Genomic DNA, 72089 nt, shown 5'->3' on the forward strand with positions numbered 1-72089 from the left:
GAGTGAGGTCGCCGGCACTTGGGCTTTCGACTTGTCCGGCGCGTTGGGTCGGGCGGTGGCCGGAGGTGGGTCGCCGGAGTGTGGTGGTTATGGAGGTTTATGGGTTTTTATTTTTGGTATTTTAAAGAGAGAGAGAATGAGAAATATAGATAGAGAGTGAGGGGGACGAGATGCTCTGTATGCATTCAAAATAATTTTTTTTTTTTTTTTTTTTACATACAGATATATATTATTTTATTATTATTTTATATATATATAAACCCATTTGACTCGGTCAAACCGAGTCTTTTCATTGTGGTTACAACTTACAAGAATTCTTGACAAGGTTGTTGAATAGTAAACCAATATAAAACTTGTTTTACTCTGTTGAATAATATGAAAGATAATTCATTTTTTCACCATGTTTAAAAATAAATACAAATTTGATGAGCATATTACTTTTTTTTTTCTTTTTTTAATTGAGAGTCTCATAGTATCAAATCTCGGGTTGTTTTTTTTTTAAATGTGTTGTGATTCTCGAATATTTAGCATCAAATATCAGTTCAAATATTAATGGAATTTGTTTTATTATTATTTTATTATATATAAATAATATTTTATTATTTTATTAAATAAAAATTAAAATTCACCTAAATATCAGTTCAAATATTAATGGGATTTGTTTTATTATTATTTTATTATATATAAATAATATTTTATTATTTTATTAACTAAAAATTAAAAGTCACCCATAAATTTCTCAAAAACCAAGGATTTTAGTTATATAGGCACACTTTATATAGAATAGATATACACATATATAAGTGATTGAGAAACTATACTAGCTATATAAAAAATAAATAAACATGTGAAATTAAGATGGATATACGTTTTTGGTGATTATTATTAATATTAATATTTATATTATTAACTGTGTTTTCCTTTCTCCCTTGTCAAGATTGATCCTCAATTATTCAAGTGAAAAGTTAAAAGGGAAATTTACCAAAAGAAAAAGTGGTGTCAATCATTAGCCATTGGAAAGTCTCAACCCCTTCGGGCTTTAGTCATTAGTACAAATTATTATCATAAAAGTCGGTATCAATAATATGATTAATAATAAAGTTATCTAATATATATAAATAATATATATATATATATATCTTTATATATTAAAAGTGCCTATCTAACGGCAATTCTTGGTTTAACAGAATATTCTTAAAAATAAAAAGAATATTCTGTTAAATTTAACGATTAGGTTTGATCTCCCGTTAAACCCAAAAAATTAAACAATCTTTTAAATATTAATAATCTTTTTTTAAATGAAAAAAATCATTTTACCCACATATCTCTCTAACAAACCTATTTTGGGAGAATATTGATATTTTTTTTTATTTATTTTTTAAAAAAGAAAAATCTTTATATATTAAAGTTAACATTACATTATCTAATATTTTCTCTGGATAAGCATAGGAAGCAGAAATACCACTTCTATCTTTGTGTGATTGCAGATATACCACTTCTGTCATTGACCCACTTTTTAGCTTTATAAATGGAGATGTTCATATAATATTAACACTTTACAGAATATTTATAAATATAAACTTACATTGTTAAAAAAAGAACTAAATAGAATAATCTACTACTCCAATAATAAATTTATTTACAATTTTATAATTACACTAATATTATTTTTAATACATTATTAAATAATATTTAATTTTTTCAAACAAAAAATTTGTAATCTTTAAAAATAAAATACATTCAAAATCTTAAAAATACCAAAATCTTAAATAAAACTAGCAATACGTGGCTCGGCACGTACATTCACCTAGTATATATATATATTTCAACAACACTAACTAATATTGTAGATTATATACGTACGTAAATTGTAAAGAAAACATTACATTCATGTCCCTTTACTTTTTCTAAATATACTAATTCCTTATTATGAGAAACTATATATATATATATGCATAACATATATATGCACCTAAATTAAATATTAACTAATTATTAATAAAAAGGATTAGTTCTGTTATTCAAAAATTAGTTAATGTGGGTCATATTTAGCTATTTATAAAAATTACATGAATTCAATTCAAATGAGTCTTATATACAAAGAAAACTTAAAAATTACATATAACTTTCCTCTTCTTAAAAAACAACATATAATTAGCTTTCCTGCTTTTGACTGGTGGTGCATGTTATAAGCTAGATAAGTATTTAAAATGCATGCATTGCCATTGCATTGTCTTTATGAAGGAAAGATGTACTTTTAACATTATTAAATTTATATATATATATGGAAGAGGTTTCAATGGTTACATTTTTATTGTAACTATCATGGTTACATTTTTTTAAGCCATTGGATTACTATTAAATGGTTGTGATTAATTTGGAAATTAAATAAAAATAAATAATAAATAACTTGTAACCTGAAAGGAACCTAATCATTTATTTCCTTATAAAACTTTAATTAAGATTAATTATATTTTAAAATTAAATTAATTATAATTATTAATTAATTTTTTGTAATTTATTACTATATAAGGATCTTTTAGTAATTTATTTTTTTATACTTAAATTATTTAAAATTTTATAACAAAACTTTTTATAATTTAAAATTATACACATATAATTTCATTGTAATCTTAATTTTAAATTATTACACTTAATAATTTAATTTTTTTATTTAAATATTTAAAAAGTAAAAAATGAAATAAGTTGAAGGATTTTTGAGAAAAAAAGACTGCACTTGTTATCGATTGATTAGCTTGAGGCCTCATACTTAGTTCATATAATTGTAACAAAATAATTAAATATCATTTAAAAATAATTAATTATTTGAAAATTTATTATAAGAAGAGAATTTTAATTTGTGTCAAAAGAAGTTTAATTTTTGTAAAAAAATAAATATTATAATTAAATGGCTTAATTATTAAAATAATTCAAGTAAGGATTTAAATATAAATATTAATTGCTAAAAGAGGTCTTGTTAAATATTTAATTAATTATTTTAAGAAAATAGTTAATTATAATTAAATAATTCTAAAAAAGGAATTTCTACTATTTAATTAATTATTTTAAGAAAATAGTTAATTATAATTAATTAAATTTTAAAAAGGAAAGTTTACCTGTTAGTAACCTGCTATTACAGGTTAAAAAAAAAATGTACCCATATGGTTACAATAAAAATGTAACCATTAAATAGTTACCCATATATATATATATATATGCTCTTGAATCTAATGGCTGGTTAGGTTGGAAAGCGCATGCAACCATAGCTTATGAAATATGTACGTACACAATTTCAATATATAGTTCATATGCTTTCATCATAGTTTTTTCTTTTTCAAAAGTGTTATTTATATTTATAAGACAGCTAGATCGATTTGAGCTCTCCACAAAGTTCTTTAGGTATTGGTGACAAAGTTCTAGTCTTACTTTCGAAAAGCAAGGGATTTTATTTGTGGTGTTTTTTGTGTTATTGCATGACAGTATTATTATTATATACAAAAGCTACTTTCAAAACAGAGCATAAGATTTTGTTGTCTCTCCATGAGATAAAATAGAAAATGGGGTGGGTGTCCTCCAAAGCCAAAAGCTTTCCACTTATAGTACTTTCTTACTCAATGAAGATCAATTTCTCACTACTAATTAATATATATATATAGGGATATGATTTTGTCCCGTGATGTACTTTCACGGAATGTATTCCGTGGTACATTAGATGGGTTTCAGGGTACATTAAATGAGTGTTAGGGTACGTTTCTACTTTTAACCCTAATTACCCCTAGATCAATCTCAGCCGTCAGATCAAATAATTCCCTCATCTGACGGTTGCCGTACATCACGGATTACAATCCGTGAAAGTACAATAACGGGACAAAATCATATCCCTATATATATATACACACACAACCATTATAAGTCTGGTTCTATCCCCCTATAAATTATCAAAATCCAAAACAAACTATATATATTTGTAATTGATAATATCACCAAAAGTGCAAACACAATCCAAACAATTTGGGTTATTATCCAACCACAACTGGAATTAACCTCAAATTAATAAAATTAACTCCAGCAAAAGTTAGTGTCTTCAATAATACCGGATCCTTTTGAAATATATAAATTTGTAGGATTAAATAATGCAAATTAATTTGGGATATGCGTTTCCCTACTTAGTGTTGTTTTGTTGTTTGTACTGTCTTTCAATAAAAAAAAAGACTAATTCAAATTGATTTTTATTATTTATATTAAGTTTTTATTAATAATATTTAGTTTTACAAATTTAAATTTAATGAGAAATTTTCATAAGATAAAAAAATTTACACTTTCTTTTTTATGAATAAAATTAATATATTGCTCAGACAAACAGTTACAACCATCCTTCACAAATCTCTTCAAACTGTAACCCTTCTGATTATCCGCTGTACATCCATATGTAGTTATATATAACCTCAACTACATACTCAAAAGCCACTCTGTTTATCCTCATCTTTACTTACAAGTTGGTAAGACACCTGCTAATCTAATTTACACTTTTAAGATTTTAATATTTTTTTCAGTATTTACAAAAACAATACAAAAATAATAAAAAAACAACAACAAGATAATAAGAATACAATATAAAAATATATCAAAAGTCTATATTTTATGTAAATAAAATTTTAAAAACGGTAAAAATATTCAAAATTCTTGAAATAGGTATTTTTGTAACTTTTTATATTTATTTTTGAAATAATTCCAGAAATTATATATAACTATATGAGAGATAAAAAAAAATGGGCCCAAATGAGGTTGCTTATTAAAAGGAGCCATTTTACATAGTTGTCAAATGTCAGTCACATGATAAACAAGCACAAGCAGATCTTTTTGTCTCCATGGAATTTCCACGAAAATGTTGAAATTTCTTTTATCACTGGAAAAAAAAAGAGAAAAAAAAAAAGAGGGAGAGAGAAATTGAAATTCTTCAAAGTTTTGATGTGATTGACACTGAAGTCTCAAAACATACATTAAAAAAAAAGATCTATTTAATTTCCATCAAATTAATTTGAAATTAAAGTATAGTTTTCTTTTTTTCTTGCATAGATTGTGAGATTGTTCTCTTCTTGTCATATATGTATTTGTTAATCGAAATTTTGGCGTAAAAAGATGGTTTACATTCATTGGCCGGCCACTAAAAGTTTGGGGTATGCTATGTGTCCAAAAGGTGAGACTAACAATTGCTTGACAACCCATGTATACGAAAGATAGCTCATGTTACATGCTTGCAAGTAAAAGAAAACTTAGTAAGTATATATCTATATACATATTAATGTTTTCATAATTAACTTTCCTTTTCTTCCATACACCTGATTTGATATGCCATTATTTTAAATTGATAGTTTCTCTTTTTATTATACTTTAACAAAAGAAAAAAAGAAAGAAGAAAATATTTCAAATTTCTACTTGTTTTTGTTTATAGTTAAGAAGCTAATTTCCCGCTTTTAGATTCCCCTTTTAGCTTTTACTATAACAATTTGAAAAATTAGAAATCTCAACCCAAACTAAACAATTGAAATATATGGTATAAAATGTATGTAGGGTGATAATTAGTATTTATGATTGTGGTGAAATCTCATCCTTATTCGACACTGTTATACAACTCACAGTGACAAAGATTGATCCAAAAACAAAACTAACAATGACAAGAAACTAACAAACCAAAAAAATGGTGTTTAATAAGAACTAGTAAATGAAATAAGTGAACACAAGAAAGAACAAAACTTACAACCCCTTTATTCAATCATGATCATCACTTTTCATGGAGGATAACTTGAATCTAATTTGCACACTTTTCAAGAGAGAAAACAGAGTAAAATATTTACAATTAACTTCACATGAGTCTCCTCAATCAAACACATGAGGGGTGACTGTAACATACCTCCAAACTCTCTCCAATTCTATCTTAATTCTCTACATGTCCATCGTCTAAAATTATGTACTCTAATGAATTTAAAAACTTGTCTCGATCAATGAAGAGGGCTACTCTTTATAGTGGATGTTGAAGCTGTTTTGACTGGTTTTAGCTCCAACTGTTTTAACTAATAGTTTTGCCAACTAGGATTAGTGACCATGCTGATGTGGCAGGGAATTAAGTGAGTCAAATCCACCACAAATCCACCTGATTTGATTCACTTACTCACTGTCTGATTAGTATTGAAAGAGTTGACCATACTCTTGCAATCAAGTATGCTCAAACAATGAATAAATTTGTCTATGGTTATACTTTTTGTGAAAATGTCACCAGAGTTATCATGAGTAAAAAATTTCCTTACCTAAACCTGTTTTGACATTACTACATCTCTGATGAAACGTAGCTTGATGTGAATATGTTTTGACCTCTCATGAAACATTAAATTTTTCATGAGATGCAAAGTACTTTGGTTGTCACAATAGACAGTAATGTCCTTTGAGTTGAATCCCAATTCATTTGTCAATCCCTTTAGCTAGATAGCCTCCTTGATAACCTCAGTTCCAGCCATATGCAACAACTTTCTGCAGGTTAGACTTCTAGCTTACACAACCTCCTAACATAGTGCGCACATAGCCTGTATAGCTCCTTCTAGTGTTTATATTTACAGCAAAGTCTGAGTCAACATAACTAGTAACTTCTTCTTTGTGTTGGTATTCACTATTGAACACAATGCTTGTGTTTAATGTACCTCTTACATACCTCATGATCCATTTTAATGCCTCCCAGTGTTCTGTACCTAGATCTGAGATGTATATGCTAACAACACTCATGGCATGTGCCAGATCAGGTCTGGTGCACACCATAGAGTATATTAGACTCCCAAATAGCTGGCATATGGGATTCTAGTCATCTTGATTCTCACAGTTTCATTGTTTGGAGACTGAGATGTTGATAGTTTGAAATATTGAGCAATAGGAGTAGCAACTGGCTTGCATGTGTCCATACCAAACTTGTCTAGAACCTTTTGTAGGTAGCTGCTTTGTGATTGAGTAATACAAGTCTGAGTAGGTATATGTATGTCTATTCCTAAAATTCCTTTGGCCTTCCGAAGGTCTTTTATTTTAAACTCTTCATTGAGTTTCATCTTGAGATCATTTAATTTTGATCTCTGCTTTCCGATTATTAGGATATCATCAACATATAATAATAAGTAAATGTGATCACTAAAATAGACACAAGGATCATATTTACTTTTGATGAATCTTATCTTGATCACGTAGGAGTAAAATCAAAGATTCCACTACCTTGGAGCTTGCTTGAGCCCATAGAGTGATTTCTTGAGTAAGCAAACTTGGCCTGCATATTCTTTGTCACACTCTTTTGGAATCTCCATGTAGACTTTCTCCTCAAGTTCTCCATGCAAGAAATTAGTTCCAACATCCATTTGGTCAACTTCTAGGCTGAATTTAGCGGCTTTGGCCATCATGGCCCTAATTGAGACTTGTTTGACCACTGGTGAGAATATGTCATTCAAATCTACACCTTCTTTTTGTGTAAAACCCTTTGCAACCAACCTTGCTTTGAATCTAATGGGTTCAATTGCCAAGAATTCCTTCGTTGTGCTTGAAAATCCACTTGCAGCCTATTAATTTTCACCCCTCTGGTTCTTTTGACCATTATCAAGGTCTTGTTCTTCACTAGAGAGACCTTTTCCTCATTTATAGCCTGTAACCAAGTTGTTCCATCTTTCCCATTAACTGCTTCTTGATAGCTGGTTGGTTCAGAGATATCCATTTCCTTTGCTACAGTCAATATATAAGCAATAAAATCAGCATAACTAAGCCTGTTTGGTGGCTAGCTCTCTCTTCTTTCTTTGTCTATTGCTAGTCGGTAGCTGCTTAGATCACCTTGACCACTCTCATTCTCAATTATGTCTTCTAACTGTGAAGAGTTGTCATGTGATTGGTCCACCTCAATCTTCATTCCTTCCTGCAATGTTGTTTGAACAATTTTAGGAAAGACCTTGCAAAGTCTCTTAATTAACAAAAAAACCCTAAATCCTCTTTTCTTCTCAAATAAGCCATTGCTCAGTGAAATTTTTTCAAATAAGAAATAGTCTTATTTAGAATTCTTATTGATTGATTAAAACTAATTAATTGAGACTATAAAACAACATTATCCCAGTTAGTTTGGGGGCCATGACCCTATGTAATCAAGCTTCCAATAAGTAGATCCAACATTTACCAAGTAAATTTCTTAACTTATTAATTCCTCTTGACTCCACTATAGATTTGGAATTGAACTCTTAATTACATAGAACACTCTATTACCAACAATAGATGCAATTTGAATTACCCATTGTTTCAATCCAAATAGTCAAAGATCATCTATAGATGATCTATATCGACTAGGGATAAATTTACCGTTCTACCCTTCAATATATTTTATCCTTAAAACACTTAGCTTATTGTAAACTAATATAATTACTGAAATGAGGTCTCAATCATTTATCATGTTAAGCTAAGCTCAAAAAAAATTATCGTTTTACTTCTAAATTCTAGAGGGGCCCATATCTATGATTAGTTGTACTACCATATTTCCAAGATGTACTACCATATTCCCAAGAAGTAAGCATTGGGCCGATCCAATTGGTCAGCTTTAACAACAAGTCAAAGAACACAAATAATACATTTAAGCCAGAACCTAACCATCTTAGGATTAAGATCTATTGACCTAAGATCAACTAAGTGATACTGACTTAGAAAGACATAATGGTAAGTTTATGATATCTTATCCAATGCCAATATAGGTCCAGTCTGGTGTATACTCCATACATTCGATACTAGCATACTTTGTCGATGTCATGAAAGGACATACCACTTCCAAGATGTAAGTAAACTTAATCGCTGATTATTATGTCAGTGTAAATCTAGTGTACTGACATATCATGGAACTTAAACTTTGAAAAATATAATCATGATTATTTTCCACTGTGTAGACAACACTATAATCATGAATAACTATATGTTTAGGATTTAATAGAATTTATACATTAACCATATAATCATGAAAGCAATCATGTGAACCATGCAACATAAAATGATTTCTGATCGTTTCATAATTAGTAAATCTGATTATATTAAAATGGGTTTTATTTAGGGCATAAAATCCCAACAAACTCCCACTTGCACTAATATAAAATTAAAAGTGCATTTCAATTAATCTCAACATCTTGATGTCCAGATCAAGTGTAATATGTAGTATTATCTTTGTAATAGAATCTGAAGGGTTGTATTCAATTACCAACCTTCTCCACCATTACATCTCCTTAATCACAAAATCCTTGATATTGTGAAATTCTTTTCTATATGTTTCACTCCTCTTAGGGTACTGGATTTTTTAATATTTGGCAACTATATTTGTGTTGTCAAGAAACACTAGTAGTTAATCCATTAATGGAATAACTGTGGGAATATATTTTACTAGGACCTAGATTTACTAATAAGTATGTTTTTAAAATCCTAAATATGAATTTCTAAAATAATAAAATTTAAACACATATAAAGTATGAGAAACCTTACATTGGTTGCAGTAGAATTAAATAACTCCTTCCACTTATCTTTAACCCTTTTCAGTTTATTACAGAGTATAATCAAGATCTGAGCCTGACACTCCTCTAGTTGTTTGGATTCTTCACAGTCCTACACACTATGATTGAGGACTTACTGGCTATGAGTGGTGTTATACCCGAAATTTAGCTACCATCTCAGTGGGGAACACGTGTCAATATAAAAGGAATATGGATCGATGCAATTACTTTTTATGGAACAACTCATTAATTACGTAAGTATCAGAGTATATTTGCAACCTGCTAACTGTAAGGTCTTATGCGAGGAAAAAATATACAAACTATTGCCTAGTATATTAATGAGAAACCATATGTCGTTGAGTTTGAATAGCGAGGCATCAAGTACGTTACACCTAGGAAGACAAAAGCGACACATATCGACTGCGGGAGTACTTAGCGTATAATGTATAAACTAAGTATAACAGTCAGGTTAGCTTGAGACCTAATAAGCGAGGTGCCAATCTCGCTATTGGAAGGCTTCCTGTAACTTCACCCAGTTAACTTCTGATATCTTCTCAGTGAGGCTTCCAATCCTGACAAGTCAGAAGCTAACATTCAAATGAGCCTCGAAGAAATCTTTGTAAATAAGAACCGCGATCTTCACAAAGAAGCAACAAGACGTGCATAGTCGACCTCGGAAGGAAAAATGGCCCCAACTCGCTACTGGAACAAAGCTTCTGTCGAGACATCCCCAAATACAACAATTAAAGACGTATTTGAACACACGATCATTTTAACCCAGTAAAAGTGGAAAAATCACAGATATATAATTTTCAAATAATACCCGCATTTACACTACGTGATATGTAATCAAACCCCATTATTTTAGGGGATGATCGTTATAAAAAGATTACAGTTAACTTTGTAATTAATTGCCCACTATGTGATTATAAATAGTGGCAAGTAAGATCAAAAAAGAGATGAAAAAAAATCATACAAAAGAGGCCCCGAGAAAACGATCAAAAATTTGAATAAGATTGACTCGTGGACTATGCAGAATTTTAACTGCAAAAATTCATACTTTTTATTTGACAACCTTTTTTTTTTCTGTGGGCTCAATTTTGATCAACGAAAATCTACGTTAACAGTTTGGTGCTTTCATTGAGAGTCTATGTTGAAAAGCTCAGAAAAACCCTCATTTCTTTTGAAGAAAAACCACCTCCTTCATGGCTGAAAACCCAGAAAATGTTAATACCCCACATGAGAAAACTCATCATCGTCCTAGGAAAGAGCCCATGGGCTCCAGAAGGTATATCAACCCAGAGTCCAAATGGACCACCAGTTCCAGGAGTATTCAACCTGAGGGTGGCCCTAGCACACGGACCACACGTTCCCGGAGGACTCAACCTGATGTTGATCCTAGTACGCGACCAACACGCTTGAGGAGAACTCAACGTAGGAGTGGCAAGAACTCTGGGATGAGGGATGAAGAGCCCAATGGTAGAGGTACCCAGACTATGGGAGAAGGTACTTATGAAATGGAAAACTACCGCCTAAGACACCGTCTGGAAGAGGCGCAACGGCAAAACATTGAATTAGAACGTGATGCAGCCGCAGCCAGGGCGACATAGGGGATGAATGCTCAAAATCAACCTGAACTTGGAGTGAGAAGACCACAAGGCAGGCCTCGTGGCTCACGAACTAGGGGACAAGAAAATGCCTAGGAAGAACAACCCAGGGAAAATGAGATACCCCCTGAAAATAAGAATGATCTGCCAGAACCCTCTCCTTGAAATGAGAATGGGAGGCAACCGGAAACTGATGAACGAGAGCATAGGTCACCTACGAGAAATCACCAGCATTCTTCTGAACCTATAAAGCGAGGGCTAGCACAGACCCTAATGGGGAAAATACAAAAAACTACACTAAGGGGGAAAGAACAAAGCGTGAAGAAGCAAGTGTGACCTCGAGGCGGTCAAGGACCCACAATCGATCAACTCGAAGAGGAGAAAGTACTCAACGAGCTAATGATCAAGAAAGCATGGGAACTAGTAAATCCACGAGTTACCCAAAGACAAAGTCTATGAGTAGGATGCGATTTGTGGGTCAGACAAGGTCTATCAGCAATTACTCCCAACCAGATCTGTGAGAGCACTTGAATCGAAAGAAACCTGACCGTTGCCAACAGCTCGGTCCAAAGCAAGAGGATCCCATCCATTTGCGAATAAACCAGCTAGAGGATAAGTTCAGGAGATATCAAGTGGGGGAACTAGGGAGACAATCTGGATACGACTCAGATGAGGAGCTTGAGCTGTATCATCTAGATATCATGAGTACCCCTTTTCCTTCGGGATTAAAAAACTCGCATGTCTCGTCATATGACAGAACCACTGATCCGGTCTCGCATTTGAACAACTTTAATACAATAATGCGAGCGAGCAATGTGACGAACAATTTATGCTGTATCTTGTTCCCCACCTCGCTTGTTAGAGCAGCGAGCAGCTGGTTTAACAAGTTTACTCACCATTCAATAACTTCTTGGGAGCAGCTGTCCAGGGATTTCAAGAAACAGTTCTAGGCTGCTAGGGATAGACAACCTGAATCGGCCTCGCTAACTAATATAAAGTAGCAGCCCGGCGAGACACTTAAGGCATACTTAAGTTGTTTTGGCACGACTGCAACTAGGGTTCGGAATTCGGATGACAGTACACAACTTACAGCCCTTCAAGCAGGGATCTCTACTGATCCATTAACCGTAGGGGGCGAGCTGTGGGACGACTTACAAGGTGTTCCAATAAGAAACATCACTGAGTTCAACGAAAGGGCTCAGGTATTTGTTCAGAACGAAGAAGCTTGAAAGGAAATGAATTTGTTGAAAATAAGCTCGGGAAGCAAACCCAGCAACGTTTCAACAAATATTATTTCCACGAGAATTGATAACTCGGGGGCTTTTGATTCAAAGAGAAAGGACGGTTCTAAGGAACCGTCAAAGGATAAAAAGAAACAGAAAAAGCACGATAAGATGTGCCAGTGTATACAATTTATACCAAGCTTAATGAAACTCGAGAGAATATTTACCTCACACATGAGAAAAAGGTTGCCTTCGGCAAGCCCGAGCCCATGAGGAATGCGATGATCCAAAGAGATCCTAACAGGTATTGTAAATTCCATAAGCATATTGGACACACGACCGACGAATGTCGGCAATTGAAAGACAAGATAGAAAGTCTCATCACTCGAGGTCACTTTAAACAGTACGTGAAAAGACAGGCCCACAGATACAACCAGTCCAGTCTGCCCAATAACCCAAACAGCCAAGGGTTACCCCAAATTTTATCTTCTATCCTTTTAGCGAGTCTCTTGTTTTTACCCGAAGTCACTATTACTTTTTTACCAGGTGACCTTGATTTTGAAATTATGTCCACCAAGCCTCGTAAATCAAAGACCCCCAGGATCCTAATATAACCTTTGAAGCTGAACTCATTGAGTCCAAGGTGATAGTCATTGGAGAATAAGTTGGTGGTGTTTTAATGTCTTGCGATATCAAGCAAAGGCGTAGATGTTGTATAAGATCCGTTGCTATAGGGGAATTCAACTACTTCCCTCTAGAAAGAGTTATCCTCGAGAAGTGCGGTGGTGCTAATACTAGTGGCTCATCTATGATAGGTGCTTGGAGCCTCGAGCACATCAAGGCTAGAGTAGTTCTCCCCTTGAGAGAGTACTACAAAAAATTATGTAATTCTCTTGGAATTTCCCCCTTTCAGCTGATTCCAAGTTCTTACAGGATTCTAGCAAGTTTAAAGGTTATGTACCATATCTTAGGATGGGAGTGTCCCACTCCCCTTGAGATAGTTTATTTCTACTCTGTCAAAGCTATCCCCACGAGGAAGAGATGCTCAGGGGGCTTTTATTATCTCGGTACCACACAAATGATCGCAGGATCATTTTGAGGTTTCTAAATAAGACTGAGTTCAAAGAGGAGTTCTTCTGGACTACCGGTCTTTCTCCTATCAACACGACTGCATTTTGCATCATACGTAAGTAATTCCTGTCTTAAAAACATGGTTTTGAGTTTTTTTTATATCTATGACTTGAGGTCACTTACTTATTACATTTATTATGTTGACATCAGTTTCCAAAAGACCAATCCCCACCCTTGAGATAGTCAAGCGCCATAAAATCCTACTGGGTCTTCCATTCAGATTGCGATTGGCAGACTTTCTTTTGAACGAAGCCAGCCTGAGGACTGTCAATCTCCTTGGCTCAAATGAGTATACTTGTAACTACAAGGTCTTAAAGTACTCTTTGTGGGAGAAGGTCCAAATCCCAACCGATGAAGAAAGCCAGGATTATGTTTCCCGCGTTCATTATCTCCAAAAAGTAACCCCTAGGGAAGCTAAAGAAGAAGCATCCCAAGGTAATCAATGTGGATGGTCACCTACCGCACATAGGATAGAGTGTACCTCGCTAGTAACTTTTTGGGATAGCCAATATAACTTCTATACTTGGGATAATTTCCTTATAGACCGTATAACACATAGGTTTGATAGGTGGTATCCTAGGTTCAACGTCCAACTTAGTTGCACTAGCTCATATTATGGGATTGCCGAGCAATATGGTACTAATTTGGAAGCGCGAGCCATCCAGATTCAAATTGGGATCTAGATCCAATAAACTCTTATGATATATTCATGATCATAGGGTCTAGGGAGTTTAGTAATTACTATTCTCGTCCCAGTTCATCACCTGATGATTATGGTAACCTTTTTTTAGTGGGAATTTATTCCCCATTTTTCTATTATTTGTTTCTGAGCAAGTGTTTGATGTATCTCTTTTGCCTCACAGATATGGATCTCGACATAGAAACTATGCTTAACAGCCCCCCTCTCATTGACAAAAGATCCAAAAAATGAGCTGCCCATGAAAATGAAGCGTCAAGTTCTATCAAAGAACCCAAGAGAATAAAAACAACTGCAAACAAGAAGAAATCTTCAAGCCAACTCACTATCAAGTCTATAAAATCTCTAGAAAAGGCTGCCCCTGCCTCGGTGAACGCCAGTGAACAACCCCTTTAGTCTGTTCACCAGGTAAAATTCTTTTGTTCTTGCCCGGAGATGGTCTTCCTCGAGCCCTCCTACCCCTTGCCTATTGAAGCCGGCACAGAAGGTTCGCAGCTTTGCTCGCTACACGCTACCAATAACTAGCGGTGCTATCAGTGCTTTTTGTCTAGCGATTGGGAATTGCTCAACAAGGGAAATTTTGAGGCTTTGGTGTAGAGAAGTTATGATCTCATGCAGCAGGTTAGTTTTTCGCTACTCTTTTTCCTTTTTCTCTCCCCATCTTTATATTTCTTTCTTATTACATGTTTTCATTCCTTGCAGGCATCTCTTTTGTCTTTTACTGCTCAACATCGAGGGCTTCAACAAGTTGAGATGCTCGAGACTGAGCTTTGCCAAACTAGAGAACATCGTGATGTCATGGCCAAGAAGTGGAACGACCCAAAGTCTGAGCTCTCTCGGGTAAAGGAAGATGTTGAGAAGCAACAACGAGCTGACTAGAAGAAAATCAAAGAGCACGAGGATGCCCTCAAGACCATCCAGGATGAAGTTGATAGGAAACTTGAGGTGGCCAAGGCTGACACCAAAAATAGAGTCAACAAAATTCCCAAGAGGTCTATATATCAAGTGTGGTTAGCCAATCCCGAGATAGACTTCAGCTTTCTGGGCCAAGGGGCTGAAGAGATGCTTGCCTATTGCAAGAAGACCAGAAAGAAAGAGGCCGGAGATGAAGAAGAAGTTGAGGCTGACCAAGAAGAACCAACCAAATCTCCTACTATGTAGGCTTAGTTTTTTTTATTTATCTTGGGAAAATGGCCATTTGGCCGAGACAATGGTTGCCCCTAGAGGCATTGTTTTTGTAAAAGACACTTTTGCATTGTTAAACAACCAACTTTCCTTTTTATGTATTTATCTTTACATTAAATGTCTCGTATCTAATGTTTGAACTTAATATGTTTGTTTATTTGCATTTTAATTCACAATCTAAACATTTATATTTTTATCCTACTTAAGATACTTTTAGAAAGCATTTCCATTGCTCTAACTTTTCCTTTGATACTTTTAAGTAGTTATTAATAATTATGTGTATGTGCGAGCAGTTATAGTCTGCATGTAGTTTTGATTCGCGAGCAGTTTTCATCTGCTTTATTTTATGAGAGCAGTTTTAATCTGTCGCATATAACATATTTATATTTAGAGCAAACTTAAAAAATACTTTGAATAATTCACTCCAAGAACTATTTTGTATTTTTTCGATTACTCATATGAATAGTTAGGTCTTCCATTCATATTTTAGGTTAAGTATTATTTTTCAAAGCATTTTTGTGCCTCGTTTATAATACATGCTTGAATAATGTGAGCCGTTAAATATTCAGCTTCGCATGTAGCTTTGTGTTGTTTTATGAGTTGATCACATTTACAACTGCTACTTTGATTTTCCTTTCTGCAGAAAAGGTTTTTTAATCTTTTGATTTTATATTGTCCATAGACAATTTTAATCAATTATCCTTTTTTTGTGGAAAAAAATTAGAAATGGGTTCGCAATATAATATGTACTTCTAGATGAATTCCAAATAACATATACATGTATGCCCCTCAAGTAATTTTAAAGAAAACTTTGTAATTACTTGAATAGACTTTAACTGTATTAATAATAAGAATTTACTTATTACAGAGATAAATACAACATTTACATTTTAACTTTACTGATAATTAGGTCGTAAATGTTTACTATTCTAGTGATTCTTTATTAGCGAGCCATTAAGCTAAGCTAATTTATAAACTCCGGTTCCTACTACTACTTCAATATCATAAGGACCTTCCCAATTTGGGTTAAACACTCCAGCAGACGAATCTCGTATATTTGTAAATACTCGTCTTAACACTAAATCTCCAACATGAAAGAGTCTTTTCTTAACTCTTTTATTAAGTACCTCGTGATTCGATGCTGATAAGCTACATTAGTTATTTGCGACTCACTACGTCTTTCTTCAAGTAAATCTAAGGACAACTTAAGAAGTTTTTAGTTTCTTCTTGATTGTAGAATTCACGTCTGTGGGTCACAATATTAACTTATACTGATAGCATTGCTTTTGAGCCAAATGCTAATGAGAATGGAGTGTGCCCTGTTGTTGTTTTCTCCGTTGTTCTATGAGCCCAAAGTACTTTTGGTAGTTTAACTTCCCATCTCCTTTTTGCAGCGTCCAACTTTTTCTTGATAGTATCCTTTAAGGTTTTATTAACAGCTTCTACTTTTCCATTTGCTTGGGGTCTTGAAACCGACGAGAAGCTCTTAATAATTTTATTCCTTTCACAGAACTCAGTGAGCAACTCACCATCAAACTGAGTTCCATTGTTAGATACTATTTTAATGGGTATTCAAAATCTACAAATTATGTTCTTGACAAAAAAAAATTGAGAACTTTTTTTCAAGTTATGGAAACTAGAGGTTTAGCCTCTGTCCACTTTGTAAAGAAGTCAACTGCTACTACTGCGTACTTTACTCCTCCTCGCCTTGTGGGTAATGCCCCAATCAAGTTAATTCCCCATATTGCAAATGGGTATGGTGAGGTCATCATTCTTAATTCTGTTGGTGGTACATGAGGTATATGTGAAAATCTCTGGCATTTATCGCATCTCTTGAAAAATTCATGTGTGTCTTTATTTATTGTTGGCCAACAGTATCCTTGACAGATAATTTTCTTTGATAAACTTTGCCAACCTGTGTGATTTCCACAAAAGCCTTCGTGAATTTCTTTGATTATTTTGATAGCTTCTGTTGGCAATACACACCATAAGAAAGGCATTGAATAACCCCCTTATATAATTTGCCCTCGACTATACTATAGCGATGTATTGAATACAAGAGTTTGCGTGCCTCTTTTTTGTCTGTTTGAAGTTCTCTGCTGAGTAGATATTTAAGTATGGGTGTCATCCATGTTGGCGAGGCATCTGTCATCTCAACTTCTTCCTTTTCACATAAACTTGGGGCTCCCAAAACTTCAGTCGGTACCAAATTTAACTTATCAAGTTCATTTTGCGAGGCCAACTTTGCCATTGCATCAACATTTGAGTTATGTTCTCTTGAAATTTGTTCAATCTTAAAATAATCAAAATTCTCCAAGTTCTTTCGAACCTTCTCTAAATATTTTGCCATCTTTAATCCTTTCGTCTGGTACTCACCTAGAACTTGATTCACAATCAATTGCGAGTCATCATAGCATATGAGATTCTTGACTTTCAGTGCTTCGGCTATTCTCAAGCCCGCTAACAAAGCTTCATACTTAGCTTCGTTGTTTGAAGTATCAAATTGGAATCTTAATGCGTAGTGAAATTTGAAGTTATCACGTGACATCATTATCACTCCTGCCCCCAAGCCATTCTCATTCGATGCTCCATTCACATATAGTTTCCAAGTTTCTGTATTGTGCTTGACGAGTGGATCTTCTTGTGAGATTATCTCTTCAATTAGGAAATCGGCCAAAGCTTGGCCTTTGATTGATGTTCTCGGGTGGTAGGTTATATCAAATTGCCCTCGCTCGATTTACCATTTTATCAATCTTCCCAAAGCATCAGGTTTTGATAAAACTTGTCTTAATGGTTGATCAGCCAAGACTTTAATGGGATGTGCCTGGAAATAAGGCTATAGTTTGCAAGATGAATGGATCAAGCATAAGGCAAGTTTTTCAAGAGGGGGATATCTCGATTCTGCCCCCAATAAACCTTTTACTAACACAGTTTACAGGTTGCTGGTGTTTCCCCTCTTCTCGCACCATGGCTACACTGATTGGACTCTCTGAGAGAGCTACGTAAAGGTATAAAGTTTCTCCAGTTATTGGTTTGGCAAAAACTGGAGGTGTTGATAAATGCTTCTTTATGCCTTTAAAAACTTCCTCGCATTCTTCTATCCATTCAAACTTTTTATTGCCTCGTAAAACATTAAAGAATGGTAGACATTTATCAGTTGATTTTGAAATAAATCTGTTTAATGCTGCCATTCTTCCTGTTGAGGCCTCGACTTCTTTCGACTTTTTTGGTGAAGGAATCTCTATTAATGCCTTGGTTTTTTCTAGATTTGCCTCAATTCCCCTCACATTAACTATGAACCAAGAAATTTTCTTGAGGAGACTCCAAAAGAACTTTTCTTTGGGTTAAGTTTTATAATGTATTTTCTAAGAATTTCAAAGCATTCTTCGAGGTGTTTTGTATGATCATCACATTTTATCGACTTTACCAACATATCATCAACATAGACTTCCATATTTTATCAAATCTGCTTTCGAACATCCCATCCACTAGTTGCTGATATGTTGCCTTAGCATTCTTTAATCTAAATGGCATGACTTTATAAAAATAAAGTCTCATGTTGGTCACAAAACTTGTATGTTCCTGATCAAGAACATGCATTTTAATCTAGTTATATCCTAAAATATGCATCCATGAATGTCATCAGCTCGTGTCCTGCAACTACATCCACTAACTGGTCAATCGTTGGTAGTAGGAAACAGTCTCTTGGACACAACTTATTTAAGTCTGAATAATCAATACAAGTTCTCCAAGTGCCATATGGTTTTGGGAGAAGAACAGGATTTGAAATCCACGAGGGATAGAAGGCCTCACGAATGAAATCATTGGTTAATATTCAAATGATGGCAGATCACTTTAGGGTCAATCCCTTGTCTCTCAGAATCTAAGGGTTGCCTTTTTTATCTTTTGGTCGGGTAATTGGGGTCTATATTCAAATGATGGCAGATCACTTTAGGGTCAATCCCTATCTTGTCTGAATGGCTCTAGGAAAATTGATCCTGATTTGCCTTCAAAAAGTTGATTAGCTGCTATTTTAATTTTTCATCCAGACTTTTCCCAATAAACACACAGTTAGTGGGATTGTTTGGATCTAAAATAGTCTCTTCCAGTTCTTCAATTTGTTTTAACTAGTTTTTCTCATCTTGGATCCTAGGGTCTAGATCCTCTTCTTTCTTCTCGCCTTCTATGACCACCATTAATTGATGGTTGGCTCTTCTATTTTGAGGTTCTACACGATAACATTTGTGAGCCAACAACTGGTCGCCTCGCACTACACCTACTCCTCCTGATGTCTAGAATTTTAGAGATAGGTGTTTGATTGAATTGACTGCCCCTAGTCCAATCAATGTTGGGAAACCCATCAATATTTTATAAACTGATGGTAGATCAACAACTAAGAACTCCTACATTAGTGTTGCAGACAATGGTGGCTCTCCTACAGTTAATGGGAGTCCAATGAGGCCTTGGCTGGCGACACTATCACCAGTAAATCCGCATAAGTTCACTATGCAAGGTTTTAACTTTGCATCTTGTAGCCCCATTTCCTTCAGCGTATCCGTGTAAAGGATGTTTACCGAGCTTCCATTATCCACCAACACTCTCTTTATTCTCTTGTTGGCGAGTTGAACTGTAATGACGAGAGGATTGACATGTGAATACCTCACGTGCTTCGTATCTTCCTTTGAGAATATAATCAGAGGTTCTTCTATTTTAGCCTTTTTTATTGGTTCTGGAGCAAACACCGATTGCTCATTCTTTATTTCATTGACATATTTCTTCTGGGCATTATTACTTTCTCCAGTAAGATTCAGCCCTCCCAAGATAACCAATATATCCTCGCCCTCAACAGGAGGAGGTTGCAATCTTTTGTTATCTGGGTCGTTGGGCTGATTAGGCTAATTTTGTTCGTTCCCTTGACGCTTCACATAATGTCTGAAATATCCACACGAGATCAAGCTCGCAAAATGAAACCCTGTGCTCATTTACAAGAAAGATGTTTTCATGAGTTTCATTCAACTTGGTGTACACAGTGTAAATCGACACATATTTGTCGTGATTTTTCCATTTCTTCTTATTTTTGGATGATTCTCTCAAGTCATCTTTTCTTTTGATTTTTGAACCACTTGGATTATCTACTTTTGTCGAGACAATACGTGCTGTGGTAGTACTTGTCCTGGATTTGTTTCCCGAGTCAGTCTTCAACAACTTCATCTCATTTCTTGTTTCATCTTTGTGCACAAACACTTGCCCTCTTTTGTTGAATTCATAAATTTATCTTACTGGACGACCTTGTAAGTCACCCCACAGGTCGCCCCAGCTATTGAAAGGTCGGTTGTGATCCTTGCTTGAGGAGCAGTAAGTTTAATAATGTCATTCAAGTTTCTAACTTTTGCATTGACAATATTGAATTGACTCAGGTAAGCCTTAAGTGACTCCACTAGTTGCTGCTTTATGTTAGTTAGGGATGATGCTTTTGGTCGCCTATCTCTGGCAGCTTGAAATTGTTTCTTAAAGTCCTTGGATAGTTGTTCGCAAGAAGTTATCGAATGGTGAGTGAATTTATCAAACCAGCTACTCGCTGCCCCAGTCAATGAAGTTGGGAATAAAATGGATCGCAGATTATTCGAGACGTTGCTCGCTAGCATCATGGTTTGATGTTATTCAAGTGAACGACTGGGTTTGTAGTCCCATCATACTGCGATACGTGTGGGTTTTGAATCCCTGAGGGAATTTAGAATTCATAATATCAGGATGAAATGGCTCAGTTTCCTCATTTGAGTTATATCTTGGTAATTTCCCATATTCTCCATCCTGATATTTTCTAAACTTATCCTCCAACTCAATGATTCGCAACTAGATGGGATCCACTTCCCGTTAATTTGCATTAAGTTGATGGCGTAATTAAGGTGCATTCTAATTTAGTCGCTCGCAAAGATCAGGTTGTCTTCAATTCAAATGTTCACAAAGATTAGGTTGTTGTAACACCCTAACTAGCATAGGCGTATTACGTGATTTTTAAACGTACTGTGCAGCTCGTTGCTACTCAACGAGGTTTATGGAAATCGTGATTAATTAAAATTTTTGCTTTTTAATTAAACTTACATAATATTTTATACAAAATTACTCGGGATCCCGATTATAAAATACTGTACAAAATTTACTGTCTAAAATAAAATACTTGTCGCCTAGCGACTAATTACAAAAGCACTGTTGTTCCGAGGATCGTACGCTCCAGGCCTAACCACCCCGACATGTACAATTTTCATCGTCTCGTCCTCACGGTTCCTCAGCCTTCGCCTTGCCCTTACCTACACATAAACATAGCACTGTGAGTCGACAGACTCAGTAAGAAAAGCATAATTCTTAAAACATACATAATCCCGGGTTATGATCAGACGCCCATACCCCTGACCATAACCCTAACTGCCGTGTCCCACAAGATACTGAGTCCCGAATGTTCGTACGACGGTACTATTGACAAAGTAATAGCCTATACTCGGTACACTTGTCATACTCCAGCTGCTAGTCATACTCTAGCCTAACCGATGTGTTACAGTATCAGCCTATACTCGGTTCACTGGTCATACTCCAGTTGCTAGTCATACTCTAGCCTAACCGATGTGATACGGTCAAATAGCACAGTACCACCAACCCTAGAATCAGCCTATACTCGGTACACTGGTCATACTCCAGTTGCTAGTCATACTCTAGCCTAACCGATGTGATTTGGTCGAATGGTACGAAGCCAACATACATATCTAATGTATTCTAACAGGCTTCCTAACATGCACGCTAAACATGTAATACATATGCGTACTGTTATACTAATCTTACCTCAATTTGGAATTCAGGTGTGCCGGTCCACTTGAGTGGAACGATCTGCTCGGCGAATTACAGGCTCCTAAACCGTAACAATCACAACACAGATAAGTGATATGCTAAATCACAACCGGGACAAAGGTTTTAAAAGCCACTCTTAACCTACTGTAACTTAATACAAAAATACCCCAAACTAGCAGGAAACAAACTGCCTGGAAACCCGAAACTAGCACGAAACGACAAGTTGAGAAAAACTGGTTTCCCACCCTACTGCAAAATCTGGGTAACCGGTTTTACAGGCAGTGTAAAACCGGTTAGCCGGTTTTACCCAGAAAACCAACAAAGATCAAATCCCAACCAAAACGTTTCCAAACTCAACCAAACTTTCCAGACCTGCTACTTAGACCCCAATGAACATATTTCAAGTGATAAAACAAAGCTTCATGCACAAAATCAAAAATCACCATTAAAGCTCCAAGCTTTGAGTTCAAAACTCAAACTTGGTTAAACCTCACTAACATGCATCAAAACTTGATTAAAACTAGATAATCATGCATATAGAAACTCCAGAAATCATTCTCAAACTTAAACAACAAACACAACAACCAATTTCACATTTTCACTTAGAAAAACTATAGCTTTTGAACCAAAACTCCAAACTTAAAACAAGGGTAACAAGCATGCATGAAACCTAACTAAATCCATTCAGTTTCAGCAAATAAAATAACAATAAACAACCTAGAACTACAACAGCAACAACATCTTCAAAAATAGACAAGCAACCATTTTCTTTTTCTCTAAAAACCAAGAAAATTAAAGAGCAAGATTCAAGAGCTTACCAAGAGCTTAGAATCACACAAAATCTGCTTGAAAACCAAAGAATTACCAAAATTCTTGCTGCTCAAAGAAGGGCCGAAAGAGAGAAAGAGTTGAGAGAAAAAGAGTTTGCTTTTCTTTTCTAATTTTCTAATTTGAATAAAATGAGGGTAAAATGCATAACTCAACATATATTTAGCTGACAATATTTAATTAAAATCATCTATTTTCACCACACAAAGTCCACAAAAGGACAAAACAATAATAGGGCAAAATGACCAATTTGCCCCTCCATACTAAAATAACATAAAGGGCACTAAGGGTATTTTGGGAAATTCTAAATTCCCGACCACTCCCGACATTCCCAATGTCTAAATAACCGTCCCATAATACTAACATACTCAGTTATGATTTTACTGAGCCAAACACCGACTTCTATGTTACCGGGCACCGGAAATGCAAAATTATGAAATTCACTATATGACATAAATGCATTTTAGAATTCAATAGTAACAACATAAATAATTATTTAAATATCTATAAATAATTTTCATAATTAAACTTAATTAACTGCTAATTTTCAAATTAAACTTAGCGGTCTTTACAGTTGTCTTCGTTCATAATTGCTCACGCATCTCGTATCTGAGTAACTCTCAGATTGATAACTTCTCGTATTGCTCATGCTTTCTTGATCAACATAACATTGAGGTCTACTTCCTTCTCGCATTTGCCTTCCTGATCTACTGTGCGCTCAAGACCTCAAGTGTCCCGAGCTAGAACTTGCCTCGTCTTGTACCGGCCTTCTCCTTCGGAAGAGGTTTGATACACGTCCTCTATTTAGATACATCTATACACCTTCCCTCTCGGATCGAGAAGGATGTTAGGGGGGCCTCGGTGGTAGCCCACTTGTCCTAGGTTGAGCCTAAGGATTTCTCTCGTTATTATGAGGGATTTCCTGTTCCCTAGTTCGGGGCTGCCTTGTGTCTTCATTCCTGCGAGAAGGCTCTGGTACATCATTACATTCATTCCCCTAATTCATAAATCCTTAGGATCTTTGAGGAACTTCTCGACGTTGTTCTTGGTTATTTTGATGCTCATCCATTGGAACATCCTTAGTACCCCCAGGTTGCTCATCCTAGATGTTTTGGGGATTTCCTTAATTTTCTTCCTGCCTCCTGGTTCTTGAACCCCGAGATCAGCCTCATGGCCTTCTTACCCCAGGACGAGGTTGATTCTGTGTATTGGTTCCTTGAGTTGCCTTTGCCGCAGTAGCCTCTCTTTCCAACTTAACGTTTTGTCGGTTGATCTAGTTAAGCATTGTTGAAGTTGTTGATTTTCCAATTCCACTAATGGTACATACCTAGTTGGATCATAAGCATCCTCACTTCTAGGTACATGCACTGTAGAAGTATAGGTTTCTTCGTTCCTTCCTTCTCAGTTTTGATTATTGTTAGGTTATATTTAGCCTATGTTTTGGGTCTTTAAAGTTAGCATTATCTCGTCTATTGATGTCTTTTGGAGAAGTTTTACGCTTGATTTTCATTATTTCAGGTCCCCGGGGTGTTAAAGTTCAAATTCAGTCAAATGGCGAGAAACTGGGACAAACTTGGAAAAAATTGGAAAATTCGGCTCCAGACGCGTCAGTAGTCGCGACCTCCAGAGAGCCAGGTCGCGACCCTTTTTCCTGGTCGCGACTCTGGTTGCGGCTTCGAGAATTGGCAGAAACTCGGTTTTTCGAGTTTTGCTTGTAGTCGCGACCAGCTTAAATGCTAGCCGCGACTTGGTACGGAAATCGCAGATTTGACCTAATTTTGATTTTTCTCTCAATTGGAGGCACACTTCTCATCCCTATATAAGGAATACGACACTGAAGGTCAAAGCAAGAAGAAATAGACAAAAATAGTAGATGCAAATGGAGAGGAAGCTATCTTGAAGACCCGGAGCGCTATCACCTTCTAGTTTCTTTCTTTTACCCTTAATTTCTTCTTTATGTTTGTTTTTGTTTCTGAATTAATCATGGATGTTTTTAGAGTTATTATGAACTAAATTTCCCAATAAGGGAGGATGAAGAATGTTGTTTAAGTTTATGCCTAGTTAATAAATAATTGCCATTCCTTCATCTTGTGTGTGAATACTATCTATATTTGTGTTTAATTCCATGTGCAAGTTTGATCACCTTTTACATGTTTAATGATCTCTATTCAAAATCTGAAAAGTGAGAATTGAGAATGCTAAAATTTGGATAGTCTAGGTTTTGATGTGAAACGAAAGTATTTACATAGCGTCAGTGACAAAGAGATTATTGCTTAATGCTGATTTTGTGTTGATTTAATTAAGAAGTTAATTAGAGAACATATTATTTAGAACCTAGAAGATCTGAAAAGAGTTAGGTTAATTTATAATCTATCATTCACATTAAGATAAGGATAGCAGTTAGGTATTAACATTGGTAGCTTATCAACAGGATTCACCTCCCTAATCTCTCATCTTGATTAATCTTCGTTTATTTTCTTTTTAATTTTCTGAGTTATTTACTTTCAAATTGCAAACTTATTATTTTACCAGATAGAATCATAAGTATAGTTTAGTAGTACTTAATCCAATTCCCTGTGGTTTGACCTCACTTGCGTGAGATACTACTTGATTGCGTATACTTGCGTAGTAAACATAAAAATTCGTAACAAGTTTTTGGCGCCGTTGCCGGGGAATTGTTTAAAGATTAATATTACACAAAATTATACTAACTTCTACTTTGGTATATTTTCTCTTGCTGATTTTCTAACCTTTTTCTTGCAATATTTTCTTGATCTATTTCAGGAATCCTAAGTGTATGCGCCGTCAAGGACAAGCAGTCATATTACCAGTTGATCCTGAAATCAAGAAAACTTGTAGGTGAAACAGAAAGAACAAGAGACAAGAAGGAGTTTCAGCAACTGCTGAAACTTCAGACATCATGGCTGCTAATGTGAATGCTAATGCTGCAAACAATAGTGGTAATAACGGTAATAATGGTGGCGCCGTGGAAGATCAAGCTAATGGCCATAGCTTGAGAGATTACATTCTCCCTACTCTGACGGGAGTGCAGTCATGTATCAGGCCACCGGCAGTGGATGCGAACAACTTTGAGATCAAACCTGCCATACTTCAAATGGTGCAGTCTTCAGTTCAGTTTGGTGGCCTCCCTTCTGAAGATCCTAATCTGCATCTCTCTAACTTAATGGAGTTAGTGATGATGCCATTTGTTGGAAATTATTTTACCAGGATCTTAGATCTACTCACAAGTATGTTTATTAACACCCTAAATATGAACTTTCTAAAACGATGAAATAAACACATATAAAGTTTAGGAAACCTTACATTGGGTGCAGCGGAATTAAATGACTCCTTCCGTTCAGATATCTAGCCCTTGATTCCTTTCTGTAGCAGAGCATTATCAATATCAGAACCTGGATCTCTTTCTCTGAATCTTTGATGCTGAAACCTCCTTCTTGCTGAAAGTCTTTCTTCACGATCTTCCTCACTATGATTGAGGTATCACTTGCTGTGTGTGGGCACTACTCATACACTAAGGATTTCGAAATTCAAGAGGAAGAGAGAGAGAGAGTGGGTTCGGCCAAAGATAGGGGGAGAGAAGGCTCAGGTTTTTCTGATTCAGAAAGTGTCAGAAAAAAGTGTAATTTTCCTGAAGCCTTCACTATCTATTTATAGCATTCCACTAGGGTTAGGTTTGAATTATTTGACATTAAAATAATGAAAATATCAGAGGTAAATTCCTATAAAAGTGGCCGGCCCTACATAGTGGATTTGGGCCTCACTTTTTGCAATTTTGCAGTTTTATCTTTTCTGCATCTGATTTTCTCAAAAACGCCAATTTTCTAATTCAACAATTTAAATGCCAATTCTAACTATTTAATAACTATAAATAATTATTAAATAATATTGTCATTTATCATATTTATTAATTGAACCATACAAAGTATCATAATTAACAAATATGCCCCTAAAACTCTTTCTTTACAATTTCGCCCTTACTTAGTGAAAAATTCACAAATAGACATAGTCTAAATTGAGAATTACAATTGATTAATCAAAAGCAATTACATGAGTCTTACAAGCAATAATATCTCAACTAGTGCGGGGACCATGGGTCTATATAACCGAGCTTCCAATAAGTAGATCAAGAATTTAGCACTAAAATTCACTAACTTATTAATTCTTCGTTGAATCCACGCATAGAACTTAGAATTGCACTCTCAGTATATAGAATGCTCTATATGTTCCACCATATAGACACATCATTAGTTATCCATTGTTATAATCCTAATGTGATCAATGATCCTCTATATGAATGATCTACACTGTAAAGGGATTAAATTACCGTTACACACTACAATGTATTTATTCCTTAAAACACTTGACCCCGTATAAATGATATTTCAGCTTATGTGAAATGAGTACTCCACCATTTATGTTCGTTTGGTCAAGCTCGAAGGAGATCATCCTTTGCTTACTATTCGCCAGATAGAAGCTATAGATTCCATGTTTATGATAGCACTCCCACTCAATTGCACTACCGTGTTCCCAAAATGTACGTTTCACCCTGACCTAAAAGTAGGCTTAACTAACAAATCAAAGAACACGAATAGCCTTTCAAGATTGAGCCTAATCATATCAGGATTAAGATCATTTGATCTAGGATCAACTAGGCGATATTGACTTGAATAGATATTACGGTAAGTGTAATAAATCTAAGTCAAAGTTCAATATCGGTCCCTTCCGATGCATACTCCATGCATCCAACCTGAGCTTTACTTTAACCAATGTTCTGGAAAGAACATAGCATTTTTCCAAATGCAAGTAAACTCTGTTGTAGATTATCATATCAGTAAAACCCTATGTCTGATAAATCTAGGAAACTTTATTCACATAGTCATGTTTACTTTCCAATGTGTTGACGGCACAATAAACAGGATCAAGTATGTGAAAAGGGTTTCAGATGAATTTATACATTATGTACATATAATCATGAAATAAATCATGTGAACCATGCAACATTAAATGTTATTTCTGATCTATATTAATAAGTAAATCTGATTATATTGAAATGAGTTTTATTTAGGGCATAAAACCCAACACCATTCGACTTAGACTGTTCCCATTCTCGCTCAGAGAACGAGCCAAGAGTTGGTTAAACTCCTTGCCACCCAACTCTATTGCCACCTGGAATGATCTGGCAACAAAATTCTTGTCAAAGTTCTTTCCTCCAGCAAAGTCTGCAAAACTAAGAGGAGAAATCAACAACTTCTGCCAACAAGATAATGAATCTCTCCATGAGGCTTGGGAGAGGTTTAAAGATCTGATCAGAAAGTGCCCTCATCATGGTATAGAGAAGTGGATGCTGGTCCACAACTTCTACAACGGGTTGGTTGGTAACACTAGAACTCTAATAGATGCAGCAGCTGGTGGAGCCTTTATCAGAAAGAGTGCTAATGAGGCTTATGATCTATTGGAGGAGATGGCTCTAAACAATCAGCAGTGGCCAACTGAAAGGAGTCAATCTAAGAAGGTAGCTGGTGTGTTAGAGGTTGATGCCATCACAAAGTTGACAGCTCAAGTTGAGGCATTGACAAAGCTAATTGCAGGGCAAGCTAAACAAGCCCAAGTTATTTGCGAGATATGTGGAGGAAATTATCACTTTTTAGAGTGTCAAGTAGATGTGGATGATTTGCCAATGGATGAAGCTAAAGCCATTGGAAATTTTTCATAGAATAACAACAATAATTATGGGTTCAACCAGGGTAATAACCGAAGAAACATTGGGTTCTATCAGCAACGAAATCAGAACCAACAGTTTAATCAGCAACAAGCCTCTAGTGGAAATTCTAGTTTGCAAACAGATTTACTGCTTCAATTGATGACTGAAACTAGATCTTCAATCAAAGACCTGCAGACTCAGATGGGCCAACTAGCAACTCAGGTAGCAACCCGTCCTCAAGGGAATTTTCCTAGCACAACTGAAGTAAACCCCAAAGAAAATTGCAAAGCAATTACCCTGAGAAGCGGTAAAAATTATGATGGTCCTGAACTGCCACAACCAGCTGATGGAGAAAAGGAGAATGAAGCTCAACCAATGCCAACCCCAACACCAACATCAGAGAAGGCTACTGATAGCCCAACAAAACCACAACAGTCTCCACCAATTAGCATTGATCACCATGTAAAAATACCCTATCCTCAGAGGCTCAGAAAATCAAGTCTAGACAAGCAGTTCACCAAATTCCTAGAAGTCTTCAAAAGACTTCACCTTAACATTCCCTTTGCTGAAGCTTTAGAGTAGATGCCAAGTTATGTGAAGTTTATGAAGGAAATTCTGTCAAAGAAGAGAAAGATGGAGGATTATGAGACAATGGCTCTAACTGAAGAGTACAGCGCCATTCTACAGAAGAAACTCCCTCCCAAACTCATAGATCCAGGGAGTTTCACTATTCCTTGTACTATCGGGAGAATTGAAGGAATAAATGCACTATGTGACTTGGGAGCCAACATTAACTTAATGCCTCCATCAGTGTTTAAAAGATTGCAGCTGGGTGAAGCAAAGCCAACCACAGTAACTCTCCAATTGGCGGACCAATCACTAGCCCATCCTAGAGGAGTCATTGAGGATGTGTTAGTTAAAGTTGACAAGTTCATCTTTCCACCTGATTTCATTGTTCTGGATATGGAAGAAGATAACAATGTCCCAATCATTCTTGGGAGACCATTCTTGGCAACTAGCCAAGCCTTGATCGATGTTCAGAAGGGTGAATTAAAGCTGAGAGTCCAAGGAGAAGAAGTGGTCTTTAATGTGCTAAAGGCTATGACATACCCACAGGCAAGTGATAACTATTTCTTCATTGATTTGATTGATGAAATTGTGGGTGAGAAAAAGCTGCTAGATGATCCTCTTGAACTAAGTTTAACTGAAGATGAATTGATGGAGCAAGAGGGACAAGAGGTCATGGGTTATGTGAAGTGGCTTGATTCTTATGGGCCCTTGAACAGAAGGTATTTTGAGGAATTGGGAGCAGTTCCAAAAGAGCTAATGCTGTCTACTGAAAAGCCTCCAGAACTTGAATTGAAGGTGCTTCCTAGTCACTTGAGGTATGAGTTTTTGGGTAAAGATAAAAAGCTGCCAGTTATTGTGTCAGCTTCTCTTTCTGATGTGGAAACTGATAGACTACTGAGGGTACTCCGAGCTCACAACAATGCCATCGCTTGGACATTAGGTGATGTCAAAGGAATCAGTCCTTCAACGGTGATGCACCGAATTCTCATGGAAGACAATGCCAAGCCAAAAATCGACGCTCAACGAAGACTCAATCCACCCATGAAAGAAGTTGTCAGAAAAGAAGTAGTCAAGTGGTTGGATGCTGGAGTTGCCTATCCCATTTCAGATAGTAAGTGGGTTAGCCCGGTGCAAGTAGTTCCAAAGAAAGGTGGAATGACTGTGATCAAGAATGAAAAGAATGAGTTGATTCCTACAAGAACAGTCACTGGTTGGAGGATTTGCATCGATTACAGGAAACTCAATAAAGCAACACGAAAAGATCACTTTCCTTTGCCCTTCATTGATCAAATGCTAGATAGATTGGCGGGGCAAGAATATTACTACTTTCTTGATGGCTACTCTGGATACCACCAAATAGCTATAGCACCTGAAGATCAGGAGAAGACTACTTTCACATGTCCCTACGGTACCTTTGCTTTTAGAAGAATGCCATTCGGTTTGTGTAACGCCCTTGCTACTTTTCAAAGGTGTATGATGGCTATCTTTTCAGACTTGATTGAATCTTGTATTGAAATCTTTATGGATGATTTCTCGGTTTTTGGTTCCTCCTTCGATCATTGTTTGGAAAATTTGGAAAAAGTGTTAACTAGGTGCGAGAAGTCTAACTTGGTGCTAAACTGGGAGAAGTGCCACTTTATGGTAACAGAAGGAATTGTTCTTGGGCACAAAATTTCAAAGGCAGGAATTGAGGTGGATAAGGCTAAAGTTTCAACAATAGAGAATTTGCCACCTCCAGTTTCTGTAAAAGGAGTGAGGAGTTTCCTAGGACATGCTGGCTTCTACCGCAGATTTATCAAGGACTTCTCCAAGATCTCAAAACCTTTGTCCAGCTTACTTGTCAATGGTGTTCCATTTGAGTTTGAAGAAGATTGCTTGAAGGCTTTCAAAGTTCTAAAGGAGAGATTAATCAGCACCGATAGTAACTTCACCAAATTGGGAGTTGCCGTTTGAGTTGATGTGCGACGCAAGTGACTATGCCATTGGAGCTGTCTTGGGACAAAGAGTTGACAGAGTGTTTCACACAATCTACTATGCTAGTACAACTCCGAATGATGCTCAATTAAATTACGCCACTACAGAAAAAGAAATGCTGGCAATAGTGCTTGCTTGTGACAAATTCCGACCCTACCTGATTGGAAATAAGGTAATTGTCTACACAGATCATTTAGCGATCAAGTACCTTATGACCAAGAAGGATGCAAAACCGAGATTGATTTGATGGGTACTTCTACTTCAAGAGTTTGATTTAGAGATAAAAGATAAGAAGGGCACCGAAAATCTGGTAGCAGACCACTTGTCAAGATTAGAGCTGGAAGAGAGTCAGAATACAAAGGAGGTACAAATAAATGAGCAATTTCCTGATGAACAACTCTTTAGTGTGAGGGAAAACCTGATGGTACCATGGTACGCTGACTATGTTAATTTCTTGGCTGCAAAAATAACCCCTCCCGAGCTGTCGCGTCAACAATTAAAGAAGTTCTTTTCTGAGGTGAAACATTATTATTGGGAAGAGCCAATCCTCTACAAACACTGAGCCAGCCAGATAATTAGGAGATGTGTGCCTGAAGAGGAGATGTATTCTATCCTAAATCATTGTCATGCCTTACCATGTGGAGGACATTTCAGTGGGACCAGAACTGCTGCTACGGTCTTGCAAAGTGGATTCTTTTGGCCAACGCTATTCAAGGATGCTACTACCTTTGTGAAGGCATGTGATCGTTGTCAACGGACAGGTAATATCTCAAGAAGAAACGAGATGCCTTTAACAGGGATTTTAAAAGTAGAATTGTTTGATGTGTGGGGGATAGACTTCATGGGTCCTTTTCCTTCATCCTTTAGCAATCAGTATATTCTATTGGTTGTCGACTATGTGTCTAAATGGGTCGAAGCTACATCTACATCACAGAATGATGGTAAGACAGTTCTCCGCTTTCTACAAAAGAACATCTTTACTCGGTTTGGTACTCCTCGGGCTATAGTAAGCGATGAAGGAAGTCACTTCTACAACAAGCAGTTTGAAGCACTCCTTTCAAGATATGGTGTCCGACATCGAACTGCCTTACCATACCATCCCCAAAGTAATGGCCAAGCTAAAATTTCTAATCGGGAGATCAAGATGATTCTAGAGAAAACAGTGCAAAGATCAAGGAAAGATTGGTCAAGAAAATTAGATGATGCATTGTGGGCATACAAAACTGCTTTTAAAACACCGATTGGCATGTCCCCATATCGGTTGGTATTTGGAAAGGCTTGTCATCTACCGGTGGAGTTAGAGCATAAAGCTTTTTGGGCCATGAAGACTCTTAACATGGAACTAAAAGCTGCAGGGGAGAAAAGACTGCTACAGCTGAATGAGCTAGAGGAGTTTTGAAATGAAGCCTATGAGAACGCAAAAATCTACAAGGAAAGAACTAAGAAGTGGCATGACCAAGGTCTAATAAGGAAGGAGTTTCAACCTGGGCAGCAAGTGTTACTCTTTAATTCAAGGTTAAAATTTTTTCCTGGAAAGCTGAAGTGAAGGTGGTCAGGACCATTCACAGTGGTCAAGATGTTTCCTTATGGAGCGGTAGAGTTAAAAGGTGATGGTCCAGTAACTTTCAAAGTTAATGGACAGCGTTTAAAGCTCTACTTGGGAGGTCAATTTGACAAAGCCAAGTCCGCCATGAATCTGGCGCCACTTTGAAGTACAAGGCTCAGTGTCCGGCTATATGACGATAAAGACAGCGCTCTTGGGAGGCAACCCAAGTGTTTTCTTTAATTTCTTTCATACTCTTTGATTATGTTTTTAGTCTATGCTTCAGTATTTTTAATATTTTCAATTTTTAGATTATTATCTGACATTATTATTTTTAGTTGAATCGTGAAAAACGTGAAAAAAAAAGTTTTTTTTCGAGAAGGAGCCCAGTGGTCGCGACCTGGTGGTTCCTGGGTCGCGACCTATTTTTCAAGTCGCGACCCTAGTCGCGACCTGGACTTTTACATAAACTCCTGAAAATTTTTGGTTCCAGTGGTCGCGACTAGCCTTTTGCCAAGTCGCGACTGGGGTCGCGACTACCCTATTTTCCAGAGAAGGCTTAAATACGATCGTAAGCTAGTCGCGACTAGCCCTAGGCCAAGTCGCGACTTGCTCACGTAATTTTCTATAAAATCCAATTTTCCCCCTCATTCAACCCTACATCAAAATTCAAAATTCAAAAACCCTCTCAGCCGACTCTACCCCTTTTCCTCTCAAAAATCCAAAACTTCTTCACCAAACTTCAAATTCTTTCACCTCCAATCCAATTTCCTAATCCCAATCCATCCTAAAACCTAATTTCTTTCATCATTCTACACTTTCCATAAAAAACAACCCAAATATTCATCAATTTCACCCCAAATCCGAAAATATATTGGTTCTTCATCTTCAACCTCAAACATTCAATGATATTCAACAATGGAGGTGGAGTAATACGTCTTCGGGTTTGTAAGTATTCTTTTCTAGTGAATTTGAAAAGTTGCATCAAGATATTGAGCATTGTTTGTGATTGTTGTTAGAATTATTGATTGATATAAGAATTTTTCGGTTTATAGTGTGAGTTGGGATTGTGAATGTAATTGTGTGAATTAATTGGTGAGTTTTCAATTTTTGGGGATATAGAAAATTCAGGGGAGGTGCTGCCCAATTTTTTTTAGTTGAAAAAAAAAAGAAAAAAAAATAAAAAAACGAAAAAGAAAAAAAAACAGAAAAAAAAGAAAAAAAAATTATTTTATTGAAAAAATGGCACCTAAAAGGACTAGGAATGTGGAGGAGGGTTCGTCTTCAAACCCACCACCAACGGGTTTTGATAGGACCCGCTTTGGAAACATTGAGGCCCAAAATCGCTTCATAAGACTTAAGAATAGGGCTTATATTGATGATCGGGGTATTGAATTCCCCGAGAATCCTTTGAGGCGTCAACCTCGATTTGAAACAATTCGGGCTCAAATAGAAAGAATGAAGTGGGGAAGTTTTGTGGATGCTCGGGGTCGGGCTAATGTTACTATGGCTTGTGAATTTCTTGCGAATTGGCCCGACCGCCAGAATGGGGAAGTGAAAGTACGTGGAAAGAAAGTTCCCGCTACTGCTTATGCATTTAATGTGATGTTCTCTGTCCAAGGTTACACTAGGGAAGTACAACGCCTCCGAATTATTGAGGAGGAAGAGCAGTTTGATATGGTGGATGTGGCGGAGACAGTGAGATTTCCTGGGTTGAGGTTCCATGACAATGATGGCACAGAGGGGTCGCCAAACATCCTGTACCGGTGTGAATTGAACTCGGTGGCAAAAACATGGTTGTACTTTGTAAGTGCTCGGTTAGTGCCAAATAAGCACTTCTCCGATGTCCAAATGGATCGCCTGAAATATGTGTACGCCATAATGAAGGGGTACAACATAAACATTGGACAAGTCATAAGGTAGAGCATTGAACAGATCGTGCAAGGAGCTACGAGAGGTGGTTTTGGTTTGGCGGGAGTTCCCCAATTAGAATATGACAACACCGTGTTGCCACTTCGCAAGATGGACATCGCCTTTGTCAACAGGCTGAAAGAGCCACATCCCTATGGCCAACCTCCACCTGATGCACCGCAAGGGCGTAGGCGACAACGAGAGCCCAGTGTTGAAGAAGAAGAGGAGCAGCCCCTACAATTGCCTGGGCCTATCGATCCCACAACACAATACACTCATGCACAGCTGAGTTATATAATTCAGCAGAACAACCACATGCAACAATACATGATGCAGAGGAGTGTCTATGATGAGGGACAAGTTCAGCAACTTAACTCTCTCATCAACAGAATGAACATCGGGATTGATGACCCGAATTATCTGGCGCAACCTCCTCGGTTCTACCCATATGACCAGCCGCCACCACCAAACCCTTTCTGATAGGGTCTCAGGTAAGTTTCTTCTCTCTGCATATTACTGTATACATTGGGGACAATGTCATATTTAGTTTGGGGGAAGAGACTTAAAAATTTTTAATTTTGCACTTTAATTTCTGCATTTTAATTTTCTGTTTTAGTTTTTTGCTTTAGTTAAGGAATGGCAATAAGCTTGACGATAGTTGTATACTGCTGATTAGTGTGATGTGATCTGAAACTGTAAAATAACTGTGTGCTTGATTTTGTTAACTCTTTGGATTAGTTCGGATGCTTAGAAACCTGTGTTTTTCTGCAAATACTCAATTTGTGAAAATTGTTATAATTGTTTTACTATGGTTTGTAGTAAGATTGACAGGATAGCTTAGAACTTGCATGTTTATTCTTTTGAGACGGAATCCTTGATAGTGTTCAATTGGAATATGACTTAGGCATTTGTTGGATAGTTTGAGCCTTTCAAGCCTACCATAACAATGTGTATCCCTAGTTAACATTTTGAGCCTAAACCCGTTTTGTTTTTCACCCATTAATTTGAAAAATTTTGCAACCACACTATTAATTTTTCTTCACCATGTTATCCATGATATCATAAGCTATATGATTAGTTTGGAGGAGGAGAAACATTTAGTGTGAGGAAATAGTGAGAGGGAGAAAAACTTGTAAGATTGAGAAGAGAAAAAAATTGTAATTCAATGTCACTGGAAAAAAAATGAAAAAAAAAAAAAAAAACACAACACAATGAAAAAGTAAAAAAAAAAACATGTGTTCAAAAAAAAAATAATAAATGATTTCAGTGATGTTGGAAAATAATAGATATGTCTTCTATCAATCTTGGTAAATTTGGGAACACTATGGGGTTTTGAAAAAGAAAAGTAAAAAGCTTGTGGGTTCTGTTTGTGTGCTTATGATATCTTGAGCCAAAATTGTCTTTTGCCTATCCCTGAATATCTGAGCCATACTACCTAAGCCTTGAAAAGACCTAATGATTCAAAAGAATACTGTCAACATTAGTGGAGAAAGGTAAGCATGCAAGCTTATGAGTTATCGGGCTGTGGAACTGTTGGAAGGAGTAAAACTTTTATAACAATGTTTCACATTTGAATAAATTTTTGCAGTTGTACATAGTGTTATAAATTGAGCATTCGAGTTAATTGTTAGAGTTAGTAGGATCGAAATTCTAGTTTATGCAAGGAAGAAAACAGAGCATGAGTCAGAAGCGTAGTGATTATCTGATAGCGTAGTTAGTTTTTTTTTACCTTACTAGGGGACGAGTAAGAATCTAGTTTGGGGGATTTTGTTAGGTTATATTTAGCCTATGTTTCGGGTCTTTAAAGTTAGCATTATCTCGTCTATTGATGTCTTTTGGAGTAGTTTTACGCTTGATTTTCATTATTTCAGGTTCCCGGGGTGTTAAAGTTCAAATTCAGTCAAATGGAGAAAAACTGGGACAAACTTGGAAAAAATTTGCAAATTCGGCTCCAGACGCGTCAGTAGTCGCGACCTCCAGAGAGCCAGGTCGCGACCCTTTTTCCTGGTCGCGACTCTGGTCGCGACTTTGAGAATTGGCAGAAACTCAGTTTTTCGAGTTTTGCTTGTAGTCGCGACCAGCTTAAATGCTAGTCGCGACTTGGTACGAAAATCGCAGATTTGACCTAATTTTGATTTTTCTCTCAATTCGAGGCACACTTCTCATCCCTATATAAGGAATACGACACTGAAGGTCAAAGCAAGCAGAAATATACCAAAATAGTGGATGCAAGTGGAGAGGAAGCTATCTTGAAGACCCGGAGCGCTATCACCTTCTAGTTTCTTTCTTTTACCCTTAATTTTTTCTTTATGTTTGTTTTTGTTTCTGAATTAATCATGGATGCTTTTAGAGTTATTATGAACTAAATTTCCCAATAAGGGAGGATGAAGAATGTTGTTTAAGTTTATGCCTAATTAATAAATAATTGCCATTCCTTCATCTTGTGTGTGAATACTATCTATATTTGTGTTTAATTCCATGTGCAAGCTTGATCACCTTTTACATGTTTAATGATCTCAACTCGAAATCTGAAAAGTGAGAATTGAGAATGCTAAAATTTGGATAGTCTAGGTTTTGATGTGAAACAAAAGTATTTACATAGCCTCAGTGACAAAGAGATTATTGCTTAATGTTGATTTTGTGTTGATTTAATTAAGAAGTTAATTAGAGAACATATTATTTAGAACCTAGAAGATCTGAAAAGAGTTAGGTTAATTTATAATTTGTCATTCACATTAAGATAAGGATAGCAGTTAGGCATTAACATTGGTATCTTATCAACAGGATTCACCTCCCTAATCTCTCATCTTGATTAATCTTCGTTTATTTTCTTTTTAATTTTCTGAGTTATTTACTTTCAAATTGCAAACTTATTATTTTACCAGATAGAATCATAAGTATAGTTTAGTAGTACTTAATCCAATTCCCTATGGTTCGACCTCACTTGTGTGAGATACTACTTGATTGCGTATACTTGCTTAATAAACATAAAAATTCGTAACAATTATCACCACTTTAGTTTCTTCTTGAACGTGTTGTTCCAGAAGTATGGGGTCTTTGAGAACCCATTGGTTCTTTCCCAGGGCGATGGGTAGTTTCCTCAAGATGACTTCCATCGTTCTAATTGTGATCAGCCATGGATAGATTTTTGTTTGTAAGGAGGGATTTTTTTGTGTTTTATCACGTAGTCTCTCAATGAAAGTACCAAACTATTAGTGCATATTTTCGTTAACCAATTATAAGCCTTTTTGTAATAAATTTTAATAGAGAATTAATAAGAAATAAATAATGTATAAGTAACACCAGATATTTTTACATGGTTTTGCAGTTAAATCTGGATACTCCACGAGTCTATCTCATTTAAAATATTTTCTGAACACAAGATACAATATACAATTGATCGTATTTATTCTTCTCTCTCGAATCATCTGTCTCTTTTTCTGTGGGATCTGCCCCTATGTATAGAAATATATGTTTGGAAGTTATTTACATTAAATTCAAATTATATTCGTTAATAAAACGTAATTAACTCTCACGTTTCATTTAAATAACATGTTAGATAACACTGGATAACTGCTTAACTCCTTCTTATTCTTTATCCTTTCGATGGTCAATATCGATTTGGACAATGACATTTCGCTTGACTCTTAGATAATTAATGCTGATTTGGATAATAATATCTTATATATTTCCAAGTTGTTATCCTTATCTATTATGATGTGAAAAAAATATTAAGTGTTTGTAGTAGATTTGCCTCGTCAAGTTTTTTTTAAAATAGCGAGGTGGTTGTCTCGCTATTTGTGACCTGGGATTACTTTGTATAACTGTATTGTACTCCTTTGAATAAACGAATTATCTTCTTGGGCATGTGTACTTTGAGGCATGTGTGTGTCTCGTTGACATAGGTTCTAATAGTCTCTTATCCTTATCTCGCTTAAAACTATGTAGTCCGCAAGTTATGAATAAGTTTCACTGATCCTTTATTAATGAGTCATTGTTTTTCTTTGCATTAAATGATATAATTTTATTATATCAGGTGGTTCATATTCCATTGTACGACATGTGTTACCCTCTTCAGTGTAGCTAAATTTTAGGTATAACAATACTACAGTGAAGAGGTTCTTTAGTAAAAAAAATGCAGCATGAATCAATGAAATGAGCAGTTAAAATGGCAGTATGCACACATGAAAAATACCTATAAAAATTGCATAAATTTATTCCCCATCCCTTAGAAATCATAGAGTTGAGACAAACATGAAGACAAAACAGTTATAATCAATTTTAACTAACGAGTTCCAAACAATTCAAATAAAAGGTACCCACATTTGTATAATTCATAAGTCAAAAGAGATATTTGTTAAAAGCTTGAGAGTGCATTGTAATTTGTAGAGCTAGTTATGTGTAGAGATGACAATCTTATTATAATGCAGAGAGCTCAAAATTTAGAACAAATAATAACACCCTCTTTTTTAAAATGCTAAACAATAAGAAAAACTTTAGAATTCTCCATGCTAACTATTTTTTATCTCTTCTAATTTTTAAAGAATAAATTTTTTATTCATCCAAGGAATATGATAAATAGAACGTTAGAATTCAAAGAATTATGATACAAATCAACTCTTCCATTTAGACTAAACAAAATCTAGCTACAAAATCATACATGTAACATTATTTTATTTTTCCACGTAATTAATTATTGAAAAATAAAATAGATTTTAAAATTAATTAATTCAAAGATAGAAATAAATCTAAAAAGAATTAAAAACTAAAAAAAATGATTTTTTTTTCTTAGAAAAAAATCCAAAATATGAAATCCTAATTCCCTTTCATCCTCATGCTCTCTCTCTGAAATTCTCCACCCTGACGGCCCTAATAACTCCACTCCATCATGGTGGTCAAAAACTCTAACCGTAACTGATCTCTAATTCCCATGATGAAGAACTTTTCTTTCATTAATATGCCCATCTATCCCTAAATTATTCAGAGAGTGAACTGGGCTCTATAATTACAAAGTTTTTAGAGTTTTGAACTTTCGAATATCGATTCACATCCTCCCCATCTTTGAATTCTGATCGTCTAATGTCGTCACACCTTCATCAAGTTCAAAAGAAACACAATCGGATCTAACCTTTTTGGTAGCAACTGAGCCTTTTTTTTTATTTCTTCAGGTTCCGGCTTGAACTTTAGTAAGTATTATTGCTCCCTCGGTGCACACTCGAAGGTTCTCCCAAAAAATAACAAAAATAGCATTGGGAAAAGGTTCCTCTTTAGGTCCTAAACCTACTTCTGTGGCTTCCCACCTAGCTAATTCGACAACCGAATCATGTTCTTCATACACAGCTCCACTTCGTTTGCAAGTGAATTCAGATCATCCTTTATGTTTGGAGATAGCATGTCCTCTATCCATGTAATCTCTGCAATAAGGTTAAGAAGAATCTGTTGGCGATGAGTAGCTTGTGCATAATGACCTTGTTGATCCAGCTCACATTGGTTATTCCCAATACGATGTTAGAGTATATTATATCAAATCGAAGGTCCGTCTGGGTTTAGCCTGGATGCCATTGGACTTTGGCTGTCTCACCGCCTATGTTTTCTCTAGGTAGGCAAAGGTAAGGCAAAGAGAAAGCAACGTTAAGGATCGACAGAGGTGATCGAGAAAGAGAGAAATTTGCCAAGAAAGAAGAGTTAGGATTTTAGGGTTCTATTCTTATTTTTAATTGTTATTGTTTTATTTATTTAGTAAGAAAAAGTAAATAAATATTTTTTGTAATTCAAAATAATTTTTATAATGTTTAAATAATTTCATTATACGTGAAGAAAAAAATTATGCCATATTTATATGGTGTCCATGTGTAGAGTACACTATATACACATACAATTTGACATGAAACATAACTAGGGATGCACATTTTTCCCATAGAGATGGGCCCCACGAGGACCCCCCCTCCTAATGGGGGAGGAAGGGGATTATTTTTTGTCCCCAATGTTAAACGGGGCGGGGACAGGGATCACACTCTTCGCTCCGATGGGGACCAGTTTAGTATTTTATTTTATATTTTTAATAATAATTTATAATTTATAATGTATGTTTGTATTTTTGTAATATATTAGTATTCTTTTTGTGAATTTTAAGTTGTGTTTAAGATAATAAATAATTTATTGAATAATAATTAATGTGCAATATTTTAATTTTAATGTAGTTTAATAATTTTATATATTTAAATTTTTATTGTAAATTTTAATTTTTTATTAGGGAATTTCTCGCCCCGACTTCGATCCCATTAGGGGATTCTCTACCCTATTCGTGATGGGAAATAAGCGGTAATGGAGATTAAAATTCTTAACGGAGATGGGGACGGGAAGAGTACTCCCTGCTAATTTCCCGCCTTGTGCACATCGCTACACTTAACACCAAAAATTGAATGGAAAAATGGGCAATTTCTCAAAGAATAAGAATTTAGGAGATTCTTCCATCAAAAAATTTGGTGTTGAGGTTATTTGCACATAAAGTAAAACTTTAGAAAGTTTTGCAGAAATTTAATCTATATGTTATATATATATAATAGATTTACCATATTTTTTAAAACAATAAATTTTTTTTCTTTATTAGTATTATTCAATAATATGCATTACTATTTTTTTTGATTTATTTAATTTCATTTGATATCATCATTAGTTGCATGCTCTCTCTCTTATGTTGTTATATATTTTAGGGGTGATTGGTTTAATAATATCCGGATTTAATTTTATGATTTTGAAAGTTTGGTGGATCCATAGAAATAGCTAATTGGCAGGTCAGTTACTATAATAAAATTCAAATCAATATTTGGATTTTATATTGTAAAATTGAAGATGATAAATTCACATATTCACCCTTAAAAATAAAATCATTATCTTCTCTCCTCTTTTAGATGGTAGCACACCATCTTCCTTTCTGATAGCACGTAACCATAGTGTCTCTCTCCTTTCATGACTCTCTGATCTCTCGCATCTAGCTTGAATGTGAAGACCTCGTATTTTTTAGGTAATTCTCCTTATTAATTTATACTCTTAGATTTGTGATATTCTCTAATTTTGGTATGAATTGATCTTCTTCTTATAATGATCATTTCATACATGCGTTAATATTGGAAAGCTGAAGAAGGTCATCGTTTTTTCTCTCTTCAATAAGATTATTTTTTTATCAATATTATAATATGTAGATACTTAAGAGAAACTTTAGTAAACTTATTTCAGAAACAAATCAAAACCCACAAGAAGTTTATCTTCAGGATCTCATGGATGCCTATGGGTCAAATTAAGATAGTTATGTGAGCTTTAGGCATACATATATGAATATATTTTATGTCTTATGTCTTTATTCATATACTTAATAGGATTTAGAATTTATGTGGTTTTGTTTAAATAAAAAAAACTTATTTTTAAGTTTAATTATTGGTGCCTGGTCGAAATTTATTGTTATTGTTATTGTCCAAATCTTGATTGGTTATATTTTTTTTCATTATTAATTATTCAATTGTCGATCCGTGTAAACGCTGATAGCCCTGAACTATTTTTATATGCATATAATATATGTCCTATATATATTCATGTTGTATATTTTAAGTTATTTATTATTATTCATAATAGTTTGGTTTTGATTTTTGGCTTGTTTTGTCATTTTTTATTTTTTAATATACGATTATTTTGAGTTTTTGTTCAATTACTCAATTGCATTGCATACTAAATGTGTTTTTTCTTACTTACTATACAAATTTCCCTTCATCAAATCTATAACGAAAGGTTTGTCAAATTAATAATCCTATAGAAGTTTACATTGTATACTCTAGTTTGATTGAGATGTTTTTTTTCTCCCAAATTGTAAGGTTTTTCTTCTCAAATAGTACTCATATATGTATGTAATTGTAATGTGGCTATATATGAATATATGTGTTAGAAGGGAGTATTATATAGTTTGTTTGTTTTAGATTCATGTCATTTGTTAATTAAGATTTAATGATCTAAGAAACTAACACAAGTAAAGAACCTATATGGAAATGCATTATTGATAGCTGATGAGAATAAGTTACTGATCAAATTCAACATAATATGATATATAAAACACTGTTATAATATTTGACAATTGATTTAGATTTTGAATTAACAGTATATATATTTCCTTTACACAAAAATATTTTGAGGGTCATAGAACTATTATATCGTACTGATCTATATACCATATATTTATGTGATTAAAAAATCAAAGTAAATTGAACTTTCCGCTTTAGAAATCTTGCCAGTGTTTGTTACATTAAATTTGAATTATATAATAAAATATTTAAATTACTTTTTTTTTTTTTTTTGAGAACTAGAATCCATTAAACAAATTGCCGATTACAAGGAAATGGCAAGTCACGCTCAATAGCGTGACGAGCACAAGAGAGTGAAACCCCAATTCACATTGCACTAATTTTATTTTTCAAAACCTAATTGGCTAATACATGAGCCACCATATTGGCTTCCCTAAAGACAAACCTCACACCACTAATAGAAGGACATACCAACAGCCTTTGAATCTCAACTATGATACCATCCACCTCCCTACAACCTCGCTCTTCTCCATTAATGAGTTTTACCATCTGCAAACAATCCAATTGTACATCAAACCTTGGCAGCCCCCTTTGCATTCCAGCTTTAAGGCCATCCCGAATCGCACAAAGTTCAGCCTCCAACGGAGACTTGGCCCGGTGCAAAACAGTGGCAGCAGCAAAACTAACCGCCCCCTCGCCATTTCTAATCACCATACCCGTAGAAGCACCAAGAACGGTACAAGAAAATCCAGTATCAACATTAATAGTATTGCTTCCCCCTGTTGGCTGCTCCCACCTTACCTCATCTCTTTTTGGAACCCCTTCCCGCCCTCCTACATTACGTTGGAGTTCCTTCAAATATTTGCCACATCACTCCAATATATCCCCGGCCCTTGGATAACAACCCCCATGAACATAAGAGTTTCTAATAGACCATAAATGTAAAGAAACCACCAGAAAAAACTCAAAAGAAGACGACGAACAAACCTTACTAAGCCTTTGGAATGCCTCCATAATGTTGCTTGAACGAGCTTGTTGAATCAAATCCCACATACCACACCTTTTCCACACCTCTTTACTCAACCGACAGCCCCACAACATATGCGGCCCATCCTCTATGTAACGTCCCCGCTCCAAGCCTCCATTGGGTCCTTACACCCACAGATTGAATGAATCTTATACACGAGTACGTCACTCTAGCTGCTTCATGGACTGATGACTGGCCCTACAGACCAACACGAGTGTTTCCAGCATGCTTTGTCCTCACTCGCACGCTTCCTGGGAAAACTTCCCAGGAGGTCACCCATCCTGAAATTGCCCCAAGCCAAGCATGCTTAACTGTGGAGTTCTTTCGAGATGGGCTATTGAAAAACAAGATGCACCTTGTTGATAAAGGTAGTACCAATCAATCCATTTAAGCCCTCTTCAACTGTGTAGTCCCATACCTACATAGTCTCAAAATCATCCCACCTGACCTTCCCCAGGCGATGTGTGATTGCACAGCTTACCCGGTATTTCCCCTTACGGATCACGGGACTAATGACTGTCACAATAATCCTTAACCAATTGTAGCCACCGTCTCTGCGTCATATTTAAATCTTTCGGAGTGAATAAATACTTGAGGCCCTTATGATCAGTATAAATCTCACATTTTCACCGTAAAGGTAGTGTCACAATATTTTAAGAGCAAAAACTACAATGACAAGCTCTAAATCATGCATTGGAAAACACTGCTCATAATACTTCCGTTGATGGGAGGCATAATATAACCGTCTCAACTTGCATCAGAACAAATCCCAGACCGTGTCTGGATGCATCACAATAAACGACAGACTTTTCTTTATCTGATGGCAAAGCTAACACTGGTGCTTTTATTGACCGTTGCTTCAACTCTTGAGAACTCGCTTCTCACTTATCAAACAAATCAAACCGTCGGTTTTTATTAGTTAACTCCGTTAGTGGCATAGAGATCTTAGAGAAGCCTTCGACAAAACACCGATAATACTCTGCTAACTTGAGAAAGCTTTGCACCTCAGTTACTGTTTTTAGCCTTGGCCAATTTTTAACTAACTCAATCTTTCCCGGATCAACCCTGATTCCATCTTTTTCTGACAATGTGCCCTAGAAAGGACACCTCTGACAATCAAAATTCACACTTTCTAAATTTTTCATTCAGCTTATGATCCTGAGTCATTGTAATATCATTCAGAAATGTTGCTCATGATCCTCTTCTATTTGAGAGTACACAAGGATGTCATCGATAAACACTATAACACAATTATCAAGGAAATCCTTGAATACTCTGTTCATAAGACCCATAAAGGCCACTAGAGCGTTTGTCAATCCAAATGACATTACCAGAAACTCGTAATGACCATATCTGGTTCGGAATGTAGTTTTCAAAATATCTTCTTCTCGAATTCTTAGCTGATGATAACCACATCGCAAATCAATATTTAAAAATGTAGTTTTCCCCTGAAGCTGATCGAACAAACCATGAATCCTAGGCAATGGATACTTGTTCTTGATTGTCAGTTTATTTAATTCTTGATAATCAATACAATTTTGAGGGAACCATCCTTCTTTCTCACAAATAAAACTGGAGCTCCCCAAGGCGATACAGTGAGTCAAGTAAACCCTAAATTGAGCATCCCCTAAAGTTGTATTTTTAGCTCCCTGAGTTCTGTTGGAGCCAATCTATATTGTGCTTTCAAAATAGGTTATAGGTGCCAAATGAATTATAAAATCTATCTCTCGTTGTGGTGGTAATCCCGGAAACTCCTCAGGAAACACATTAAGAAATTCTTTTACAACTCTAACTGCCTCAGGCCCAAATATTTTAGGTCTGTTGGAGTCAATCACGACCGCTAAAATCCTACACATCCACTATGTAGTAAATTTTTAGCCCTTAAAACTGAAATAACTGGGATTCGAGACCCCTGAACCGATCCAACATAAACAAATAGATCTTTGCCCTCTTGTTGAAAAGTTACCATTTTCCGCTTGCAGTCAATGCTGGATGAATACATGGATAGAAAATCTATCCCAAGTATGATATCAAACTTTGCTAATTCTAGCACTACTAAGTTAGTACTCAACTCCTTATTCTCCACTATAATTGGCATAGACTTAATTTGCCTTTTGGAGATAACCAATTCACCGCTAGGCAGTAGGGTTCCAAGCCCTCTTTCAATGAAGTCACAAGGCCTACCTAATTTATTAATTAATCTTGATGCCCTATAAGAGTTGTTGACAAGAAGCTAACCTGTAACCACAGAAGGACTAGCTGCAGCATCAGCTTGAGTGATAGCAAACACCTGAGTAGGTACGGGCTTTGCTTCCTGCTTCTACTCTTCTTTCTTTGCATGAGGGAAATCTTTCTTAAAATGCCCAACCATGCTACACTGGAAGCATGTTTTCCGGTTGCACTCTCTAGGATGATGTTTCTTACAACGTGGGCACTCAGGGTAAGAATAACCTTGACGTCCACCTCTACCTTGGTTCACTCGAAACTGCTTGCTCTACCCCAAACAACAAGACGCCAAGGTAGCCTTTCTTTTCTGGTTAGTGGTGGAATCACCACCGTTCCTACCGTATATAGGAGTAGGAAGAGCAGGGGTTCCACCAACACTTGGAGTTTCTCAAGGCTCTTGAAGGAACTTCACCGCACCCTTAGCTCTCAAAGCCTTATCAACCATTTTAGCATAAGTCATTGCCTCACTCGTAGTAATTACCAGAATGTGTCTAATCTTTGCATTTAGACCCACTAGGTACTTCTTTTTCTTCTTGAAGTCTGTGGGCACTATACTTGAGGCCAGCTTGGCTAGATGGTCAAACTTCATTGTGTACTCTCTTACTGACATGCCATAACTCTGAACCAGATACTCTGAACCAGATCGGTCAATTCTTTTTGCCTAGCACTGCGGACCACCTCATTATAATAATTGGCATTGAAAAAATCTCGAAATTCTTCCCAGGTGATGGTGGTGACGTCTCGGCTGAGGGACACTAATTCCCACCACACGAGTGCGTCTTCCTAAAACTGAAATGTTGCACAAGTCACCCGATCATTGCCAACAACTCCCATGAAATTTAGAATCTTTTCTATAACAATGAGCCACTACTCGACCTTCATAGAAAAATTGGAGGCGCTTGCTTGCAAAACCTCTCGTACAGTGGCTCCGTACGGTTGCCACCAATAGGTTGTTCTGCTGGCACTACTTGAACCATAACAGCCTGAACTTATGGTGGAGGCACTGTAGGAGACCCTACTGCCTTAGCCTAAAAATCTCTTCGTCTTGCTAGAAAATTTGATCTTGCATTTCTGAAAACCTTTGCTCCTAATTCAGAGGAGCTTGAGGTGGGTTTTCATGTCTACCACCCTAAAAACTTCCACGGCCTCTGCCGCATCCACGGGGATTCTAGGGAATTTGATTTCCCTGACCGCCTCCCATCTCGACCCTATTACCCTGACTCCTTGTATTTCGTTGGCTGTCCATTTAATAGGACTTAGCATGCAAACCCGTAAGTCAGGCAGGTCAGACAGGGATCACATGAACTCTATATACCGCACTTATGGAATTTATGGCAATGCATTAAAATAAAATGATTTTAATCTAATATGCTTCCTTACTTTCTTTGCTAATCACATACATTACTAACAAGTAAAGGCTTACTAAACCGTGAGTCGAGCTTTTCTCTGACAATGATTGTACATGTCTTGACAATCTTCAGTAGACAAACTCGGCGGCTCTGATACCAAAATTGTAACGCCCTAATAGTTAGGCGCACTGCAGTGATTTTCTAATTAACTTGCCACCTTCGCTAATCAAAGAGCTTTCCTCAAAAATCGTGCCAAATTAAAATTTTGATTAACATTATTAAACTTTATAAACATATATATTTACATAACTGGGATCTCGTATTTAAACTTTTACAAATAATTTCAAAATGCTTTTACAACCATGTTGCACAGAGACTCAAAAATACCGTCTAAGGTGTCCTGAGACCGAACACTCCAGGTCGGAACATCCCGACATGTACAATCACCATCCAAGCTCGGAGTTCACTCATGTTCAGCCTTCACCTTTCCTTTAACTACACATGAAAGTAGCAACTGTGAGTCAATAGACTCATAAGAAAAGAATATAACAAATAATATACTACCGACTTGTATCTAGGCATCCATACACCTATCCACAAGGCTTATCAGATGAGTAAGAATGTTCTTTACTAAGGTACGACCACTGTACCACATGCACTACGTACCTCAAGTACCACTAAGTGTTATACCATGTACACTCCGTACCTACCCGTTCTAGTGTTGGTAACACCGTACTGTACTCTTTAAACATTGTACATTATACCAGTGCACTCAATACCACTACCATACTAGTGTTGGTAGTGTACGAATCACAATAAGTATGCATATAAATCACACATACACATAATCACATATATAACATGTTCTATTCTATTCTTACCTCATTTTTGAGTTCAAGGGAGTTGGCTGACCTGAACTGAAAACCTCGTGTTAGATGGATGTCCTAAGTCACATTTACGTAAACAGGTAAGTAACATGTCAAAACCTAATCCAAGAAATTCAAACTCACTACCAAGGCTTTTGCTAACACTAGCTCTTATAAAAACACCCTAAATATCAAGGAAATAACCAACTAAGGCTCTGAAAATAACATGAATTGACAAAACAGACTGTTTGGGAAACTTGTCCCTGATTTGATTAACCAGTTTTACAAGACATGTCAAACCGGTTAACTGGTTTGCACCAAGTAACCCAAAATAAGCCAAATCTTGTCCAAATCTCACCAAAACTTCCAAAACACCTGTACCCTTATCCAATAATAGAATCCAACCAAAACTAACAGCCAAAAAGCAAAAAAACTGAATATGCAATTGTTGAGCCAAGTTTGAGTGCTCAACCAAAGAATTAAGCATCAAAACCACCTCAAACCAACTTTAATTAACTTAGAAGTAACCCAGAAAACAAACCCTAATTGCATTAAACTTAGACAGAGCTAAACTATAAATTTTACATGCTACAACCAACAATTTCTACTAGGGAACTTAACAAGAAGAATTTAGGGCCAAACCTCACTTTGTCCTTATAAGAGCTACTGATTTCCCAACAAGAATCATATAAACGAAAAGAGAAAGAGAAGAGAGAGGCTCTAAGTGTTTCTTGTCTTTTTTTAATTTTCCATTAAATTTAACATACCAAAAAAACATAGACTGAAATATTAGTGGCTAGGTGTCACACAACTAATCAGCCACCTATAGGCTGAATAATAAAATTATAATAATACCCTTGAACCTCTTAATTCAAACAATTGTAAGCCTATGGTTAAAATGGTCAAAAGCCATAACTCCGCTCAAACTCGACATTCTAAATATCACAAAAGTTATTCCTGTAAGAAATAGATTCTAAACTTACCCATGTCACATAAACGGCCATCCATCGCATTTTTCATCGTCGTCGAGCGAAAATCATAAAAAATACATAATTCACATTTAACATACATAATACTCTTAGAGTTTAATAAAATCGCCAGAATTGAGAAATTATAACTCTAATGCCCATTTCTAATAATGGGATCCACAACATAATAAAATCTTAAATCATTATAAAAATGTCACTAATTAATGCTAATTAGCTTTACTAATTTATAATCTAACATGCGATCATTACAATTTGTTACCAACGAGCTTTATATGTCACTATCATTGCTTAATAAAGCAACTGATAAGTAAGGAACCTATCAGCTGTTTTTAAAAGTGAGTAACAACTCATTTCTAACAACGGTAATTACTGTACCTTTACCTCGATTATAATCGAGTCACAAGAGATAATAATTGAATCTTATTTAACATGCTAAGAAGTGCGGACCGACCTAAGTGGAACAATGTTCAACAATCCTGAGTCTTATGTCATGATAATAAGAACTTGGTAAACAACTTAATCAATCTTGAAATAAGCCCTAAATTCACAACTGGACAAACCCTAATCATTACGGGTTCAGAAGCAACCTAAACATCACTAAAGCACTCTAAACTACGTTTTGAAAAATATCCCAAACAAAGAACTAGTTTCGAAAAAAAACTAGGGTTTCCCCTGCTGGGCAACCAGTCTACAGTTTCTCAGTAACCTGTAGAATCGATCAATGGGTTTCTACTGGCAAAAATGCAAAACCTTGTTTTTACTTCAAAAATCCGACCAAATATTCTTCAAAACTATTCAAACTTTGTAGAACAATTAAATACCATAAAATTAACATATCCAAACATTCAAAACTCAGAAACACATCAAAATGACAAAATCACAATAGTTGAGTAAAATTTGAGTTCTTGAACTCAATTCAAGACCTAGCAACCATGGAATCATCCAATTATATTAAACAACCTTTAATAAAACCTAGAAACCTACTTTGAACACAACATAACCCACAGGCTCAAAACCATACATAAAACTTAACAAAACTTAACCTTGAAGCTTAGAAATCAAACAGAAACAATGAAGATCTTACCTCCAAGTTGCTTAGCCCCTAAAATTGGTTAATTCAACTAAGAATTGACTAAATTATGATGAAAAGACTCTGGTTGCAGCTAGGTTCTTAGGGTTTTGATGGTGAGAGAGAAAAAGATGAAAGTTTGAGTGATAACTCTTACAACTATCAAATTAATAAACAAATCTAATTTCAGCTAAGATTATACTAGGTTGTTAAATAAGACAAAACAATTTAACTCCAACATCATGACTATTTTACCCCTCCCATCACACTTAGACTAAAATATAACCTAAGGGTATTTTTGTCAAACTAACTATTCCGAAATAAACTGACAACTCAGCATGCTAAACTAATTCGATATAAATCCAATATATCCCATTCTATTACCGTCGTGACATCTTTGACAAATACATCGAGTTTTCATAGTCACTGAACCCAAAAATATTTTAGTTCAGAAATAGTATATAAAATACCCACATATTTTAATAAAATTTATGTAATTAATAAATTAAGCTTTAATTATTTATTTACTCAAAAATCACTAATTAACTCATAATTAGCTTAAGTAAGATTATAATCCTACCCTAATATTCATATAATTAATATTTAATAAAATATGTCCAATTTAACATAATCTAAATTTTTGGAATATTAAACTTATATACATTTATTCATTATCATAATCAATTCTTATTTTAGTAAGGTTAAGTTTCTCACTTATTAAAATTTCATATCTAATATCATCATTGTCCATCGAATATATTCAATGAGACTTTTAATGAATGGTTATAGAATAATAATCCTTCGACTAGTGTTTAAAATTAAAAAGTCTTAACTTTCCCATTAATTTGTTTCTCATAATGATTTAATTTTCCAAATTACAAAGTAATCAATAATTTAATTTAGCTGGATATTCAAATCAAACAAGGTATATCATGTATTTCAATAAATTTTATTTATTGAGATTGGTATAGTTCTTTGAAATTATAATTATTATGAAGAATATTAATTGTCTTTGTTTAGAACAATTTAATTTCTATAATAATAATAATAATAATTTGTGAATCCAATACTATTTTAGTGAGTAGTATACTCCCACGAAAATAATTAATAAGACTTTATTTTTCTCTAAAAATAAATCTTATTCTTTTATTGTATTTGATTTATGACTATTAAACATTTAATTTCCACATTCAAAGTTATTTCTTTTAATTATCACTATTATCCAAATTTTAATTAGTTGAATTAAATGCAATTAAGTATTTTCAATCATTATGTGTTCTTAACACATAATTTACTTGTGTCATAAGTATAAATTAAACCTTTAATTTAAATTATTTATTAGAATTATGTCTCTTTATATATGTACATATATTATTTATGATCTAATTTTACTAGTTCCTCATCTATTTCTCAAATAGATCTTAACTAATAAATTTAAATATTTATTTAGTTAGATAGTTCTAACAAAATGTCGTTATTTCTAAAATAGATTTTTTAATGAATCGTTGATTCTACAATATTAGATTTAAATCCCTAATCCTTGTAAATTTTGAATAAATATTCAAGACTCTTAATTAAATCTCATTTAATGAATAAGTTTAAATTTTTAGAATTAAAATAGTTTTAATTCAGTGAAACTTTAGTGTAGAAATATTTTATAAGTTACTAGTCAAATAGTTTTATTATAAACATCATTCATTAAAAAAAAAATAATTAAACATTCAACTTTTTGATTTTAAAATTATACTATGAGTATTTAAATTTTTATTTAGTAAAAATTAACTTTGCATATATAATTTGAAATTAAATAATTATGTACTAAATTTGATAAAGGATTAAATTAAATTAAAATGAATCAAAAACAAATATGTAACTAAGAATTAAAACAATAAATAAAAAGAAATTGCTTTTTTAAAAAAAAATTCTTAAACTAAAACTAAAATTGTACTCCTTCAATGCTTTTCTAAAATCTCATCCAACTCGAACTTTGAAGAAGTCTCACTTTCTTGAATTATCAAGTAGGCTTTGAAATCTGTAAGCAATAGAAAATATTGTTAGTGGCAAAGAATAATTTATTCCACTAATATAATCGGGATATAGAGTAAATTAAATTTACCTTGTCATATCATGTTGTAATTCCATCAAAATGTTAACTTGTTTAGAAGAATATTTCTGTCTTATACTAATTGTTCATGAGAGGCACCATAATGATTGTGAAGTGTCTTCCAGATATCACAAGTGTTGATAAAAGTCTCATATTTTTCTCTGATCTATTCATTGAATAAAGTCAACAAGATATACTTTGCACGACGATTATTTTCTTGCCATTATGCAAAGGGGATCCTTGACTTAAGACTCGAGACTCGATTGTTCACGTACTTATAGTCATGGATCTTGTTAGGTTACTAATTTATATATGTTCTATTTGAGTAGTAGAAGTTATATGTCTACTCTCCACTCAAATGTGAAATAACCATCTAATACAATTACTATTGTAACACCGTACTTGATTAGGCCCGCTACAGTGATTATATAATTACTATACACACCTTTGCTAATCAAAGAGTTTCTTTGAAAATAGTGCCATATTTAAAATTTTAATTAAACTTTAAACCTTTATAAATATATAACCTTACATAAAATCTGGGATCTGTTTAAAAAAGTTTACAACATTATCCCAATATATTTTACAAAAGTGTTGCTCTGCGACTACAAAATGATGACCCATGTTGTCCTGAGACTGAACACTTCTGGTCTAACCGTCCTAATATGTACAATCATCCTCAAACTTTGGACTTACTAGTGCTCAGCCTTTGCCATTCCGTTACCTACACATGTAAACAGTATCTATGAGTCGACAAAGTATAAAACATATAACATAATACACCCATGCATCTATTTACAAGGCTTAAGAAATAACCAAGAATGTTCTTAACGGAAGTATGACCTCTATACCACATGCACTAAGTATTTTTCTAAAATTTGTGTTGGTAGAGTTTGCTCCTACTTCGAGTACAATTGAGTGTTGTACCACATGCACTCCGTACTCGTCCGGTACTAGTGTTTGTAATGTTGTGTCATACCCCTTAACATTATATACTGTACCAATGCACTATAACCGCAACCGTACTGGTGTTTGTAGTATACAAATTACATAATACAACACGCATATAACACACATACAGATATACATGTATACATTTTATACTAATCTTATCTCATTTCTAAATTCAAGTGTGTCAGTCAACCTGAATGGAAATTATGCACTGAACTGAGGCCCTATGCCATATTTACATGAAATAATTAAATAACTTGCTAAAATCTTTTTGGGTACCTAAACTCAAAATGATAAGTTATCGATAAATAGCGTGGCAATACCCTAAATATCGAGGAAACATGAAAACTAAGACTTCCAAAACTACCTAAATTGATAAACCAGATTCCCAAAATGGTAAACTACTTCTTAGGATCCTCTTTCGGAAAACGTTTTACCATTTCTGGAAAACAGTGAACTATTGTTTTGTAGAAAATCTTAAGAGCTTGAATCTCATTCAACTTTACCCCAAATTTCAAGCTAAGGTCTATAACACCTAATAGTACCCCAATAAACATATATTTATCAATAACAACAAGCGAAACTCATAAAATCAAAGTTACCATTATTGAGCCAAGTTTGAGTTCTTGAGCTAAAACTTGCTCAACAACTCAACCAGATCGCAAATTCAAATCAAGTAAGCTACAAAAAACTCAAATAAACTTTAGAAAGCACCCCACAACAAACCCTAGCTCGGACATAACCAAATCAGGAATTTGCATGCTTCACTAAAACTAAAAAACTTCCAAAAACTCAAATAAAAGAGATCTAGGGTTTACCTTGATTTTTTTTCACCTTCAAATCTGCCAAGAATCAAAGAAAACACTACTAATTTCCCACCGGTTTCCTAGGAGTCGAAATCAAGAAAGAGAAAGAGCTTCTTGAATGAGTTTAGTCTTAACTATTCTAACTTATCCATTAACACCTTAATTACTAATTTTATTAAGATAAATAACAATCAGAATAAAAACTTAATTCTACCATAAATCACTAAAGACTTTTAAAATTCATAAACAAAAATTCACTTTGCCCCTTAACTTAAAGCTTAAGCTATCTTAAGACCAAGGTGTAAAATGGTCACACACCACAAGTATAGGTAAATTACATCACTGATTATTATATCAATATAAATTCAGTGAACTGATAAATCACGAGACTAATGTGCTCATAACTAGTTTTGACTGTGTAGACAACACATAATTATAAATAACAATATGATAAGGATTTAACAAAATTTATATATTAAACATATAATCATGAAATTATTATGTGAACCAAGTCATATGAAAAATAGAAATAAAATAATTTATGTTATTTTATTGATAAATGAAATTAAGATTACATTAAAATTGAGTTTTATTTAGGGCATAAAAACTCAATAGCTCAACCCTTCCCTTCACCACCACCACTTCAACAATGCCAATAACCTCATCCTCCTCAATACTCCTTTGCTTTCTAATCCAAAATAAACAAAGATGAGAGCTGAAGAATATCGTTTCACAAATTCTTAGGCTTATTTTATCATTTCTATTATATGCTTTCTTTATTTTCAATCCCAATAGAAGAGATGTATGGATTAGACGAGATAATTATTCTATTTAAGTTTTTTTTTTCTTTTCTAAAATAATTTAAGAGTTATTTAAGTTGTGATAGGTAATTTTTTTATTGCATATACAGGTAAAGAGAGACAGAGGATCCTCATTTAGAAGAATAGGATCTAAATTGTCAGGCTTTTGACATTTCGATCTTAGGGTTTGTTTCTGTCTTTTGAATCCCAAATTCCTTCCATGGAAATGGTAAGAAGGGCATCGCATGCCGGCTCTTGGTATAGCGATGATCCAAAAAAGTTAGGGGAAGAACTAGAAGGTTGGCTGAGAGAATCTGGGGTAACTAAATCTCCTCAAGTACGGGGTGTTATTGCACCACATGCTGGGTATTCCTATTCGGGTCGTGCTGCTAGCTACGCATTTGGAAATATTGATCCGACAAACATTACTCGTGTGTTCCTTCTTGGTCCATCTCATCACTATTACACTTTGAAATGTGCTCTTTCAATGGCTTCAGTTTACAAGACGCCAATTGGGGACTTACCTATTGATTTAGAAGTTATTCATGAGCTTAAGGCTACTAATAAATTTGAACGAATGAGTATTCATGCTGATGAGGCTGAGCATAGCATGGAAATGCATTTGCCTTATCTTGCCAAAGTTTTTGAGGGGCACACTATCAAGGTGGTACCAATTCTTGTAGGAGCTGTTAAAGCAGAAAATGAAGCTATGTATGGAGCGTTGCTTGCAAAATATGTGGATGATCCCCAAAATTTCTTTTCTGTATCTTCAGATTTTTGTCACTGGGGCTCTCAATTCGGTTACACTCATTATGAGAAAAAACATGGGCCTGTATACAAATCCATTGAGGTTTTGGACAAAATGGCAATGGATATAATTGAAATAGGCGATCCAGATACATTTCAAAATTATTTGTTGGAGTATGGCAATACCATATGTGGAAGACATCCGATTAGTATTTTTCTTCATATGCTAAGAGGTTGCTCAACAAAGATAAAGATCAATTTTCTTCGATATGAGCAGTCAAGCCTATGCAAGAGTATGAGAGACAACAGTGTAAGTTATGCATCAGCAGTTGCAAAAATTTGACTATTCCACACCGTGAGAATTGAAGATCATTTCAAACAAAACCAATGTAATAATCTTCTATGTTTTAATCGAAATATTACTTCAAATAAATTGTTACTTTATGCTTAAAGATTATTTTAAATAAATATATATGATAAAACTAACCAATCTACAATTCTAGACAAGAAAATATTAGAATATTTCTAATTAAGGAAATAAAATAATATTATTGATTCTGATAAATGAATATTTTATATTCATTGAATCTGGATAGAATCAATTACGTAATATTCTATATATGGTCAGATTTCTATATTCATTGCCTGATTTGATTTCCTGAATTAATTGTCAAAATATTCTGACAATTAATGTGGCACAGATACTGATGGAGTATCTCACCTATAAATATAGGGTCTCGGTCCCCGAGCTCCTCACTCATTCTGTTCATAACAGCAAATTCCATCTAAAGAGAGTTGAGAGAGCGAGGAAGCCCGATTACCCATGGTAGTCAATTTCCTTTGCAGATCAAAGCTTATGTGGGTTTGAAGCTCAAGATTCAATGGCTGGAGGTATTTCGATCCTTATTCATAGTGTATATATGTTTGATTAATTCCGCACTTAATACTTAAACATATACATTTCAGTTTATATATATAAATGTCTAACAGTTGGTATCAGAGCGGTTTTTATCTCTGCCTTGATTTTAGTTTGAGTTTCATATATATATATACTCGTATATACAGTGTTTATATATATATATATTTAATTCAGTGTTGATATATATATTTATTTTCGTTTGTGTATATATTTATATATTCATATTCATTGAATCTCAATTATATATATACATATATATTTTCATACATATATACTTGTTTATTCATTCAGTTCATATATATATATATATTCATATACATATATATATATTTTCTTCATTACGTATATATGTTGTATATATATATATTTATATATCTAAATGCTATATACAAATATATACATATATACATTTCATGTTTATATATATACATACAGTATTTTTATTTTTCTGTATATATATGTATATATATTTTTCTATATATTGTATATGTATTAATACATTCATATATTAATATAGATTGTTCTAAGCATGAAAATCCACTTTGAAAAAACAAAGAAATCTCAAAATTATTTTTCAGAAAATTTTGGTGATTTTTAAAGTCTTTGTTTTATGTATTTTCGATGCATAAAATCTATATGAATGTCTTAATTTTTGCATTTAGATTCATTTGGAATTGATTTCATGATTTTTGGAAGTTTAAGGAAATTTTATCATGTCGTTTATGGCAGTGTATTTTTCAAAAAAAAAAAAAAAAAGGGAAAAAATTTCGATTTTTTTTTTATATATATTTTTTATTTATTTGGAAATATAAATTATTCTCCTATTGTTAATTTAGTCAATAAATTACATTCATTAATTTCCATTTTTAATTTAATACATATATTTAGAATTAATATGTTATTTAGTATAAACTGAAAATGGAAATTTGTTTTAATATGGTAATTAATTACATGATTTATTTAGGCATGTAATAATTGTGCAATTTGTATAATTGTGCATTTAATTATTTATTACCAAATTTATGTAATTTATTGTTTAAATTAATAAAATTTGAAAAATCTGCCATTAAGTATAGTCTTTAATTTTGCATTTAATTCATTCCATATAATTAATTGTACTAATTTGTATAATTACCTTATTTATACAAATTAATTATTAGTATAAATATTTAAGATATTATATGGTCATAAATGCATAATTAATTATATATTATGGAATTAAGCATTTAATTTATTATCATACAATAATTGTATTAATTTGTATTTATTTGGCAAATTTATGTTTAATGCAATTAATTTAGATTTGTATGATTTAAATGTTATACATAAATTCCTTTTATAGTGCTAGATATATTTAGAAATATTCAAACATTAAGATAGGTTGAATATTTTATATAGCACATTAAGTTTCATAAAACTTCATAAAATATTCATAAAACTTCCTAAAATGAATAAAATATGAATAAAATGTAAGTAATTTTGTGGTTTGACATAAGAAAACATGAATTTGGGACAAATGCTCATATCTAGAACGGTTTTTAATGATCTTCGGACGACCACACTAGGAGCATTAATCTCAGTGATTGTCTACTATGTTAATAACGAAATTACTTTTAGGTAGAGCCCAATACCTAATGTCAAAGTGAAAATATAATTTTATATAATTAGGGAGTAGCCACAACATCCTTATTTGTATAAAATTATACATTAATTAAAATTCACCTTAATGGACATAACTTGTAATTAATTATATAGGTATAATAATTTTACCCCACAGGGATTTTATTATATTTGTATAATTAATTAGGATAATATGTTAAATTAAATTCTCTTAATTTACCCCACAGGGAGTTATGGGGATTTAATTTAATAGTGTTATCACAAATTTAATTAAAGATAGATAATAAACCTTCATTTTCCAAAACTAATTGTTTAATTAAATCTATCATAAAGTTCATATAATTTTATTAAATTTAAAATTTAGCCCACAGGCAATTTTGGATTTAATAAAATTTTAATCTTCAGTTTATACTTTGGTGTCAAGTGAACCACATAATTTTAAATAATTAGGGAGTAGCCACAGCATCCTTAATTATATAAAATTATATACATTAAGTGGATTAAGATCACATAATGGACATGAATTATGTGAACATAATAATCTTACCCTACAGGGATTTTATTATATTTACATAATTAATATATTAAATTAAATTCTCTTAATTTATCCCACAGGGAATTATGTAGATTTAATTTAATAATTTTATAATAAAGTATAAAATTTTGAAACATTTATAAATAATTAAGTGTTTCATACATTTCATTGAGATAGAAATATTAAACTTTAAGTTTTTCATAAATTGTGTAAATCTATCATAATCTACATCTAAATCTAATCTTATTAAATTAAAAATTTAGCCCACAGGCAATTTTTGTTTAATAAGATTTCATATTTAAGCATGTTTATTCATTGGTAAAAACATGATTCATTTAAACCTCAAAACTATATATGTAATTTTATTACATCACTATTCATAAATTTCTTCCATACCAGTAGAAATTTCCAAAAATTTATTCTGATAACTTAATCTAAAATGTACAGTTTTTACTGTATAATTAAGAAAAATAAATCACACTTTATTATCACCAATAAATTTTAATTTATTGTGTATGAATTCATTCTAATATAGTTAATGTGATTATTAACACATAGTGGATTATTTTAGATTGTTATTCCACATTCATAATTTCTTGCAAGGTTTACAAATAAACCTAAGAAAGTCAGTAACTGTGAGCAAATCTTATCCACAGACAAGATAACTTCTCACATTTAGAAGTTTAAGGAACAAGCAATATAGTAGTGGCTTTGTTTTAAAATTGGCAAAGATCTTTATGTTCCAAGATTCTATTGAAACTTGATTTAGACACATTTAGAGGTCTTTACTACAAATGATGTCACTCATAAAGATATGCAAGTTCAATCTGACAATAAGAAATGTGTTATTAATAAGAATTCTTCTACATTATAGCACCAAAAATTATGGAACATATCTCCATAAATAGAATAAATGTTAGTAAATGGTGGGGATCTTCATTACACTTGATTTTACTAACTTTATTTAGAACTTGTGTGAATTTCATTAAGAATATGTATTCCAACAAGTCAAAATCGGTGCATACTAGAATTCTATCATATTAGAAATCATACAAGTCAATTAATTTTGAAGACATGGACTCAAATTTTGCATCTCTTTTTTAACGATTACTCACATAAATAATTTTTCTACAAAAGTATGGATTTATATGTTTCAAAGACATTTAAATCTTAAGTAGAGAAATGGTGCATTTTGCATATTAAGATAGTGAGATCAAATATAAAATGGAGAATACTACATCAAAATTCGTGAGTATGGATAAACTCCCAGTGTATTTGTAAAGTTTCTTTAAAAGCATGGGTTCATTGCCCGATACATATGCTTGGTACACCCAAATTATAGTGTGTAACAGATTTAAGAAACTAAGCATTTTTTGGACATGGGGTGGAGCCTACATAGCAAACTCCAATCTTTCCTAAATCTTTGTCTATTGATACTCAACAATGGGGTGTACATATCGAATCGTGTTCTAACCAAAGTTGTTTCTCAAACATATTTTGAGTTGTGATAAGGTTGAAAACCGACTTGATGACATGTACACATTTTATAAATACCCATATATAGTTAGAGTACAATTGTCAAAGAAAAGATCTGGGCCCTAAACCATAAATGAGCATATTTCATTTGAAAAGCTATAAGGTTTAAGGGTTACATATTTTATTATCCATCTCACAACACTAGAATTGTGGAATTAAGAATTGACTTGATCAGTGGGAGTGATCAATCTAGGAACCTAGTTTCCGAGAAAGATCATTCATATTTTCTCAAACTTCCAACTCAAGTGTTAGATTAATTATGATTCACAACATCCCTTAAGATTAATGGTTATTGAGAATTCATAACTAATAATTAATAATATACAAGTCATTGGTAAAATTCTAATAAGTTATGTTATTTAGTAATTGCTTACAATTTCTAAAATAACATGTTATTGAACCATTTGCTCTTTTAAGAGTTTGTTGGTCCATCCTTAAGATGACTTATTAGAACAGTAAGATCAATGTTTTCTAGTGATTACATTTTGTACAATAAGAGTTCAACTACAATATTAATTTGAGACACAAATTAAATTATAGAATGATAAAGAATTGAAGTTGTAGTACAATATGCCATGAATGAAGAAATGAATATCTTAAATAGCAATAAAGTTTATCTTTAGTAAAGTTGTCTAATGGGGTGGAGAACATTAATTAAGCATAGGTTTTTTCACCAATAATATTCATTAGGCAACATTGAGAAACATAAAGATATAAAAGAATATTCATTGCTAAGAAGTTCATTTTGAACTAAGAATCAATAACAAAGGAGATTTACATTCTCAATTGTTTTTATAAAAGATTCTATTATAGACCTTGGCATTTGTTGCTTGTTTTAATTCATTAATCAATTCCAAATAGTGAACTAGAGGAGAAGGTATATAGGCTGCCATAAAGATTTTTCTCTAATAGTGGTGAACATATGCAAGCTTAAGATGTCTACCTATAGATTAAAACAAACATCTCACAAATTGGTATTATATCATCTTTTCCTTTAGGTTTGAAAAGAGAATTATGGAAATAATTATATACCAGAAGGTTAGTGGGAGTAATATTTGTTTTATACGTAGACAATATGTTACTTGCAAATGATGATAAAAGTTTTCTATATAAGTTGAAATAATTCATATCTCAAATTATTATTTTGAGATAAGGAATATAAATAATATATATATTTTTAATTAATTAGAGAGTAGCCACAGCATCTCTGATTAAATAAAATTATGTATTATTCATCTGATATAACTTTTATCTTTAAGTGTGATAAATTCAACTCGAACCAGCATCTGAAAAATGATCTGGAGTGAGAATAAATTAAGAACATTCATTTGCTTCTATTTTAGAAGCCTAATGTATGCCTAAGAGTCTGAATAAGACTTTGCATTACATTTGTTTCAGGATCGTTAAGTAGTATCAGAATAACTAAAGTTAAGACCACTTTATTTTTCATACAAAGTGATGAGGTATCTTTAAAATACTAAAAATTATATTCATACATATTTTAAGATGAATTGACCATCTGGAAATATAGTTAACCAATTAGATTCTAACATACTTCACTGGTTGTATTGATTCACATAAATCAATATTTTATTACGTCCTTAAGATTACCAGTAAGTTATATTGTAGAGAATCTTGATTGTTATTTCCATTATAGAAGTCAGATTCATTTATTGTTTTGAGGATACATCTCGTATGATGTATTATAGAGTTTCATAGTAGGCCTAGAGTTCAGAATTACAGTTTCATTAGGCCATTAAGAAAATTTTGCGATAAATTTAGCTACAATATTTATGGCTAATAACTCTAAGAGTACTGGTCGAAGCTAGCATATCGACATTAAGTATTTAGCCATAAAAAGGCGTGATAAGTGGTCATTAATCACGCAAACTGAATTGGGTGATCGCATAGATCCTTGACTAAAGGCATGCCGCAACACAAATTCAAGGATCATAAAGTAAATATGGGATTCAGTTAACCCATATGCAGTTTTTTTATTTGTACAACCAAAAATTATTTAATGAAACTCTAATTTCGATATTTTCTCATATTTATGTGCACCTTAATTTCATCTGAGAAAATTATCGTAAGAGGACCTGAATAAACATAAGGGTTAGGGTTTATTCACTTAAGTACATTGCCACATAAAGTACATTGTTATATAATAAATATATCGTAATACATGGAAGATAATACTCGACTTATAATGAGGACATGTCGCTATGATTCGTATGTTTATTATATAATGAGGAACGTTTGGGTTTGAATGTTTTAGTTTAAATGCTGACCAAGTGGGAGAATATTAGAATATTTCTAATTAAGGAAATAAAATAATATTATTGATTCTGATAAATGAATATTTTATATTCATTGAATCTGGATAGAATCAATTACGTAATATTCTATATATGGTCAGATTTCTATATTCATTGCCTGATTTGATTTCCTGAATTAATTGTCAAAATATTCTGACAATTAATGTGGCACAGATACTGATGGAGTATCTCACCTATAAATATAGGGTCTCGGTCCCCGAGCTCCTCACTCATTCTGTTCATAACAGCAAATTCCATCTAAAGAGAGTTGAGAGAGCGAGGAAGCCCGATTACCCATGGTAGTCAATTTCCTTTGCAGATCAAAGCTTATGTGGGTTTGAAGCTCAAGATTCAATGGCTGGAGGTATTTCGATCCTTATTCATAGTGTATATATGTTTGATTAATTCCGCACTTAATACTTAAACATATACATTTCAGTTTATATATATAAATGTCTAACAGAAAAAAGATTGAGATTTACAATTATTTTTTTTAGAAGACTTGCAATTGATTCTTAGTTGATCATTGAATATCTACTTTTCTTTTTTTTCTTTTCAAATTCCAAAACCAGGAGACATACTAATATTTTAATTGAAAAATAATAATCAGATGCATCTAAGATGCGATATCAGACCCAAAAAAAAATTGCATGGGGGAGTATGACATTATCAAAGGCAAAGATGGGTGCCTCAAGTTGGGATGTTTTGGTTTTTGAATTTTTTGTGTGGTAATATCAATAAGAAACCTATCCAAATATTCAAGTTTTCTATTTTTTTTTTAGAAAAATTATTTCAATCAAATATACATTAGATAATCAAGCATATGAATATATTTTCTATGTGCTAGTTAGTTGTTCTTTTGTAAAAGCATGTTGGACTCGATCGATTGTGGATGCTAGTAATGTTTGGCAGGGGTTTGATTTTTGCACCTAGTTTGGTAATTTAGTGTAGCAATATACTGCTAGTTTTTGGGTTCAAGAGGAAGTGGCCATGGTTGCTTGGGCAGTATGGCTAGTCCAAAATACTTGGGTGTGGTGAAATAAAAGTACTTTAGCAACTGAAGTGGTTATTTCAACTCGTGTGTCCCTTAATCAATGGACGACAACTCAATTGAAAAGGAGGAGTTATTTATTCTCACCTACAGATTTGGGTGAAGACCTTGAGCGTTGGACTAAACTATAATAATATGATTAAGGTGATTGTCGATGGACCAATTTTCATGTCAAAAAAGAAATTCAGCTCTAGAAAGGTGGCTCGAGATAGTGTTGGTCAGTTGGTGGAAGTAGCTTCGTTGTGTTGGTCTGGTCACATGGTCCAGCTTTGGCAGAGGTGGTAGGGATAAAAGAAGCATTGAGTTGGATTAAGGCTAAAGGGTGGGCGAGTGTGAAGCTTGAAAATGATTCGTTGGTAGCAGTTCAGGCCATTTGTAGTTCGTTGAATATACCTTCTCCTTTTGGTCTATTAGTTCATGAATGTGGAATATTTCTAGCTTCTTTACTATTTATTAAATTATCTTTTGTTAAACATTCCGCTAACAAGGCGACTCATAGTGTTCCTCGTGGCTCTTATTTTCATCCTGATCGTAGTTTTAGTTTGGAGAATGCTCTTACTAAACTTTTATCTATTGTAATAGTTGATGCTTATTGATTAATAAAAGTACCATTCCTTTAACAAAAGAATATACATTAGATAATAGCAACATGTATTCTAATATACAAGAAAAAAAATAGGAAACAAATTACGCTTCACATGTAGTTATATTTTATTTATTGATTATTAACTTATAAAATTATATCAAAATTGAAATTTTGACCTCTTTTATATAAATTTTTTAATAGCATGAATTAGTATTCTCGTAAACTTTTTTCTTTTACTCTTAGTAAGAGAAGAAAAGTAAATTAATATTTAAGTCTTAATTTTTTTTAGTTATTTTGAATTCAAAAAATGATAACTAATAAATTAATTAATTATACTATTATAAAATTTATTTTCAAAATATTTACTATTGAATATATTAAATTGAAATTATGAAAAATATATATAACAAATGATAAATTTATATAAGAAAAAAAAGTTATTAATTTTAAAATCGTTATCATCACCGTATCTCAATTAAAATTGTCATTATCCTAAATAAAAAAAAATATATCAATTGATAATTCTATTTAAAACTCATCAATTTTAAAATTTTCATCATCATCGTATCTCACTCATCACTACATTCAAACCTGTTGTCATCACCTTATCTCAATTGTAATTGTCACCATCCAAAAAAAAGATAACAATTGATAAATCTATAGAAATAATGATACCGGAATCAGAGAATGAAGAGTATCAATGATAACAATATAATAAGTAAAATTAATTTAAATTATGAGACAATATCATACAATTAGAAAAAAAAATTTGAATGACTTTCTCGAAAATCTAAATATATATAATATATATATATATAACAATTTATGAGTTTATTTGAAACTCATAAATTTTAAAATTATTGTCATTACCGTATCTCACTTGTAATCGTCACTATCCTAAAAAAAATAACAATGACAAATCTATAAAGAAAAAAAAATAAACAATGATGTCGAATAGAAAAATGGAGAAAATCAATAAATGAGAATGTAATAAGAAAAATTAATTTTAATTGTGAGATACTATCATGCAATTAATAAACTCTTTTGAATGACATTCTTGAAAATTTGAAAAAAAAAATAATAATGATGAACAAAGAGAATGGAGAGTCTCAACAAATGAGAATTAGATCATTATACTCACTTGTAACCAAAAATTAACAAAAATTAACACATAGCAAACTTTATGTGTTATGTGTTAGATCATTATAACACATAACAAAAATTGACATCATGCATGCATGACCTAAATTGTAATGAAAAATAAAATTTTATAGTCTTTTAAAAGTGGTTTTATACTCACTTGAAGCTGCCACAATTTTTAAATTTTGTAGTTAATATAACAAACTTTCACTCAATAGGTTTTTAAACTTAAAAATTAATTTTTTTTTTATTGTTGAATGCATTAGATTTTTCTATAGAATAAATGATAGTCATATTAAACAAAAAAATATGAATAAATATAATAATCACCTTCTCATAAATAAAAATTATATCGAGACTTATCAATTATCCAATCTTCTTACTTCTTAATATTATGAGACTTTTACATTCTACAAACTTTAATTTTTGTGTTCTAATTGTTTTAGTATTTAAGTTTGTAAGAAAAAAAATACCCTATCATAAGAAAAAAGAGAGAAACAAAATTAAAAAAAGTTAAGTAGTAAGTTGAATTAAGAAGTTAAAGAGAAATACTTTAGGATAGGAATTGATTGGAAAAAAAAAAACAATTTCAAAAAAATAAAATGATGTATGAGCCATCCTATAGAAATGGAAAAGTTATTTAACAAAAATATTTTTTAAACGTGATATATCAACCAGAAAAAGAGTTTTCTTTTTTAATTATTATAGATAAATATTATTTAAAAATTAGAAAATAAATATGAGAAAACAGATAATTATGAACCTAATGTAAAATTAAAAGAATGTCAGAATTAAGAAGAGACCATATAGTGACATTTGGATCAATTTTAGAGCATCATTTCACTGTCTTATCTATAGCGAAAAAAATGATGATGTCAAATAGAACGAATAGAGAGTATCAATAAATGAGAATGTAATAAGAAAAATTAATTTGAATTGTGAGATAATATCATACAATTAGAAAATTTATTTGAATGACTTTCTCGAAAACCTAAAAAAATGAACATAAGAGATCAAGATGATAAATAGGCACTTAAAAAATGATGAATATAGGGAGTGGAGAGTATCAATAAATGAAAATTATATCAGATTACACATAAATAAAATTAACATGATGCATGCATGACCTAAGTTGTAGCCAAAAATAAAATTTTATACTTATTTGCAAGTATTTTGTACTCAATTGTAGTTGTCACAATTTTTAAATTTTACAGATGGTATAAAAAACCTTCACTCAATAGGTTCTTAAACTTAAAAGTTAATTTTGTTTTCTTATTGTTGCATGCATTAAATGATCCTGTAAGATAAATAATAAATACATTAAGTATTTAATAATTGATAAAAAAATAATAAAGCAAATAATATGAATAAAAATAATAATCATCTTCTCATCAATAAAAATCAATATCGATACTTATCAATTCTCTATTCTTCTTCGTATTATGAGACTTTAACATTACAAACTCTAATTTTAGTGTTCCAATTATCTATATGAGTGGTTTTAAAAGAAAACTATTTGTATCAATATTAAAGAAAATAACACTCCATCATAAGAAAATGAGAGAGAAATAAAATTAAGAAAAGTTAAGTAGTAAATTAAATTATGAAGTTGAAAAAATATTATTTTTCATATAAATTTTTAAAAGTATGAATAAGTATTCCAATAAATTTTTATTTTCTTAATAAGAGAAGAATAATAGATTAATATTTTAGATCTTAATTTTTTTTCTAATTATTTTGAATTTACACAATAATAATTAATTAATTAATTATATATGTATATATTGTTATAAAATCAGTTTTCAAAATATATATATTCCTCGCATAAATTAAATTGGAACCTGGAAAAAAATATAACAATAAATAAATCTATATAAAAAAAAAAATCATCAATTTTAAAATCGTTGTCATCACTGTATTTCTTTTATCATTGTTATTATCATAAAAAAATACAATAATTGATAAATCTATTTAAAACTTATCAATTTTAAAATTGTTATCATTATTGTATCTCACTCGTTAGAACATTCAAAATTGTTGTCAATTGTATCTCACTTGTAATTGTCACCATCTTAAAAATATCAAACATAACAATTGATAAACTCATAGAAAAAATGACGATGTCGAATAGAGAGAAAGAGAGTATCAATAAATAAGAATGGAATACGAAAAATTAATAAAAATTTGTGAGATAATATGATATAATTAGAAAACTTTTTTGAATGAACTCTTGAAAACCTAAATATATATAATCATTTATAAGTATATTTAAAACTCGTCAATTTTAAAATCATCGTCATTACCGTATCTCACTTGCAATCATCATTATTCTAAAAAACAAAATAACAATAACAAATCTATAGAGAGAAAAAATGATGACATCAAAAAGAGAGAATCGAGAGTATAACAAACGAGATGAATAAGCAAAATTAATGTAAATTGTGAGATACTATCATATAATTAGAAAAATCTTTTGAATGACCTTCTAGAAAACATGGAAAAAAAAAATAAACATGAGAGATCAAGATGATAAATATGCAATTAAAAAAATAATAATGAATATAGAGAATAAAGAGTATCAATAAATGAGAATTAGATTTGATAACACATAAACAAAATTAATCATGCATGCATGACCTAAGATGTAACCGAAAATAAATTTTTATAGTCATTTAAAAGTGTTCTATACTTATTTGTAGTTGCCACAATTTTAAAATTTTACAAATGGTGTAAAGAACCTTCACTCAATAGGTTCTTAAACTTAAACACTATTTTTTTTTTCTTATTGTAGCATGCATTAGATTTTTCTGTAAGATTAATGATAGACGCATTGAGCAAAAAATATGAAAAATATAATAATAATCTTCTCACCATTAAAAACTATATCGAGACTTATCAATTCTCCACTTTTTTTAGTATTAAGAGACTTTCATATTTTACAAACTCTAATTTTTATGTTCCAACTACATGTATTACTATTTAATTCAGTAACAAAAGAATACTCCATTATGAGGAAAGAATTGAGAAATAAAATTAAGAAAAATTAAGTAGTAAGATATATAGAGTTTAGAAATTGATTGAGAAAAAAAGTGATATATAAGCAGAAAAGTTAATTTAAAAAATATATATTTTTTAAACATGAGATATGAACCAAGTGTAGAGTATTAAAAAATTAGAAAATAAATATGGGAAAACTGATAAATATTTATGAACTTAATAAAAAATTAAAAGAATGTATTTACACAAAAAGTAATCCTGGTAACGTGGACATCAATGTTTGACATGTGGCAAGAATGAAAATGTTTCAGAGTGAATGAACTCAAGTCATAGCAGTCAACTTGGGAAAGAGTCCCTAGCCTTGTGCTTAGGTTGACTTTGAGGCTTTGGAATAGATATTTTGATCCTGCAATTTGTTTCCAAGTCACATCCTTTAGTATTATGAGTCATGAAGACACGAAGAATTCAAGTACAAGGCCTGAAAGCTGAAAATACACAAAACAATACCCCAAAAGTCAACTCGGATGCTTAGGATTTCACCCAGTGCTTAGGTTGACAATCCAAATAAGACTTTGATTTCCGAGACCGTCTTAGTACAAATGAGTCAAAATTTGTACTGAGACATGAATTAGACATGTCATGAACATATTTGAGGCATCTTAATCAAATTCAGAGTACTTTCATTTTTTCAACACCTAGAGCACCAGGTGCCACAGGCACTCAGCGCCCAGTTTGACATATTGTCACCCTCGGCACTTCCAAGCATCATACTCAAGAACTTTCTTGAGAATTTTCTTTGTGTTCATCAAAAATAAGGAAACAAGTGATTTTGGGGGATAAACAGACCAACCTTCAGGCTAGAATGGAGGCCCAGTGCCCAAGTTAACATTTTATCAATTTAGGTCATTTCTAAGGAGTTTTTTTTAGAAGTATTCTAGGAATATCCTTTGTTTTTTAAAAGATTAAGATATAAGTGTTTTCAAGAATCAAATAGAACCATTTGGTTGCCTGAAACTAGACCCAACGTCCAGGTTAATATTTCGTCAACCTGGGCTGATTCCAAATAATTTCCTAAAAAAGTGTCCTGGGCATTTTTGCCCTCACCAAAAATAACAAATGTACAAGTAAACTCTGGGAGAAAACAAGAATTCCAAAGGGGCGAAAAACTAAACCCAGGGCCTAGGTTGACCTGGTGATGGGCTGAGCGCCCATTTTGACAATCAACCTGGTGCGCTGGCTTCGATCTTTCAAATGCAAATTCTGCTCCAAGCATTCTCTTTGGCATGGTCAAAAATGGGGTGGGAGACCTCGTCCTTAATTTCAAGAACCTTAGAAGAATCAAAATGACATCTCAACAACTAAAGAAAAAACACCCAACGCTCAAGTTGACGAATGACCTGGTGCACTGGGTTCTGCTTATTTGATTCAAATTCTATCTCGAGTATTCATCTAGTTTTTCATAGTAAATGAGAGCTATGAACTCATACAAGTAAAATTCACCACTTCATATTTTTTCAGTTTTTTGGCGAAGTGACTTAGTTGGAAAAGGGGTAGTTATGAGTCTCCTGATTCTGCGAGACAACCAGAACAAAGAAATGATGTCAAAATATCACTTAGGCATAAAAAATACATCCTCGACATGATTTCCCACTCACCCAACATCCAGGTTGGCGTCATATGTCAACGTAGGCGCTTGATGTCAAATTAGGCGCTAGGATGTCAACCTAGGGTCTAGTATCAGAGAAGCCTACACTAAAACGACTATAATTCACTCATTATTGATCTGATTGACGTGATTCATCTTTCGTTTTTAAGTTATTTCAATACTCTATCAAGTTATGTCTCACACTTCAATTGCAATTCTAAAGTTATCAACTCAAAATTTTCTCCTCAAAAGAGTTACGTATTTAAGCTACAACTTATTGAAAACAGATCCTGTAGAAAGGACTCAAGCTCCAAAAATTGACGACCGACCTTCAGGGTCAATTTCACCGTTATACCATCATCAATGGTCAAAAATAGTCTAAATGTATTTTTCCATATTTTTTAAAAAAATTTATTATTATTTTAATAGGACTTCCTTCCCTATAAAAGGAGAGCTCCTCTAGCTTATTTTTCACATTCAAAAAAGTACCCATAAGGTTAGAGCATCTCTCTCTAGAAATTAGAGCTTTCAGACTTAATCAATTTTCTTGTAATTCTCGTGAGAAATAAAAGCTCGAAGTAGACATATCTCCATTACCATCGCAACATGGGGAGGGAACTACTATAAATTTTTTGTGCCTCTCTAAAATATTGACTTACATTCATTATTCATCTTTCCAATCTAGCGAGCTAGTGCTGGCCACTTTTGAACGTCAATATTTTGGTGCTTTCATTGAGAGCCACAACTTGAGTTCTCGATTACAGCAGGATTTCTCTGCTAGGAACTTTGTTTCAAAAGGAATTTATAAGTTCAAGTAAGAAATCATCCATGACAATGCAAAGCAACACTACCACTCCTGGTAGCCGTGCCACTACTTAGCGAGCAGTAGGCACTGAGATTCCCCATAAGGAAGTAAACTCTGAGCGAGCATCCAAAAGGAATGAGACTCAGAAATATCGATCTATGGGTTCTCCCTCTAATAGGACTTGGACTTGAGACAACAGACCTACAGGTCCACCACACGTTGCTAATAGGATCAACTACAACTTTTCTCGAAGAAATTCGAACAAGGTTGGAAACCAATCTCCTCCACAGAATTCTCTTCACAGATATAATGACTCTAGGCCACCATCCGTTACCCTACAAAGGGAAAAGGACCTGTAGTTAACCTTGGGAGAGGGACTCAGAAGCTCTACAACCAAAGCAAAGAGTATGAGATTCAGAGGGTGAAGAGCAGAGAACTGCTCCACACGTGGAAATATTTCCGTGATGAACGGGGTGCTTTGTGTAGGTAATTTGCTCGTGGTCTTGAGGACCAGTAGTATGAATACTTTCCATGGGTGCATGGAGAAGTATTGAGGTTGACCAATCAGTCCACTTCCCTTGACACATGGCACTCTGAGGAAGACTATTTTGAAGGGAATAGTCAATATAGCACCACGAGTAGCAGCTCACAAAGCAAATGCTCGAGAGACAACTCTATCATCATACAGGATAAATCCTCATAGTTTCTAGCAAGGCCACATGGCCAAGCAATTAACACAAGGCCAAGATTCATCAACATATTTATTCGACTTGGAAGACAAAAGAACATGTGAAGTAACACCAACAAAAAGTGGTCAACTGATATGCATATAACCATAAGTGATGTCTAAAGGGCCAAATTTGATACTCTTGCTACCTTGGTAAAGAGTATTGGAGCTCCAAAGCAAATTGAGTTTGAGTTAGAACGGGATAGATGTTCACCTCTCTTAGATTGAACCAAGGCATAGGAGATCCCTCAAAGTTTAGAATTACAGTGTGGCACCCAGACACTGGTAAAGAAAACACCCCCTCTCTAATACACAACTTCAAAATATAAACTGACTTCCAAGGTATTCAAGACGATTCTCGTTGTTGAATCTTTCCAGCCTTGCTCTCAAACGTAGCACAATAGCAGTATCTCAAGCTTTCCCCAGGATCTGCCAATTCTTGGGAG

General features: G+C 33.5%; 1 protein-coding gene and 1 non-coding gene across 2 annotated transcripts; one reads left to right on the top strand and one right to left on the bottom strand.

Annotated features, from left to right (window-relative positions):
* Positions 1-28289: 28289 nt before the first annotated feature.
* LOC133035218 (small nucleolar RNA R71) lies at positions 28290-28396 on the bottom strand. The gene has a single exon (XR_009686498.1). It is a non-coding gene; the product is annotated as a small nucleolar RNA R71 (small nucleolar RNA).
* A 12704-nt stretch (positions 28397-41100) lies between these two features.
* LOC115720756 (uncharacterized) lies at positions 41101-56279 on the top strand. The gene is made up of 2 exons (XM_030649933.2): positions 41101-41788; positions 55131-56279. The coding sequence occupies exon 2, from the start codon at positions 55241-55243 to the stop codon at positions 56108-56110; it is 870 nt and encodes a 289-aa protein (XP_030505793.2). The 5' UTR covers positions 41101-41788; positions 55131-55240; the 3' UTR covers positions 56111-56279.
* The last annotated feature ends 15810 nt before the right edge of the window (positions 56280-72089 follow it).

Source organism: Cannabis sativa, chromosome 2 (genome assembly GCF_029168945.1).
Source record: "Cannabis sativa cultivar Pink pepper isolate KNU-18-1 chromosome 2, ASM2916894v1, whole genome shotgun sequence".
Lineage (NCBI taxonomy): Eukaryota > Viridiplantae > Streptophyta > Magnoliopsida > Rosales > Cannabaceae > Cannabis > Cannabis sativa.

What these genes read in the sequence shown, in the direction of transcription:
- LOC115720756 (XM_030649933.2), top strand. Translation starts at nt 55,241, where the DNA reads ATGGAAATGGTAAGAAGGGCATCGCATGCCGGCTCTTGGTATAGCGAT.